This window comes from Gobio gobio, assembly GCF_949357685.1.
Source record: "Gobio gobio genome assembly, chromosome: 22".
NCBI lineage: Eukaryota > Metazoa > Chordata > Actinopteri > Cypriniformes > Gobionidae > Gobio > Gobio gobio.
In genome coordinates, this window is record NC_137118.1 from 15,513,648 (window position 1) to 15,574,393 (window position 60,746).

The window sequence follows — 60,746 nt, forward strand, 5'->3', positions numbered from 1 at the left end:
AAACAGCCTCTCGTTTATTACCAATCTATGCAAAATTAAACATTTGCATTATAACGTAATTCCACTGAAAAGCCTTTTTAAAAAAAAAATCTAATTTATATATTGTATATACATGCAATGTATATACAGTGCATATATACACTGTACATATACACATATTCATATACAGTACACATATTTATAATACATTTTTGACACTATTTTTGAATCTGATGGAAACTAGTGTCACTGCTTGACATGTCATGTCAACTTCTATATACTTAACCTGTGCACAGATGACTTTACAGTGCGTATACCATCAATAATGGCCATGTGGGTTGACAGGAAGTTGCGAGACGATGGATAAAACGCCCTCAGAGAACATACACAACTGCAGTCGGATGTCACTGAGTCATCAGTCTAACATTGTAGTCTTTGGTAAATCATTAACACATCGGGAAGCAATAGGTCTGCTAGGTGCCGCTGTAAATACTAGAGCGTGTGACTCTTGCGAAGGGTAAAGCTAGCACTCTACTTAGCTCACTGTGAGCTTGTGCTACGCACCAGCGCACAATGCAAACGCCCGCTCATTACCCCCCGTGTGCAATGAGGGAGAGCTATTCTTAAAGACTGCTGAAAGGGGTCCCAAGACAATCCCACAGGTCACACGTTTCTCACCGCACACTCGGCTACCAGTCTGTTCACTTTGTTAGCGTCTATTCAGCGATTCAGAGAACTTGTGGTACAAAAAACTGAGAACTTGAGTAATTAAGTAGTACTTTTTGGACATTGTAAAATGCATCACATCAGCTCTATGGGATGCTGATAAACCAGTTTTTTCGTAAGCTGGTAGGTCAGCGCTCTCCTATGGTTCGCTTCCTTCTAAGGGTAGACACCCAGCTAACAGGGAACGGTTCTCACAACTTTGGCTAATGTCCTAGCCAGGTTCTCTCATGAACAAACATTCTTCCAGTTAATGTTAATAGAACAATTGTTCAAAGCTAACCTTCTCAAAACCTATAGAACAAACTTTGTTCATGGAACTTTTTCTGAAAGTCGGGCGTTCGTCTAAGACATTTGTCTAAATATTGTTTAAATGTTGCTTCATACTACTCGTTTCAGAATGTTCAGTAACATTCCCTTAATGTTTTCTCTAAAGTTTTTAAAACATTTAAAATCTTTATATCTTCATGTGAACATTAGCAACACCTTCTTAGAACATATATTTGTTAGCTGGGCAGCACCATCCCAGCTAGACCAAAGTCCTACATAAATTACCAAGCACACAAAAGCTGTCATTTTGATTTACTGTTTTACTGTAGTTTCAATAACCAACAGTAAAATCCTTTTTTTTAACCTTTGGGCAAGGGTTAGAGTACTTGGCCCTTATAAATAACCAGGAAACAACCGTTGTATTATACCGCTTTCTGTCTATGAATACACCAAACTGGGACCATATTGAAGGTTATGCTAATTCAAATCACTGAAAGAGTTGAGTCGTCCATTCATTCTTGGCTTTTACAAAGGACAGGCCAAACTAGCGTCACAAATTTCTCTCAGTCAATAAATCTGACTGTGCTGTGAAGGAACTGGGCCAAATCGAGCGTGAAAGCTTAATATAGTCCACTTATTATAAGCTTAGCCTTAATGTGAAAGGATCAGCAGCCATTCAATTATTCATATCTGACCTATGCTGGATATACAAGTAAATGAAAATGACAATAACTCTCAGAAATGTAGTTTAATCAAGTTGGCTGTACATGTTCTATATATAATATATAACATATCAGATAAAGGAGTGTTAGGCCACATTTTTAATGTATGACTGGGGTCCATTTGAACAATTAATCAAAACTGACACTAAAATATATATTTTTAAAAAGTTAATTTTGTTTTCCAGTCTAATTGTGTACAGTTTATTAGTCTTGTGTTATTACAAATAAATAACAAAAATGTTGTTGTTTTTTGTTCAATGCCTGAAATAAGGTTTGTGGTGAACACACGCTCAATATATTTTCATGCTTTATTCTACTACATAAAAATACATCAGTAATACCTCTTTGTGATTTTTTTTAAAGCTTTTACTAGTCTTGTAAAAGGCGGTTGCTGATAAGTGGTAAATGGGACTACAGAGGTTGTCGGGACATTAAACGTCATCAGGCCGAACAGGTAAACTCATCAATACATTCGCTGTGTTTGCACACTCTTGCAAACTATTATAACTTGAACATCAGGGAAAATGCGTTTTAACAAAGACTGAAAGAGTTTCTAGAGTTTCACTAAGAGAAACTTAGTGATGGTGACGTTGAAATCATGTGACCGTGGCGTAGTTCGTTCATAACCTGTGTTTAGATTTTGGCTTCTGGTGATTGTACTTACACTTCAAAATTCATAAAAGTTGTGTTCATTTGTGAAGATTATAAAAAACATGTAAGAATCATAAACTTTTGTTGGTCACAGTGTTTATTTTCTGGGTTTTTGTCGAGGGAACCATATGTCATCATTGTAGCGCTCTACATAACGCCCGATTTTGATATTTAAATTCCCAATTTATAGTCCATATTATGTCGGTAAAATAAGATTTAAAGGGTTAGTTCACCCAAAAATGAAAATAATGTATTACTCACCCTCATGCCATTCCACACCCGTAAGACCTCTGTTTATCTTCGGAACACAAATGAAGATATTTTTGTTGAAATCCGAAGGCTCCTTATAGGGAGCAAAGTAATTTACACTCCTAAGATCCATTAATGTACTAAAAACATTTAAATCAGTCCATGTGAGTACAGTGGTTCAATATTAATATTATAAAGCGATGAGAATATTTTTGGGGCGCCAAAAAAAAACGACTTCTATAGTGATAACCGATTTCAAAACACTGGTTCATGAAGCTTTGGAGTGTATCGAATCAGCGAGTCGAATCATGATTCGGATCGCGTGTCAAACTACTGAAATCACGTGACTTTGGCGCTCCGAACCACTGAATCGACTCACTGATTTGATACGCTCCGAAGCTTCAAGCAGCAGAATTTTGAAATCTGTTATCACTATATCACTATAAGTCGTTATTTGGGATTTTTTGGTGCACCATAAATATTATTGTCGCTTTATAATATTCATATTGAAACACTGTACTCACATGAACTGATTTAAATATGTTTTTAGTACAGTAATGGATCTTGAGAGTGTAAATTGTTTTGCTCCCTATGGACGCCTCACTGAGCCATCGGATTTCAACAAAGATATCTTTGTTCCGAAGATGAACAGAGGTCTTACGGGTGTGGAACTGGCATGAGGGTGAGCAATAAATGCCATTATTTTCATTTTTGGGTGAACTAAACCTTTAAAGAGTGATTTGGATGACTTTAAAAGAGGTCAAAGATGTAACAAAACGTCACATGATTGTGCTCCTTTGAGATGTGGCAAAGCAATAAACGAACTCAAGCTTCAAAGAAGCAAAGCAAACATTGTAAAGGACGACACAAACAAGAAACGTTCGCACTAGCAACCTGCAAGAGAACTGCTCACACTCGTTAAAAGCCTTTAAAACAGAAGTCACGTCATACTGTGAAAGTGAGCGCTATATTTACAAAAGCATTTGTTCATTAGAGCAAATAAACAGATCAGCTGTAGCAGCTGGACCTGAAACGCAGATTTCCTGCTGACGAGCGCACGGATTTAATCAGCCAAATGGACTAACCATTGATTTGTAGAGGTCAGAAATGTTAACCCACTTTCCTTATTTTACAAAGCTACCAACAATACCTTTTTTATGAACTCAACAGATGATGTAGCCAGATGTGCACTTTAAAAACAATTGCAAACTCATTTTAGAAAGATAATAGAGATTTAGCTGCTATAGATGGATTGTTTTGCTTTAAATCAGTTAAAATGATCTAAAAATGAAAGAAATGAGATCATAGAAGAAAAAATGTCAGTGAGACCAAAAGTTCACCATGTATTTGTCAGTCACCAACATGCAAATTTCCCACCACGGCGCCGCCAGCACAAACAAAACATTGACAATGACAGAAAAAAAAGCACAGATTCTTAAAGTGTCAAACAAGCAGCCATTTGGTGAACAGAGAAAGTGCCATATCCATGACGGTGTTGACTTCAGATTTTCCAAAACCGTGATAATCATTTAACAACATTGCATATGCAAGCATCATAATTGCATGATGCGGTGCATGACAGCTCACTGATTCATGAGAGCTGGGATCAGACATTCAGTGTAATCCAGGATAATCTGGCTACAGTGAGCCTGGAAAAAATGACACAATAATATCACAGTAAATAAGAGCGATGCCTCTGACCGGCGTATACTCTGTGGTATACTGGTGAATTTGACTACATTACGCATGCGACTCACTCTGGATCTACACATGAGTCACCTAAGCTGGTCTGACTTTGACAAAAAGGAAAATCCATTGTCACAACCTTTGTTTACACTCAATAATTATTGTTTACACTCAGGAACATTTGATCAATGAACACTTAATGAACTTCAGTAATGGCAAAAGAGTTACATAAGAGGGAACAAATAATTTAGTATGTTGTATTCTAGAAGAACAGGTCAGAAATGTAAGGTTCATTAGATTTACAGATTTCTACACTTACCTACGTATAGCCTAAGCCTGTTTTGGATATTGTAAGACTCTATGTTGGGTAGATGTTGGCAAATTGTTTGCCTTAACTTGACCTGCCCCCACAAATCCACTTGGACCCTTGCAGGGGCAACAAGCCCCTTTAATTCCTCTAGCTGAACTACAACTGACTGTCAAAGCTAGATAAATACCACACTTTTCAAACAAACACACACACATAAAATAGAGCCAATTTAGATAGATAGATAGATAGATAGATAGATAGATAGATAGATAGATAGATAGATAGATAGATAGATAGATAGATAGATAGATAGATAGATAGATAGATAGATAGATAGATAGATAGATAGATAGATAGATAGATATTCTTAGGACATATTTTGGTAACATTTTACTTTAAAGTGACGTAATTACACTTTACTACATGTACTTACCCCAGTAGCTAAATTATGCATAATACAAGTAACTAGCCCTAAACCAGACTCTATCTCTATAGTAAGTACATGTAGTTAATTAATATTACTTGTAATATTATTGTGAGTAATGTAACTACGTCAACCTAAAATAAAGTGTAATCCATATAGGCTACAAGCGACTTCAAACTTACTCTGAATATACTAGCCAATTACACAAACCCCACAATTAAGTGTTTTATTACACATTATACTTTAAATCTAGAATTGTTTCTTCTTTCCTATCTATTTTAGAGAACGAAACTTGTAACAGACAAAACTGTGTTATTTGTAGGCTACTCACCTGTATCACTTCATCTATCAGCTGTAGTAAGCAGCGCTGTTTTGCGTTGATGACGGAAATACCACGAAGACAATTATTCCAAAAGTAAGAATTATATCCTCTCATGCGTTAATTCCAAATCACAATCAACTTCAGAACTCTACAAGTAATATATTACTTTCCTCTTGTTTCTATGAATGAGGTGAAGAAAACAAGCGCATAAACTTTGTCTCTATGGGAGGTTTGAGCTCGCGCATCAGCGCACCTCTCGCGTTGAGTTCCCTCCTCCCGCTGCTGTCTCTCCAAACTAATGCAAACATGGGCGCGCATGCGCAGAGAACACAATGAGAAACAAATGGACCAGTTCAGTCACACATTTGCACATTATCAGCTGTCGATAAACAAGTCGGAAGGGGGAAAATCGTTTTTACAAAGGAACACTTCAAATGTTTTTAACATTTCATATTTAGAATAAGGGCTCATTCGTTCGTACTTACTTCGAACTAACAATGAGCAATATATTTGTTACAGTATCTTTGTTAATGATAGTTAATAAAAATACAGTTGTTCATTGCTTGTTTGTGTTAGTTCAAAGTGAATTAACTAATGTTAAAGGGTTAGTTCACCCAAAAATTAAAATTCTGTAATTAATTACTAACCCTCATGTCGTTCGACACCCGTAAGACCTCCGTTCATCTTCGGAACAGAAATGAAGATATTTTAGTTGAAATCTGATGGCTCTGAAAGGCCTCCATTGGCACAATGGCACTTTACACTCTCAAGACCCTTAAAAGGTACTAAAGACGTCGTTACAAAGTCCATCTCACTACAGTGGTTCTAAAATAACTTTATGAATCGGTGAGAATAGTTTTTGTGCGCAAAAAAACCCTAAATAACGACTTAAATAGTGATGACGATTTCAAAACAAGGCATCCTGAAGCGTTATGAATCAGTGAGCCGAATCATGATTCGGATCGTGTGTCAAACCGCCAAACTGCTGAATCGACTCGCTGATTCATAACGCTTCGAAGGGTTTTTTGCGCACAAAAACTATTCTCGCAGATTCATAAAGTTATTTTAGAACCACTGTAGTGAGATGGACTTTGTAACGACGTCTTTAGTACCTTTTAAGGGTCTTGAGAGTGTAAAGTGCCATTGTGCCAATGGAGGCCTTTCAGAGCCATCAGATTTCAACTAAAGTATCTTCATTTCTGTTCCGAAGATGAACGGAGGTCTTACGGGTGTCGAACAACATGAGGGTAAGTAATTAATGACATAATTTTTATTTTTGGGTGAACTAACCCTTTAACAAATACATCTTTTGATTTTAATAATGTAGGCTATCAGTAGCCTAAATGCTGAAATTAACATGCTTAATGCTGTCGAAATATTATTCATTCGTAGACAGTTCATGTTAACTGAAGTAGTTAACTATTGTTAACTAATGAAACCTTATTGTAAAGCATTTCCAAAAACTGGTGATGTGTGCAATTATTCAACAGCCCTACATTTGTACATGCAAGTCATTTCACTACAGATAACTCTCATAATACAGAGGTGTGTCTGTTGTACTTTGGTCAAGATTCAGATATTGTTTGTCATCTGGGCACACGTAAATCACTCCTGGGCTTGCAACCCAGAAAAATAATGAACAATGAAGACTCACAATAGTGGTTGTAGGTTGGATAAAATAGGGCAAAGGTGAAAAACAAAATACAATTGCCATGAATTTCAGTGCTGATAATGCATTAAAATAAAGAGTTGTTTGAATAGTACATACACAACACTTTATTACTTCAATGCACTTTACCTGCAATGAAAATCGTATGGATCATAACCAAATACATTTTGTCTTCTTTTGAACAATGTTCATTGGCATTATTAATTAGGCCCATCATCACATCGAAATGAATAATAATACCTTTTTCTTGTTATTATTATAGATAATGTAAAATATCTTAAAGGGAGAGTTCAGTTGAAGGCCCCCATTGACTTCCATAGAATGGGGGGGAAATACTGTGGAAGTCAACCTGGCTCATAAACAAAAATAAGTTTGGTTACCGACATTCTTCAAAATATCTTCTTTTGTGTTCAGCAGAAGAAATAAATACATACATGTTTTGAACAACTTAAGGGAGAGTAAATTATGTCAGAGGTTTCATTTTTGGGTGAACTATCCCTTTAAAATTAATTTATTAAATTTAAATATCAGTATAAACAGAAGATATTTAATCTGTACAGAAGATATTTAATCTGTACAAAGATGAATGTAAAAATTGTTAAAATTTATAACAACCATGGTTTTGTCATTGTTTACGTTTTGAAAGTTGTCATTATCACATTATTGTTGTTTTTTGTTTGTTTATTCTTGTTTAAATGTGTGTATATATGTATATGCATATTTCTTTTTCTTATGTTGGTGAGGCCATCTAATTTGTGACTTTCTTAATATAAGATTGGGGTAGGAGTTTATAAGATTTTTTTTCTTCATCCTACTCCTGTTCTTCTTGTCATGGAATGTATTTTTGTTGTGTTTGAGGATTGTTGTTGTAGCACTTCATGTTGCATTACCATGAAAAAGAGAATGCATAAATAAAATAAATAAATAAATAAAATCGTTAACTTGCCGTTACCTCGACGAGCTCACTCTAGGGTCTTCTACATGCGGCGTAAAAGTGAGTGTTTTAAACCTGTTATGAGATTAAACAGTTCGCGGGCCCCCTAGCGGTAGTGGAAAGCTTGTTATGCCGTGGGTGCAGCATTTGAAACTATTTACCACTAGAGGACAGTAAAGTTCTTCTGTTTTTTCTCTTCAGGACAGTGCAGCGACATTCTGAAAAAAACGCTACCCTACTGCAGCATAGTAGGCTACTTTTTAATAGCCTGCATTATGCAACAACGTTTCGAACAGTAGGCTAGTATTCTACATGTCCCCACTACATTGTTGCATTCAGCAAGTCACATCAGTTTTACAAACTAATATAAAGAAAAAAGTTGGCTGATAACTGATAATATTCACATAGTAGCCTACAGCTTTGTGTGATACAGCACCCAGCTGCGTGTCTTAGATCACATTGTTGCAAATGCAGAAAGTCATCCATTAATTCTATGGATAGAAAAATAATTGCAGACTATAGGCCTACTGCAGGAATACAATAAGAGAGTATGAAAGGTAAGATAGTACAACCCATGGTTATTAAAGTTAAACTAAAACATTTCTGTTGCTTGAAATAAAATAAATGTTAACTGAAATAAAATATTGGAAAAAATTTACTGAAATTTTGTCCACCTGCCTATGCTGTTGGTCGTCTGCGTGCTGCCAAAACAGTTCCGACTCGCCGAGACATGGACTCTACAAGAGCCCTGAAGGTGTCTTGTGGTTTCTGGCACCAAGACGTTAGCAGCAGACCTTTCAAGTCCTGTAGATTACGAGGTGGAACCACCGTGGATCAAACTTGTTGGTGCAGCACATCCCACAGATGCTCAATTGGATTGAGATCTGGGGAATTTGGAAGCCAAGCCCAAGGCAATACCTTGAACTCTTCATCATGTTCCTCAAACCATTCCTAAACAATCATTGCAGTGTACATTATCCTGCTGAAACAGGTCACTTCCATCAGAGTACACCACTGTCATTAAGGGGTGTACCTGGTCTGCAACAATGGTTAGGTAGGTGGCACATGTCAAATTTACGCCCATGTGAATGGCCGGAGCCAGGGTTTCCCAGCAGAACATTGCCCAGAGCACCAGAGCATCACACTCCCTCCACCGGTTTGTCATCATCCCACAGTGCATCAAATTCCCAGGTAAATGGCAAACACTTACACGTGATGTTAAAGAAAACAGACTCATTGGATAGGCAACCTTCTTCCACTGTTCCAAGGTCCAGTTCAGTTCAGTTTATTCATAGAGCACATTTAAAAACGGCCACTGGCCGACCAGAGTGCAAATAGAAAACAGAGCCAATAGTAACTAGAAACACAGATAAAAAATAAACACAGTTCAGGACAATGAGCTAAAAGCAACAGAAAATAAATACGTTTTAAGACATGACTTGAACTCAGAGAGAGAGGAAGTCGATCTGATATACAGTGGAAGCCTGTTCGAGGCCTGCCACTTCAAAAGCTCGGTTACCACTTGATTTTAACCGGGTTATCTGTATCCTGAAGGAGAAGTTTAGTTTCTGTTCTAAGACTTCTAGTGGGAGAATATAAATTGAGTCAGTTTGACAGATAAGAAGGTGCTAAATCTTTTAAAGATTTATATACCAGTAATCAAATTTTATATTCAATTCTGTAATTTATTGGAAGCCAATGGAGGGATATCAAAAGGGGGGTGGCATGATCAAATTTCCTCATTCCCTTCAGGAATTTAGCCGCAGTTCCGATACTTGCTTGCCCATTGTAGGTGCTTTCAACGGTGGACAGGGGTCTTCATTGGCACTTTGTTGTTGTTTTTTGCGGCTACCGAGCCCCATATGCAGCAGAGTGTGATGCAGTGTGTTGTGACACATTTATCCCATTACCATCATTAAAATGTTGTGCGAATTTGATCCAGTCGCCCTACCATAATAATTTGGCCCTTGTCAAAGTCAATTAGATTCCTACCCATTTATCCTGCATCAAACACAATTACAAAACCTGATTGTTTACTTACCATCTAATCTACCCAGACCATAATATGGCCTTGTATATCATTGATCGTCTCCTTATAAGGTTATTTTAAATTCTAATTTAAAATAATTAATTCATACTTCTCATAACCTTCAGTGGTTCTCAAAACACAACACTTTTTGCTCCCTCAAAATAAAGCAGCACAAGAAGGTGAACATCAATACTTCATGTAGTCATTATTTAAACCAAACAGATGACAGAATGAAACCAGTTTATTCCACAAGACAATACTGCCACAGCAACCACAATACATGTAAAACTTGGGACACATTACCTCTTTTTTTTTTTTACTGTTATCCACATTTTAAAATAATGGTAAAGTCATTAAAACTACAAAATAACACATGGAAGTATGGGAACACAAATAGAAGTATATGGAAAAATGTAGAAAAAAGTAAAAAAAGTGACACCAATCATAATTATCTTATATCTATATCTTACATATTTTCTTATGTACTTTATAAGTCACCACCCTTCATTGCAGCTACTACACTGTTTCACATTGTGAAGAAGGCCTGTTGCATGAAGCTAGCTGAACAAACTCGGAGTTTCAGGGTAGGTTTAGAGTTGACAAATCCAAATACATCCAACCTGGTTTAGATCAAGTTCAACGGTCTCTCAAAGCTTGGTATAAACGTTCTGTCAACTCAGGTTTAATCCAGAGTTTGCGATTAACTCTGAAGCGCATGCACCTGAAAGTGTGACACGTGCGGTAAACAGCCAATCACCGTGTCCGTTTGATTCACTTCTCACAAGAGAGACGGCGCAATTCACTTCTCTTCTGAAGATTGAGAGATCGTTTTGAAAATTATCATGAAATTAAATGCGTTTACAAAGCAGGAATAAAGTTGAGAAGGCAGCCGAAAGAATATCTGACTATATCAATGCATGATGTGAATCAAAGAAATATGCCTAATTATTATAGGTTCACAAAGAGCTCAAATGAATACATGTTGTTTAAAAGAATTATGAATGTATGTATTATATTTATATTAATATTTGGCTACTTGTCGATTAATATAATAATTATATGAATATATTATATGAATTAAAAGTAATTATAATTCATATAATATAAATATAATAAATAATTAGCACCAAAAGATGAGCAATTTTGTCTCTAAAGCTTATATACTGCTTTAATTTGGAACGCGAGATACAAGGGGTGTGGCTTTATTGCATCTTTACTTGCAGCTGATTGGTCCAGTTTGGGTTTGCGATCTCTAACCCAGAATAAAACCTGCTCCAAATCAGGTTAGCCAAGTTACTATGGTGATGAACACTGCTAAAAACCAATCCACCTTCATAAGCCTGAAAAAAAACAGAGTTTGCTCAATCTAACCGCAAACTTACCTGGGTTAAAACCCAAACCGGCTTTGTGCAACAGGCCACAGAACTTATCCAGGTAAAAAATAAAAATAAAAGAAAATGTATATATTTTATCAATGTACATATGTGAAAAAATTCCAAATTCCAAATGTGTCCAAACGTTTCACTGATAGTATATACACAGTAAATAACAGATGCTCCATTACAGAAAACATACATTTCTAGTTTTTAAAATGATACTTCTTCAAATAGTTTTACAAAAGCTAGGAAAATATCAGCATATTTCTTCTTGGCCTTTTAGGTATTTAGCTAAATAAATAATCTTAATATTGCACTTCTTTTGGTAAAATAAAGGTGTTCAGCTCAATAAAGCTCAGCCAAGCCACTGTGTGCCACGGTTTCTCTCCTAGAGAGACTTATAGTAAACAGAGAATGAATGTTTGAAGGCAAATCATGCAAAACAGCTGCAGAATAACACACAGAAGTAACAGCATTTAGTATGACTAGATCCATTTAGTTGTCAAAGTCTGGGATGTCATCGTAAGAATAACCACGGTAACCCTTGGCAGCATAATAAGCAATCCGCAAATGATAGAATCCAGGAAGAAAGATCAGTACGCCGATGATGAGAACTGGAATTGTGCGATCTGGGTGCTACAACAAGACCATAAATTACAATGTCAAACATAGTGACAGATACACTTCACCTTTTTCAATTGCAATTCAGCAGTTTTGAGTCTACTCACCGTGACATTAATGGATCCTGCCAAAAGAAGTGATCCAATAATTATCAATACAGAGCCAATCAGAAATAGGAACGTTGCCAGGGCAATGGCCTTGTAGGGTACTTTAGGTGGGGTTTTCTTGAACTATAAAACAGTGTTTAATTTAATATATGACACAATAGATACATATGCAATAACATTTACAGTCATGTGAAAAAGAAATTCAATGGTTTTACGTACCAGGACATAATACAAATCATCTGGTGGTTAGCAGGTCTTAAAAGTAGGTAGATACAACCCAGATGAACAACAACATGACATATTACACCGTGTTATTATTTATGGGGGGGTGGGGGGGGGGGTCTAATGGAGGTTATTTGGGGTATAATGCTATTTCATGCATACTGATTCTCATGCTAAATATGGCCAACATTTCAAAAAACGAGTTGGACGCATGACGGAGTATTTCTGTGCTAAATTCACTCCTTCAGGATTCGAACAAATTTCGGAGAGTTTTTTCCGAGTATGGCCCTGTATGACGTCATAAAGGGCGGTATTCCTTGGATAAATGGGCACTTCTCTGTGTGTATAGCTGCGTCCGAAATCGAATACTTCTCTACTATATAGTATGCGAAAAACAGTATGCCAACAGAGTAGTATGTCCGAATTCATAGTATTCGAAAAGTACCCGGATGACCTACTACTTCCGGCGAGATTCTGAAGTGTGCATTCGATGGACACTTTACTATCCCATGAGGCCACGGGAGACAATTTATGAATGGAGGTGATGGGACGCAACTGACACTGGTAGGTCACATGATCATGACAACATGGCGGTTGTAGTACGTCCGGATTACAATCATACTACATTCATTCATACTATATAGAACGTACTTTTTTAACGGACGTGAAGTTCGTTCAAATTCAAATGTAGTACCTACTCACATAGTACGCGATTTCAGACGCAGCCTATGTGTCATAGGTGTATGTGTGCTCTTGATTTTTTAGCTCCGCCCACTGCACGCCTCCACGAGTTCGGCTGTTTTTGGAAAGAATCGGTACAGCGTATATGTCTTTTATAAATATGATAAAACTAAAGACTCTTCGGAGATATGAAGGATGCAATACTACTCTATAGGTACTCAAGATCAACATGAGATTTGCAGAAACTGTGTGTTATGTAACCTTTAACAAAAACTCGGCCAAAATGGAGACGCCATGTGTGAAAAACTAAGTACACCCTTACTTCCATAGGAATTAAGAGGGTAAGTAACAGTCAGGCGCTGCTAATCAAATGCATTTGATTGACCAACTCTATAAAAGCAGAAGTTTTTGCAGTTTCCTGGTCTGGAGCATTCAGGGGTGTGTTAAGAAAATGCCAAGGAAGAAAGATATCACCAATGATCTTAGAGAAGCTGTGCCCTTCTGTGTAGAAGGGTTACACAGCCATTTAACACTCAAGACAGTTGCGAATCTTCCCAGGAGTGGACGTCCCAGCAAATTCACCCCAAGGTCAGATCGTGTAATGCTCAGAAAAACTGCAAAAAAAACCAACAGCTACATCTCAGGCCCTGTTTACTTACACCTGGTATAAAGATGCATTTTTGTCGATCGGATCACAAGTGGACGAAAGCGACACGTTCCCGTTTACAACTGGTATTTTTTTTGCCTCTTTTGTCCACTTTTAATCACTTCTGTCCTGATTTCTTCGAGGGGAGGGTCTATGGGAGGGTAAATGTATGGGGTTTTTTCACATCTTTCGATCTAATGGACAAAATAAGTTTGCGCAATAATGAACAAGCCCAGAGTGAATAGAGAGAGTGCCTTGTACGTTTTTCGTCTCGTAAAACCAAAATTTAAATCCTGGCTAGCGCACTTCCAATAATGTTTACGCGTTAGGTCAGGCAGACAGTACGCAGTCTTTTTTACGCTGTTGGAACACATTCGACCACATGAGCATTTACACCAGTGTTAATTTCGTTGGCGAATGATTTCTCATAATTTTCGTCAACAACCTATTTTATCTCCCTCATCTGAACTTGAATGAGCATCCTGCAACTGTAATAGTAAGGTGCAGACATTTCAAAATAAGAGTCACTGAGTATTTCGAGCTTGTTTATAATTAAAAGTCAAGCATTATATATAAGTTTTTGGTTACACAATAAACTGTATTTAATTTCATTCCGATTTAATTCATAGTCAGGAGGAAAGACTAAGAACAGTGTTTGACACATATTATTCAATAAAATATCAGGGTTATAATAGTTAACTAAAACCATAAATAAAATAAAGAAATCATCATTACTTGAAATTAAATAAATGTTAACTGAAATTAAACAAAATAAATAAACTTAAACTTATTGGAAGCTTTAGCTTAACCTGATATACTAACTAAAACAGAAATACAAAATTATAAAAAAAAAACGATATAGATGTTTTTAAAAAATAAACAAAAAGTGAACTGAGCTCTCTTTTGTGAGTTAATTAATGCATTACAATTTAACTAAACTCATTAGATTTTAGTTGACTAAATCTATAAACTAAAACTAGACTAAAAACTAAAAACAAATCAGGTGACTAAAATATGACTACAGCTAAATGCCATTTTAGACAAAAGACTATGACTAAAAGTCTAAAACTAAATCAAAATTTGCTGTCAAAATTAACCCTGATTTAGACTATGAAAGAAATCATGGTCAAAAACATCTTCAAAAGCTCAAAATGTTTTACACCCTGTTTACACCTGTATTTAGCGTTGTCCACTTGTGATTCAATCGATCAAAATGCATCTTAATATCAGGTGTAAACAGGGCCTCAGATAAGATGTTCATGACAGCACAATTAGAAAAAGACTGAACCAAAACAACAAGGCTTCTGGAACCAAAGATGGAGATGTTTAGACATAATGTACAACGCCACGTTTGGCGAAAACCAAACACAGCATATTGGCACAAACACCCAGTACCGTCGCAAGGGCTGTGCCAAGTGTGCAACCGCACAGGGCCTCGCGCAAAGTAAAGTGACAACTGACTTGATGTAAAAGCCAATAAAAAGTTTATTGGAAAGGCAAAAAAGTCCAGGGTGCTCAGGGAATTCAATGAGATGTTTGAAGGTGCTCTTTGGGGTCAGCAATTCAAATGAATGTGGAAAAAAGAAAATCCAAGGCACTCTTCTTCAAATGATTAAGAAGCCTTTATTTTACTGGCTATTTCATTATATAAAATTGAAAAGGCATGAGGAAAAAAGCAACCCACAGGGTTCTTCAGGTTGTGAAGAAGGCTGTCTGTGCCGGTATGTGTGGGTTTTCTTTTTTCCACATTCAGTTAAACTTTATGTTTTTGTCCTTCAAAATACTATAATAGTTAAAAGACATAGATAAAAATGTATCTATGATGCTGTATTATTCGGCTTGTAAAAAATGAATTATGCAGTAACTTACAATATTTCTCTTTGCGTGAGACTGTGCGTGTGACAGTGATTCATGCGCATAGCCTACATGTCAGTCAGTGGGCATCAAGTTCATAGAGAGCTTTATTCAGTCCTTTCAAATTCTAATTTTGGCTGCCTCTGAAATGGGTTAAACCATAGATATTAGGCTACCTAAGAAGTTCAAGTAAATAGGCTACACTAGAAATCCGTGCTCATTGAAGGATGTTCATTTATTGCATGGACGGAGAAAGCATGGACACCTGGATTTCATCTGACGGACCGCACAAAAGTTTTTTTATTTAACACTATAAAGTTAAATAACCATATAGCCTAACTATTACGCATCTTTCAGAGCATCAGTGCCGCAGACAGAGTAGAGCCTACTCTATCTCTAGACGTTTTAAACGTTTCTAAATCTGAAAACTGCAAAAAGCAATGAAATTGTCAGAAATCCATTTAGAGCATGTTCACAGAGGAAATACTGAAAAACAGTGCTGGTCCTCTCAATACTGTCTGTTTATTTTACTGAATGAGAAATCGCTTCAGATGATTCAGTGAGAGAGCAGTCCACACTAATTCAAGTGGACTCAGGCCGTTTTGCAAACGTGTTTGACCCATTCATAATTTAGAACATAATTTAAGCATCAAAATGTGCGCACTGCAAACACCAGGGGGGCCATTTCCATAACACCAAAAAGGAGGACACTTTGCGGAATTTAGTGAGGCAAGAATAATTGCATGGGACTCACAACTACAGCACAATGTTGTCCATCATATCAATGGTATCGTGATACAGTGATTCTGCAATAGCCTACTCTAATCAGACAGGCAAGAGCAGCTTCCAAATCCACAGTACTTATCTTACTGGATTTGTCTGCTGCTTTTGACACAGTTAACCACCGGATCCTCCTGTCAACTCTCATGAAGATGGGCATCTCAGGAACTGCTCTCCAGTGGTTCAAGTCTTAACTCTCAGGTAGGTCCTTCAGGGTGTCATGGAGAGGTGAAGTGTCTAAATCACATCATCTAGCTACTGGAGTTCCCCAGGGCTCAGTGCTTGGACCACTTCTCTTCTCCATCTACATGTCATCACTGGGATCGGTCATTCAGAAACATGGCTTTTCCTATCACTGCTATGCCGACGACACTCAACTCTACTTCTCATTTCAACCAGATGATCCATCGGTTGGTGTTCGTATCGCTGCCTGCCTAACATACATTTCTGCCTGGATGAAGGAACATCACCTTCAACTTAACCTTGCAAAGACAGAACTTCTTGTTGTCTCTGCCAACCCAGCACTTCACCACAATCTCTCCATTCAGCTAGGTTCATCAACCATAACTCCGTCCAGGACAGCCAGGAACCTTGGAGTTGTGATTGATGATCAGCTAAAATTCACTGACCACATTACTGCAACAACCCGATCCTGTAGATTTGCATTATACAACATTAGGAAGATTAGACCCTTCCTATCAGAGCATGCCACACAACTACTGGTCCAAGCTCTTGTTCTCTCCAGACTGGACTACTGTAATGCTCTTCTAGCGGGCCTTCCGGCATGCACTATCAAACCCTTGCAACTGATCCAGAATGCAGCGGCGAGGTTGGTCTTTAATGAGCCGAAGAGAGCGCACGTCACGCCTCTCTTCATCAGTCTGCACTGGCTGCCAATAGCTGCTCGCATCAAATTCAAGGCACTGGTGCTCGCCTTCAAAGCAACCACTGGCTCTGCACCAATATACCTAAACTCGCTCGTTCAGACCTACACACCCTCCAGGAACTTACTTTCTGCTAGTGAACGACGCCTTGTGGTGCCATACCAGAGAGGCATGAAATCGCTCTCACGGAGCGTTTCCTGGGCTGTTCCCACCTGGTGGAATGACCTGCCTATCTCAATTCGTGCGGCCGAGTCTGTAGCCATTTTCAAAAAACACCTAAAGACACATCTCTTCCAGCAGCACCTGACCAATCAAGAATAGCACTTATCATTCTATTCATTTTCTGTCTGTCTAATTTATTTAAAAAGAAAAAATAAATAAATCAATAAATAAAAATAAATAAAAAAAAAACTGTCCTGTGTGTTCTGAGCTAGATTAACTGAGACTTGCTACAGCACTTGCATACTGTTGCCCTTGACTGTTCTAGTTGCTTCTTTTGCTCTCATTTGTAAGTCGCTTTGGATAAAAGCGTCTGCTAAATGACTAAATGTAAATGTAAATGTAATCATTGCCAGACAATTTGATCTACGATATATCTTGATATAGACCTATGTGTAACAGAAGAGGCAGAAAAGTGTTTGTTCACAGTATTTGTATTGTGATGTCTGTTTCGAAAACTGACCACTGAGATGAACCTGTCTTGCAAAGTGCACAGTGCCTGAAAACTGGACTTCTGAAAATAACAGAAATACATAAATAAACAAATAATGAATGCGAAAAACACATTTCAGTTCTTAAAGGTCCCATGGCATGGCATTTTTCTATTTTATAGTGTTTCCTGAGGTGTACTTATATTGTTAGTATGATTTTTACATCATAAAATGTCTAGGGCTGTAATCAACCAAAGAAAATCTTGGTCGACTGAAGTCCTGAAATTTTCGACTAAAAATCGACTAAAGTGACGTTAGGAAAAAAAACGTTAAATGAATATAAGCTGCACTGTGTGCAGTACTTGGAAGCCTTGTTGTCTGCCTAAATTAATTATAAATAAACATAAAAAACTAGTAGGCTATTTGCAGAATATTAAATCGTTTTCAGCTGATTATTTTGCACTGAAATTCGTCTGACACACGAGTCTGTGGCTCTGACAGCGCTGCATCACGTGCATCTGCGCAATATCATAGCCTATGACTTCCGAAAATATAGTACTGTGTTGTCAACTAGATATCATCACAAGAACTTTTGAGGAATATGCAACATAATTTAGACAATTGTTTTTCTCATATGTATTATAATAACTGACAGACAGTATAATTTCAGCCGCTCTGTGCAGCTCGAACAGGAGCTGAGCTCAGCTTCGCGGCTGAGACACGAATAGACTATTAACGTAAAGCTTTTACTCTTAAACACAAAAGGCACGTCCAGTTTAATAAAAAAAAGGAATATTTATTAAACAAGCCAGATCAAGAGCAGAAAAAACGCTCTCACAATTAAATAAATAATATACAAGAAAACTAGCCTTCTTCAATCTGTCTCTCTTCTCCAGTTGGCTGGGCTAATCCAAAAGAAGTGGAAACAATGGGGGTGTTCTGAAGACAGACTGTTACCTGTGAAACAGGGGTGCTCTGAAAACACCCCCATTAGCAATTAGTGCTTTCCACCTGATGAAATGAACGCAGCGCGGCAAAACTGATTAACGTTAAATGAACGCAGCAAAACTCGCCGAGTCCATCTTCATCATTATTCTACCAACTTTGTAACACATGCAATGTAAGTTACCATTACAGCGAGATGAACGAGTTAGTAAGTTTGATTAAAGCATTATTTCTAGATATGATCCAATCATATCAAAAGCGTCAGTGACGCGCATTGAGTAACTTACACAGCGCAAACAAAGACACAACAGCAGTAATCGAATGTAATCCAGTTTATTGTGGGGAAAGCTGGCTAGCCTAGCCGGATACGCTCACGCTTACCCCCCTTCTGCTTAATCTCACGCCGCGTTTGGTGCCTCCGCTGTGGGCCAGATGCAGTACTGGGGGTCGGGGATGTTGAAGGCCGAGCTTCGGCGTGCGTGAGGTTTATCTCCGATGTTGAGCAGAAACTCCCGACTGTATGCACATTTAAGAAAAGATAGACGCGACGAGGACGTACAAAAAGACTGACTCACAAGATAGAAAACACCGTTCTGTCGGGAGAGAGAGAAGCCGCAGTGTGTGCACGATTAATAAATAATTAGCTACACATAAGAAATCACTGATCACAGATCAGAAGGAACTGAAAAAAGACTTCTGTTTTCATTTGTACATCCAAACACTGAGAAACTGCCAGCGTTCACTCGTTCACAACCCATGTTCTCTTTCATAGGTTCACTCGACGCTGCGTCACTTTAATGACGTAATGGGACGCCCTCTGGGTGTGCCGATTGTCTGAAGCCCTTATAGAATCACGCCAATTGATTGGCTGATGGCGCGCACGTCGCCCCACTTGACGCAGTCACCTATATCAGCGCGCATACGCGCGCGCGCCATCTGCTCCTCAGATTTATCTGCCTTCACGAAGCGGCCATTTCATGCCCTTCGGTTTTCGATTTTTCTGGCCCAAAATTCTAGGATTTCGGTCGATATCTACCTCAGCACTTCAGCGACCGCGGATTGTGGAACTTTGTTCTCCTCTTGGTGAAGTGCTATGGAATTCAGACGTTGCCCACCGCCGTGCACTCGCTTCATCGCGATCGAGGATCCCCACAGTAAGTGCATTAAATGTCTGGGATTTCCTCATGCACGCGACGCGGTTCAGGGGTTCTCTAACTGTAAATACTGCGATAACCTCCTTCTCAAAACCCTCCGCGCGAGGCTCGCGTTTTTTGAGAGGTAGTCATCCGTTTTTCCCCGTCGCTCTCCCGAGGCCGCGCAGGCCTCTCTTGGATCCGCTACCTGGGGTTCGGATGTAGAGCTCGAGGATGTGGAGTGCGAGCAGACGGGCCTCGCCCTTTCTCTCCCTCTCTCCCCCGAGCACGTGCGCGGGACTCCGCCTGTGGAATACTCGCATGATTATCTCTGTCCCATCATTTTCACTGCAGCATCCGACTCCGAGGATTTCGGTGCGGCAAATACGGACGACGCTCTCCCGCCAAGCGGCCAGGAAGCGCGGCCATCAGCGGCATATGACGAGCTTGTGGATGTACTCGCGCGCGCTACACAGAAGCTCGCGATCGAGTGGCCGGATGAACCCCGCAAAGCTCAATCTTCTCGGTTGGATGAGAGATTCCTCAGCGGCCCTAATTCTAGGCCTCCGCGGAGGAAGCTACCATTCTTCAGTGATCTACACAGTGAGATTTCCAGATCCTGGAAGCAGCCGTCCTCAGCCCGCCTAACTAACGCGGCAGCCGCCGATTTCATCAACCTCGTGGGTTCTGAGGAACAGGGCTATTCCGCTATTCCCGCGGTTGAGGACACGCTGGCCACTCACCTCGCGCCATCTTCAGCTCCCTCGTGGAAGTCCCGCCCCCTTCTTCCCACTAAGCCGTGTAGGACCACTTCTGCCCTGATTGGAAAATCCTACATGGCGGCTGGTCAGGCTGGCATGGCCCTTCATACTATGGCCATTCTCCAGGCCTATCAGGCGGATGTATTGAAGGAAATGGACGAGGGCACCGGTTTGACACCAGAAGCTGTAAAGGAGCTTCGTAAAGCCACGGATTTGGCGTTACGGGCTACTAAACACACAGCTCGCGCTGTAGGGCGCTCTATGGCGGGTGCGGTGGCGGCGGAGCGCCACTTATGGCTCAATCTCACTGAGATTCGTGATAAGGAAAAAGTTTTCCTTATGGACGCTCCGATTTCCCAGTCCGGATTGTTTGGGGAGGCGGTTAATACTGTGGTTGAGAAGTTCAGATCTGCAAAATCCCAGTCTGCCGCTCTTAAGCAGTTCATGCCGAGGAGAGCGAGGAGAGCGAGGGACGCTCCCTCCCCCTCCCCTCCTTCCCCCTCCCCTCCCCCTCCCCCTCCCCTCCCCCTCTCAGTCCAGAGATCGCCCCTCTTTCAAAAGAGAGTTTACCGCCCGGAGGAGCGACCAGAGTTATCCTCCACCCACCACGGTCTGGGGAGCTCGCGGTCGTCTATTTCCCCGTCAACGTCCTCACAGACGCATCGACCCAAAGCGGCCCAGCAAACCTTCTGCTTCGGCCACTTCGAGTCGCTCCTGACCCTCCGGTCAGAAAAAGGGGAGCTGCAGTTCACGACCGGGGCTGGGTCAGACCGCGCAAGCGTTTCTGCCCGCCCCCCACCAGCTCTCCCTATCCAGCTCTGTCATTTCCGCCGCCCAGCGCGCTTCGGAATACAGAACCGACTCTATCCTCGCCTTTTCCGGCGCTGAAGGAAGGAGACGCTGTCTGCTTTCTCCCCTCACGTCTGATTGGCTCACCATCCGCTGCTCGTCCAGACGGAGACACATCCGGTCTTCTCCGGGAACCAGAGCGGCCCAGCCTTCCACTGCCTACTCCGCGCCAGGACGCCACGTGCTCTCCTCTGCGGATGGCCACACCCCCCTCAGAGGTCCAGCTCGACACCCTAACTCAGGTATGTCCATCGCACCTCATCATACCTCCCACTTTGTCAAATTTCTTCCACGAGTGGAAGCTTTTGCCAGGGATATCATTAGGGCTGTAATCTCCCAGTCGATTAGTCGATTATTAGTCAATACGTTCTGGCTCGACCAAAATTCTGATTGGTCGATTTTTTGCCGCGTTCATTTCATTACTTTTGCTGCGTTCATTTAATCAGTTTTGCCGGGCCGCGTTCATTTCATCAGGTGGAAAGCACTAATTGCTAATGGGGGTGTTTTGAGAGCACTCCTGTTTCACAGGTAACAGTCTGCCTTCAGAATACCCCCATTGTTTTCACTTCTTTTGGATTAGCCCAGCCAGCTGGCGAAGAGAAGTCTCTCGCGGGTCCTTTGTTTTTCATTCCCGCTGGCTCAAACGCACGCCCATAGCGGTAAACTTGAGGAACGCCCATCAACATACACATGAGGGGAAGCGTCACAACACCGCGCTATAAGTGGATCTGTTCTGTCAGTTTTGCCGCGTTCATTTCATCAGTTTTGCCGAGCCACGTTCATTTCATTAGTTTTGCTGCGTGCATTTCATCAGTTTTGCCGCGCCGCGTTCATTTTCATCAGGTGGAAAGCACTAATTGCTAATGGGGGTGTTTTCAGAGCAACCCTGTTTCACAGGTAACAGTCTGCCTTCAGAACACCCCCATTGTTTCCACTTCTTTTGGATTAGCCCAACCCACTGGAGAAGAGAGACAGATTGAAGGCGGCTAGTTTTCTTGTATATTATTTATTTAATTGTGAGAGCGTTTTTTCTGCTCTTGATCTGGCTTGTTTAATAAATATTCCTTTTTTATTAAAGTGGACGTGCCTTTTGTGTTTAAGAGTAAAAGCTTTAAGTTAATAGTCTATTCGTGTCTCAGCCGCGAAGCTGAGCTCAGCTCCTGTTCGAGCTGCACAGAGCGGCTGAAATGATACTGTCTGTCAGTTATTATAATACATATGACAAAAACAATTGTCTAAATTATGTTGCATATTCCTCAAAAGTTCTTGTGATGATATCTAGTTGACAACACATAGCCTATGACTTCCGAAAATATAGTACTATGATATTGCGCAGGTGCACGTGATGCAACGCTGTCAGAGCCGACAGACTCGTGTGTCAGACTCATTTCAGTGCAAAATAATCAGGTCAAAAACGATTTAATATTCTGCAAATAGCCTACTAGTTTTTTATGTTTATTTATAATTAATTTAGGCAGACAACAAGGCTACCAAGTACTGCGCACAGTGCAGCTTATTCATTTAACGTTTTTTTTTCCTAACGTCATTTTAGTCGATTTTTAGTCGAAAATTTCAGGACTTCAGTCGACCAAGATTTTCTTTGGTTGATTACAGCCCTAGATATCATCCTGGGTCCTCCGCACGATTCAGTCAGGCTACACGCTTCAGTTCTGTCGCAACCCTCCTCGCTTCGATGGGGTCGCTCAGACGGTAGTAAACAGCGCCTCTCAGGCTTCTGTGCTACAACAAGAGCTCTCTTCTCTCCTCCTAAAGGGGGCAATAGAGGAAGTTCCGGCTACAGAGGAGAAATGTGGCTTCTTCAGCCGTTATTTCCTTGTTCCGAAGAAAGACGGCGGTCTGCGTCCCATCCTGGACCTCCGCCGCCTGAACTTCGCCCTCTACAAAGGGAAGTTCAAGATGCTAACGCTAAAGACTATCTTGTCTCAGATACGTGCGGAGGACTGGTTTGTCACTATAGACCTGAGAGATGCTTACTTCCATATTCAGGTTGTCAGACGACACAGGAAGTTTCTCAGGTTCGCCTTCAAAGGGAAGGCTTATCAATACAAAGTCCTTCCCTTCGGCCTTGCCCTGGCACCAAGGACGTTCACGAAGTGTATGGATGCTGCTCTGGCCCCCGCTGAGGCTCCAGGGCATCTGTATTCTCAATTACCTGGACGACTGGCTCATTCTGGCCCACTCCAGGGAGTTAGCCTGTCATCACAGAGATGTTGTTCTTCGACATGTTCAATCTCTTGGCTTGAGAGTGAACACCGACAAGAGCGTTCTTACTCCGGCTCAGCAGACCACCTTCTTAGGTGTTCGTCTGGATTCCGTTCCGATGCAGGCCCGTTTGGCCCCTGCTCGGATTTCCAGTATCACAACATGCTTGGTCCGCTTCAGGCTAGGCCATCATGTTTCTGTGGGTACGTGTCGCAGGCTCCTGGGTCTCATGGCCGCAGCTTCCTCGGTGCTTCCCCTGGGACTGCTCCATATGAGGCCCTTCCTCTGGTGGATGAAACGCTCAGGGGCTCGGCCAACAGGATCAGCCCTTCGCCTATTGAAGGTGTCACGCGGCTGCTTTTTTGCCCTATCAATGTGGCGAGACCCTCTTTTTCTTTAGAAAGGGGTCAAGATGGGGGCTGTTTTCCGTCGCCAAATGGTTACGACGGACGCCTCTCTTACCGGCTGGGGTGCGGTATTCGAGGGCAGACCAGCTATGGGGATCTGGGAGGGGTAAGTTCTCTCCTGGCACATAAATTGCCTGGAGTTGAGAGCGGTATCCCTGGCCCTTCAGCATTTTCTCCCCTCACTCAGGGGACATCATGTCATTATCAGGACCGACAACATGGCAGTGGTGTCTCACGTAAATCGCCAGGGAGGATCACGGTCGCGCACCCTGGACAGGCATGCGCGCCGACTCCTCCTGTGGTCTCAGGACAAGTTTTTGTCCCTGAGAGCAGTCCATGTACCCGGAGTCTTAAACCTCGCTGCAGATTATCTGTCGAGAAAGAAGCTCCGGTCGGGGGAATGGATGCTGAACCCTCAAACTGTGTCACAGATTTGGGAGATGTTCGGGAAAGCGGAAGTGGACCTCTTTGCCTCGAAGGAGTCGTCCCAGTGTCGGCTCTGGTTTTCTCTGAGATCTCCGGCCCCGTTGGGGATAGATGCGTTCGCGCATCCATGGCCCAATCTGAAACTCTATGCGTTCCCGCCCCAGGGCTCCAGAGTGCGACTAAATGGTCGCATTTTGCGACTAAAATTTGAGAGTGTGCGACTGAATTTTACATCCAGTCGCACATGTGCGACCAGTAAATTTGCCTGCTGTCGGTACTGGAGAAATTAAGAAAATACACTTACTAATTATAATTGATAGACGTTATGTCTGGCAAATTCTATCTTTGCCAGCCGTTTCTATATGAGATAATATTAAACCATTTGTCCGTGATGCATTTTTGCCATTCGCAATCCAGAAGAGAGAGAAAGCGAGCGAGCTACAGCGAACACAACACCACAGTCAGCTTAATGAGGGACGATGGCCAAGAACTAAACAAAAGTTTAGTCTGCTTAAACTTTAGGTATGTGCCGTGCTATTAATCTAATTTTATTTTCGATTTTGGCTTCCAAAAATTATAAAAAGATGATATGAGGTAAAACTATTCCTATAGCCGTGTTCCGTCGAGCGCGACATCCTTCCCTTCACAGCTGAGCTGTCATTTCTCCCTAAACCTGTGATTGTTGTAAACTGCAGTCTCTACTGTTGCTAAACTGCGGGATGTGTTTGATAATAAAGAGCTATTAAATGCACAATAATCCGCGCAAGAGACGCTGTTTCCAACTTCAAGGCGGCTTATGTGTGTGCTGCGAAATGGACCGACTTGCAATTAATATTTTAGGCTTTGTGTGCGCGTCTAAACCATCAAACAAACAACAAATAGCCGGTGTCAAAATGACCGGATTGGAGAGTAGTTATTTTAACAGTTTATATCTTAAATGGGCGTAATTAGTTTGGAGAAATAGGAGAATATGATATTATTAGTTCTACATTCGATCGGTCTTAAAGGGGCAGCGTCTAATAAACCTGCTGACGATTGAGCCATTAATTTGAATCGAACAAAAGGCAAATAGAAAATATTCACATCTCTTGAATTAATAACTTTAGCTTTAATAAGCATTAATCTATCAATTAATACAGTGAAAACTATACAGTGTTATTTTACATTTCATTACTTTATTAGATTTCTTTGTAGGTCTGTTCTTTACTGTAATATTAATGTTAGCAGACCTTCCGAATGCCTGCACACTGGTCCATTTACAAATAGATATTTTATATTTTTGTTCAAACTTTGCGGTTTCTTTTGCTATAGATATTTTACTTTTCAGATTATAAAGCCATGTTAATTAGGTTCTTAATTATGTTTTTTTATATAGAAAAAAAATAAAAATAAAGTATAATAAAAAGAACCGGTAAGAATACTGTTAAAGTACCGGATCGATAAGCAGTATGGGTAAGAGTAGTAATACCATTCAAACCTTAACGATACCGATCCCTATTAGTAATACAGTGGAAATTAGTAGATTTGGTTAGCATGTTGATTTAAGGTGTGCGCCCCTAAAATTTCTGGTTGTGCCCCTAAAATTTTCAGTTGGGGGCCACTGTGCTCCTAGTGAAAAAAGTTAGTCTGGAGCCCTGCGCCCATCAAGCTGATTCCGGCGGTTCTGTACAGAGTAAGGGAGAGTGGGGCCAGCCTCCTGCTGGTGGCTCCACACTGGCCATCCCAGACTTGGTTCTCGGAGATGGTTCTCCTCCTGGACTCCTCCCCATGGGAGATACCGGTCAGGAAGGACCTTTTGACACAACTTCAGGGCAGGATTTGGCACCCTCACCCGGAGATTTGGAAGTTGTGGGTATGGCCCATCAAGGGCCAACGACACTAAACGCTGGTCTTTCTGCGGACGTTCAGGAGATCATTGCTAATGCGAGAGCCCCCTCCACAAGGAAGCTCTATTCCTCCAAGTGGAGGGTCTTTGAGTCGTGGTGCTCGACTCATGCAGCAGATCCAGTTAACTGCCCGGTTGGTTCAGTTCTGGAGTTCCTGCAGGAGAAGTTTGCTGCTGGAGCAGCGGCCACCACCCTTCGGGTCTATGTCGCAGCTATAGCTGCCGGTAGGGAGTCGGACGAAATCCCTCTAGGCAAGCATAGACTGGTTTCATCTTTCATGCGAGGGGTTAGGCGCCTGAGACCAGCACGCTCCCCTGGTATTCCCTCTTGGGACCTCTCCGTGGTCCTTGAAGGGCTAACTTTGGCTCCATTTGAGCCTTTGGAGTCAGCTCCTGAGCGAATTCTGACTCTCAAAGTTGCTCTTTTGTTAGCTCTGTCTTCTTTGAAACGAGTGGGCGATCTACAGGCTCTCTCTGTTAACGGGACCTGTATGGATTTTGCCCCTGGCCTAGTCAAGGTTACCTTAAGACCTAGGCCGGGTTATGTGCCCAAAGTTTTGTCCACGTCATTTCGCTCTCAGGTTATTACTCTTCACTCCTTTCACCCCCCTCCGTTTGGCTCAGAGGAAGACGAGAAACTTCATTTGCTCTGCCCAGTTCGAGCGTTGAAGTGTTATGTTGACCGTTCTGACGGGTGGAGGAAATCTAACCAGCTGTTGGTGTGCTTCGGTGCTGGCCGCCGCGGGCTTGCCGCTTCGAAGCAAAGGGTTTCCCATTGGGTGACAGAGGCTATTTCCTTAGCTTATGAGGTGCGTGGTTTACCTTCACCTCTTGATATTAGAGCGCATTCTACCAGAGGTGTGGCTTCCTCTCAAGCACTTTTTAGAGGGGCTCTTTTGGAAGATATTTGTGTGGCGGCAGGTTGGTCCTCTCCGCACACTTTTGTGAGATTCTATAGTTTGGATCTCGACATGGCTCCGGGTTCGCATGTCCTGTCTGCTTAACCTAGTCATGCAGGTTATCTGGTGTTCTTTGAGCCAGATACGGCAGCACTTTAGCTTGGCGTGTTTGGTATATCGTTCCCATTACGTCATTAAAGTGACGCAGCGTCGAGTGAACCTATGAAAGAGAACGTCTCAGGTTACTTGCGTAACCTATGTTCTCTGAGTAGGGAACGAGACGCTGCGTACGCTGCCAAGCTCCTTGCGCTGCCGACAGGCCTTCCTTTTCGGCAGAGAAATCTGAGGAGCAGATGGCGCGCGCGCGCTGATATAGGTGACTGCGTCAAGTGGGGTGACGTGCGCGCCATCAGCCAATCAATTGGCGTGATTCTATAAGGGCTTCAGACAATCGGCACACCCAGAGGGCGTCCCATTACGTCATTAAAGTGACGCAGCGTCTCGTTCCCTACTCAGAGAACATAGGTTACGCAAGTAACCTGAGACGATCTCTCGAGTGTTTGCATGGGCGTGACAGATTCTCTCGGTGGAGGAAAGGGAGGTAACCGTTCCTGCTTGGACTTCAAACCAGGAGACTTCAGGATTGGCTAGTCTGGCCTGTCATTTTCTCAAAGGCAGAGAAAGACAGCCAGAACTCGGTTTTACACCGATCAACATTTCTATCCACTTGGGGACAATATTCAGGCTAGGGGAACTCATATTAATGTTGAAATACCTCATAAAATGAAAATTTCATGCCATGGGACCTTTAACAAAGAAGTTCACCCTCTGCAACAGCTCAGGCAGCTCTTTGCTATCTGAAATGTGTATTTATTCATTTATTTTTCGCATTCATATTTGTTTATTTATGTATTTCTGTTATTAACAGAAGTCCAGAAATTTAATGTTTTCTGATTATTTGGTTATGTATTTCTGTATGACTGGTGATGCTTGACTGCATGATTATGATCGATTTTACAAAGCTCTGCAGCAGAGATTGTCATCCTGAGGTGATGTTGCTTCTCGAAAAAATGACATAAGGGAAGACGTAGCCTACCTGCGGCTCGTCGGTTACTTTTATGTTTTTCCGTGCTGGCATGTCGGTCAATGGCGACTTTCCCTTGCCTACTAACGCCCACTTCACAGTGATACAGTGCAAAATCCACCAAAAGCGTCTCTACTGCTTTTTGATATAAATTTATGCTCTTTTGTCCATTCTGGATTAAATGAGGTATGAGCATCTGACATTCAGGTATGTTAACGTTATGATATGACGTAGCCAGCACATCGTGGAGGATTGTTTACGTTTTTAACCAATGATATATGAGATATTTATTTGACACCACTTTCAGCCAATCATTTGTTTGAGCAGAGATCTTACGACATTAGACACTATGCTGCTGCGTCCCAAAAAAGATTCTAGAGCAGGCCGTTTTATAGGCCGATTCAGCGCAACTCCAAAAAGGAGGACAAATGAGTTTCCGGACAGGGAGCTTAAAATCCGGACTGTCCGGCCAAAACGTATGGCCACCATAATACCACCAACTGTCCCTCATAGTGGTGGAGGGGTGATGATTTGGGCTTGTTTTGCAGCCACAGGACCTGGGCACCTTGCAGTCATTGAGTTGACCATTAACTCCTCTGTACCAAAGTATTCTATAGTCAAATATGAGGCCATCAGCCTGAGAGCTAAAGCTTGGCAAACATTGGGTCATGCAACAGTACAATGATCCCAAGCACACCAGAAAAAAAAAATCAACAGAATGGCTGAAAAAGAAAAGAGTCAAGGTGTTACAATCGAGTGGTGCAGGTACACACAGAGAAAAAGGGTGTCAAAATTGTACCCTTTAGGGGTACAACAGCTTGTCACTGGGGCAGTACCTTTAAAATAACATATTTGTACCTTTTTTTTACCACAAAAAGGTTCATAGTAGTACCTACTAGTATGTAGTAGTTGTACTCTAAGTCTATGGTACTAATATGCACCTTTTAGGAGTAAAAAGGTACAAAGATGTCCTTTTAAGGGTAATGCCCCAGTGACAAGCTGTTGTACCCCTAACGGTAAAATTGGCACCCTTTTTCTCTGTGTGTATGACATCACTTTGTAGGCCAAAACGCGGAAGCGAATTAGGATTTTAGCACATCCGGTTCCATTATCCTGAAGTCAATGGGTTTTTTTAATGGGATTTTGGTTTATTCAAGATTCAAGATTCAAGAGTTTTATTTGTCACATACACAGTTATATACACAATATACAACTGGCAGTGAAATGTAAACAGGTCCGCTCCATGGACAGTGCAAATAACAGTTACAAGAAATTAAATAGAAATAGAATAAAGTTAGAATAAAAAGTATTAACATAAGTAGAATTATAAATAAATCAAGTAAAAGATAAAAATAGGAAATAAGATAAAAATAAAAATATAAAAAATATGTGGATGATAAGTGAGATAAACTGTGACTTAAAAATAAGTGGTTAACATAAAATATATAGTATGTATATATAGGAAGTATAATGTGCAAGGTTTATACAGGTTGTTACGCAGTAACAATAGGGACGTAAAGTAAAGTGCAGTGCAATTGCAGTATGTGGATGTTAATGTTGAAAGACCGTATGTTTATGCGTGTGCGGGGGTGAAGTGAGTCACGTGACTGAGTTCAGGAGTCTGATGGCCTGGGGGAAGAAACTCCTCCTGAGTCTTTCAGTCTTTGCCATCAGGCTACGGAAGCGCTTACCAGATGGCAGCAGGGTGAAGTGAGAGTTTGCAGGGTGATTAATGTCTCTGATGATTTTAGTAGCTCTACCTCTGCAGCGTTTGGTGTAGATGTCCTGCAGAGACGGGAGAGCTGAGCCTGAGATGCGCTCGGATAAGCGCACCACTCTTTGCAGGGCTTTGGAATCGTGACTGGTGCTGTTCCCGTACCACGCTGTGATGCACTGAGTCAGGACACTTTCTATCGCCCCTCGATAGAAAGTTTTCAGGATGGCTGGTGAAACCCTGAATTTCCTCAGCTGGCGCAGGTGGTACAGTCTTTGCCTGGCTTTTTTCACCTGTGTCTGGATGTGTGTAGTCCAGGTCAGATCCTCGGAGATGTTCACACCCAGGTATTTGAAGCTGCTCACTCTCTCTACCGGTGTCCCGCTGATCATGAGAGGGGAGTATGACCGATGCTGTCTCTTCCTGAAGTCCACAATCAGTTCTTTGGTCTTGTTAACATTCAGAGAGAGACAGTTGTCCTGGCACCATGATGTCAGTTGCTCCACTTCGTCCAAGTATGCCGTCTCATTGTTGTTGGAGATGAGACCCAGGACAACAGTATCATCAGCAAACTTGATGATCGAGGTGGAGCTGTGTGTGGACAAACAGTCATGGGTGTAGAGAGAGTAGAGCAGGGGACTCAGCACACAGCCCTGTGGAGCTCCAACACTCAGGGTGATGGAGGTGGAGGTGAACTGGCCTACTCTCACCGCCTGGGGTCTGCCAGTGAGGAAATCTTCAATCCAGAGGCAGAGAGAAGAATTCAGGCCTAGATCCAGGAGTTTGTGTGTTAGCTTAATGGGAACTATGGTGTTAAAGGCTGAGCTATAGTCAATAAATAGCAGCCTGACATAGTTCCCACTTTTGCTGTCGATGTGAGTGAGGCAGGAGTGAAGGACGTGAGAAATGGCATCTTCAGTCGATCTATTGGGACGATAGGCAAACTGAAGAGGGTCCAAAGTGTCAGGAATGGAGGAGCAAATGTTGTTTTTAATGAGTCTCTCAAAGACCTTCATGACTAAAGATGTGAGAGCCACTGGACGATAGTCATTTAGGCAAGAGGGTTTACTGATCTTAGGTACAGGGATGATGGAGGATCGTTTGAAGGAGGTGGGGACAACAGATGTAGCAAGGGACTCGTTGAATATGGATGTAAAGAGCCCTGCGAGCTGATCAGCACAGGACCGCAGAACACGACCTGAAATACCATCCGGCCCAGCAGCTTTCCTGACATCCACACGTTTGAGTGCCCTCCGAACCTCGTCCTCCGAGACAGAGATCACGTGACCGTTGCTGCTCTGAGGGACTCTCTCTGACGCGTCACTCGCCGGAGTCGCGCTGCCGCGATTACCATCAAAGCGAGCGTAGAAAGAGTTTAACTCGTTCACCAGTAACGGATCAGCTCTCACCTCTGCAGAGGATTTAGTTCCAAAAGCACAGATGGTTCTCAGTCCCTGCCACATCCGCCGGGAGTCGTTGAGTTGGAAATGAGATTCCACTCGGTCTTTATAGCGGAGTTTTGCGGCTTTAACGGCGCGCCGGAGAGCGTAACATGAAGCTTTGTACTCCCTCATATCCCCCGTTAGGAGACCGGCATTGTAAGCGGTGGTGCGCGAGTTTACTGCAGTGCGAATTGAACTGTCCACCCACGGTTTCTGATTAGGGAAGGACGTTATAGTTATTGTTTGTGTGGCTTGCTCTGTCAGTGTGTTAATAAAGCAGAGCGCCACTTCTGTGAACTCGCTGACGTCTTCAGAACTCGCGCGGAACATGTCCCAGTCGACGTCATCAAGAGCTGCCTGTAGCGTGATCTCTGAATGGGATGACCAGCGTTTGACTTCCCTCCTCACCGGGGGCTCTTGAACGAGCCTTTGTTTATATTCCGGTGTGAGGAAAATGGCGGCATGGTCCGATTTGCCAAAAGCTGGCTGTGAACGAGCTTTGTAGGCGTTCTTAAACGGAGAGTAGCAATGATCCAGTGTGTTTGCTCCTCGTGTGGGACAGGAGACATGCTGGTGAAAGTTTGGCAATACTTTCTTTAGGTTTGCTTTGTTAAAATCACCCGCGACGATGAAAGCAGCGTCGGGGTGTTTGTTTATGAAGCCGCTGGTCACATCATGGAGGGCAGATAAAGCCAGCCCCGTGTCTGCTTGTGGTGGAATATAAACAGCAGTGGCGATGACCGAGGAAAACTCCCTCGGTAGGTAGAAAGGCCGGCACATGAGAGTTAAATGTTCCAAGTGAGGCGAGCAGGATCGCGAAAGAATGGAGATGTTCCTAGGATCGCACCATTTCTTGTTTATCATGAAACACACTCCACCGCCTTTAGATTTCCCGGCCTCGGCTGTTCTGTCCATCCGAAAAACAGAGAAGTTCTCGGACGGCGTCACGGCTGTATCCGGGACCGCTGGCGTGAGCCATGTTTCGGACAGACAATAGATGTTGCAGTCTCTCATGTCCCGTTGAAAACTTATCCTGGCTCTAAGATCGTCCATCTTATTCTCCAAGGATTGGACATTTGCGAGCAAAATGCTCGGGAGAGGAGGACTGAATGCTCTTTTTCTCAGTCTGTTGCGGATCCCAGCGCGTTTCCCGCGGTGTTTTTTGAATCTTCGCCGTCGACTCGAGTGGCCATTGTTCAACTCGGCGTCCCGGCGAATCTCAGATGGAAGATTGGAGAAAGTGTCCTGAAACAGGTCAGTGTAGCGGTAACCAATTTCCAGAAGTGATTTGCTGTCGTAACAGATCAAAGCAGATGATCCGTTGGAAAAAATAGAGAGTAAAAGAGAGTAGAATAATAAATAAAAGCAAAGTCTTAGCGGAGCGACCTGAACGGCGACCGAGCACGGCGGCGCCATCTTTGTACCTGTTTAATAGCTGAAATCAGGTCTGTGGTAAACACAAGGTCAAGACACTTTCACGTTTTATTCTACAACATAAATTACATCTGTATTACCCCACTCGTGATTTTTTGAAGCTGTTACGTGTCTTGAAAAAGGCGGTTGCTAACAAGTGGCTAAATGGGACTACAGAACAGAGGCTGTCAGGGACATTAAACGTCATTACGCCGAGCAGGTAAGCTCAGTCCGCTTTTGAAGCCTCATTATGCTCATTATTGTGCTCTTATAAACTAGTCTAACTCAAATGACCGTGGTTAAGTCCGGTTATAGCCTACCTTTACCTTTTTTTTTAGGCTTCAAACTTAATAAAAGTTGTGTTCATCTGTGATAATTATCTTGATGGACAAAACATGTAAGTATCATAAACTTTTGTTGATCACAAAGCTTGTTTTTTTGCGATAAGCCTATGGGAAAATCCAAAATTCTTCCACAACGATGTGAGGGAAAACGATTACCGGTACTTAAAGTTATTGCTGCTAAAGGTGGTGGTTCTATAAGCTATTAAATCATGGGGTGTACTTAGTTTTTCACACATTTTCTCCATTTTGTCTTTATTTTTGTTAAATAAATAATGACACAGAGTAATATGTCATGTATTGTTGTTGTTCTTCTGAGGTTGTATTTGGGTAGTAACAAATATAAAGCAGTAAAAATGCTTTTTTTTTGTAAAAACACCACTTTTGAAGAAAAACTGCATATTGTTATGACGTGTGAAGTCTGATGTTTGAGAAAATATAAGGGGTCACTAACTTTGTCAATTCTTTTACTGTTTTTTGAACATTTTTACTCAAGTGTGTCCTATTGAGTGTCATAGAAAGAATTAAGAATATAGGGGTGTCGCACCAAATGACAACAGAAATAAACACTTTAATACTGGTTCCAAAAAAGTTAAATATTTTAACAATTCTGAGACAAAATATGGGCTTCACAGTAACATGACCTTGAATGGGGTCCTTCAGCTAATTAAACTTGTCAGTAGAATTGCCCGATTTAAAATCAGGATATGGTGTCACACCAGAGGACATTTTCAGTGACAAAATGTATCAAGTTCCTACGCTTTTAGAAATATATTGATGAAAAATTTACTAAAATAGACACTTGTAAAATTATGCCTGAGGTATTTATTAACATTTGTATGCTTTTGTTTTTAATTTATAAAAGTTGTAATTTATTGAACCATGCTAGAGACAGTCGCACCATAGGACAATTTTGAGATTTGTCTAAAAAAAATTAATAAATAAATGTTTTAAACCATTTACTGCATTTTAAATGACAATACTAATTATGTTCATTTTTATCTTGTGTGAAAACCCTAATTCTAATTTTAAGACCTGCTAACAACCACGTTTTTTTTTATCTCATGATATGTAAAATATTCAAAGAGGGTAGATATTTTCTGCATCAAGTTCTCACCTGTAGATCAATGTAGCCTTCATCATTATCTGCCAGCCTGGCGTATTTCACCTTATTGTTTGGAGCAGCACTGGCTGTGTTGTTTCGAGTGGCAATCATGATGTTTAGTCTTGTTGGCACTTGAGGATGATGAAAAGCAGCAAACTATACTGAGACTATCTGAGAGTGCATCCGCTCCTGATGTGGTTTATTCTGGGAGAGCAGAAAGAAGGTTCTAAATAATAACAAATGCAATACATTTAGTTCAGCATAAAAGTCATGTTGGATTTGTTTTCTATCATTTGAAATTACCAGTTCACACAGAAGTTCAGAAGTTCATTGATTTGATAGCATCCTGGTGATTGTCTATTGTTTAAAGATAGATAATTACTTAATAGCAGCTATTATATGGTTATTTAATAATGCCAAAAGGATTATTTTTTACAGTCTGTGTCATAAATCTTGTATTGCCGTTTCAAACTTCATCGGCATAATACACTGAAAAAAATGTTGCATATGATTTACTTTTAAACCATTTTTACAAAATTACTAGTACATTTCACAAATAACTATAAATAAACAGCAAGTAACATATTGAATTAAAAGTGAGAAATACTGAAATTGTATTTTCTTGTGAAATCTACTCCAATAATCTTTCTTTCATGAATGTTACAACTTCGAAAAATAATTTTTACCGTGTAACTTAGTTGAGTTGTTCAGTTTGGCGTTTGTAATGTAACGTTACTCACCATCTAATACACAATCGTGCCTTCAAGCATATATTGTTTCACTAGAGACAAAGACGACGACGTCGTTTCGAGAAGACGAATTTTGCTAATCTGCTACTGTCACAGCACTACAAAAACTTTCTTTTCCCCCCTGAAAACACTACTTGTCCCTCTGTGGACATTGTTTACTTCCTTATTACTCTCATTCCAACCTGCGCGCGCAGGAAAGAAGACCTGCGGCAGCCAATAGCAAAGGGTCTAATGCAAATGCGAATATCAACGAGTAATATAAAGAAATGACGAATTTTGCTCTGTGCATTAAAAGTATCACATATGAAGTTAATTTTAAACAGTCAATTGGAGAAATAAATCATTACCATTAAAAAATAGCCTATACATGCACCAGAAGTGAAATAAATAATCAAACAAACAATAAATAAATAACAAAATTAATTTAAATTTGATTTAGAATTAATAAAGTTAATAATAAAAAAATAAAGTGAACAGCATCATTTTTTGGAGTGGAACAGAAGGAATTGATGGATATTCTGGAGCAACTGGACAAAAAAAAACTAAAAAAACACCATGAATACGCAAGAAAATGCCTTTTTGAATAGTTGTCCACTGTAGTGAACTCTGTGCGTGAAAGGGCTCATTTTAATTTTAATAAACAGCTTCTGAAATGCCTTGAACAGGAAGCATGTAAGTGGATAAGTGCAAGTAAGAAAGACTGGAAAAAGTTTAAAAAAAATCGAATTGCATGACATATTTATTTATTTAGATATTTTCCCCCAAATATTATTACTAAATAATCTCATTTTACATTCAAAAGGTTTTGGCTGTGAGTGTGTGGAGGATGTATTTGTATATTTGTTTCTATTAATACAGTGAGAATAAGCACTTTGGCAACAACGTGCTGGTATTTTTTAATAATCTGTAATGGATTTGTTGGATTGGATTTGTTTTCTACAGGCCAAGAAACTTGTGCTAAACCTCATTTCTCTGATCTGTTGGTTGTTAGCTTCCCCCTTTCCTCCATATTCTTTATGGTTTGTGCGACTGCTGACGTTGGCTGACTTCCAGAGTAATACAGCAAAACAATGAAGCACCCTTAGCATTCGCAGCACGTCTTGAGACTGCAGCTTTGGGACAAGTGCTTCAATAGCTTAAAGTGACAACAAGGGAGGAGATGGATGCCAAGATATTTAAATTCAATGCAAGCATTCTGTCATGCTTGCTTTAAACTTCTGCATAAAATTCTGTTCTTGATGCACGACAAGGGGGAATATGAAGAACATAAGAAAGAAAACAAACAATAGATGGACTGTGTTCATGCTGATCAAAAGCTCATGGACATACGATGAATACGAGTTGCTCTATGATGCATGACCAAGAAGAAGAAAAAAAAGAAAAAAAAATCATTCTTTTGAGAAAGAAAGTGCATATTCTTTATTTATTTGTTTTAGAGAGAAGTATTAAATTAAAATGACGTCATTACTCCCATGTCATTCTAAACCATGATATTCTGTCTTTTGTGGAACACAAAAGTATGTTTTGAAGAATGTTCATGCTGCTCTTTTCCAATCAATGGAAGTGGTTATGGAGCAGGACCTGTCAAACTCCAAAAGAGCACCATAAAAGTATATTTAACTCAATATATAACTGAAGAAAGTCATACAGGTTTGGAACAACATGAAGGTGAGTAACTGGTGACACGGTTTTAATCTATTTTATGTTCCCATGCAATAACAATGGGGGCAAATACACTTTGGAGAGACTTTTTTTGTTTGTTCTGGTCATAGATTGAGGGCATGGGTTATTGTGGAATACAAATATGAAACAAATCATGATGATGGATCTTCAAGAGAAAGTGATGGACAGTTAGAGAAATACGGAGTGACATCTACAGCCAAAGGTAGACATGCCATTTCATAAAGCCACATAAATCATGCTGTTTTTTTGTTTTGTTGTTTTTTGCGACATTCACTTTCATTACCAGTGCTGATATTACAAACTTTTCTCCGCACAAAAAGTAGTTTTTAGTTTAAGACTTTTTTTTTGTCAGTTCATGTCCTGTTGAAAAAAAAACAGCATAACATATTAGGTACATATTAGGTACATATTTTGAAGCATGGCAGCTGGTTTGAACTGGTTTATGCTGCCCTAGTTGGTCATGAGCTGGTTTAAGCTGGTCCTGAGCACTTGACCAGCTTAAACCAGCTCATGACCATCATAAACCAGTTCAAACCAGCTGCAATGCTTCAAAACATACCTAACCAATATGCTGTTTTTTTTCAACATGGCAGATTATTCAAAAGTACATTAACATGACATTTTCTGAATTACAATTAACTTTTTTGTAAGTCAAAAATACCTAGATTTAGAAATGTCTAAATAGAAAGCTAAAATAATAATACACATTTTTTTAAAGTTGTATTTTTTTTCATAGTATTTTGTATGATGATTACATTTGAAGTTTTTAGAATCATTAAAATCTACATTTGTGAGGAAACTTAGATGCTTCTTCAAACATATTTTAAAACAACGATACAGAAAGCACAGTCCTTATTTTTCTTATTTTTACCATCTGTGAGAGAGAGAGAGAGAGAGAGAGAGAGAGAGAGAGAGAGAGAGAGAGAGAGAGAGAGAGAGAGAGAGAGAGAGAGAGAGAGAGAGAGAGAAGCCTATGGGATGTTTGCACAAACACTTGCATCCCATCAGATTCGTGTTATTGGTTTTCTCAAAGATCACGAGCGAGCTGGAAGTAAAACTTAATCTTTCTGTACAGATGTTGCTCTGGATGATGGTAAGTGTGTAATTTATTTTTTAAAGGATATTTAGTCGGAATGATGAAAAACGTCAGCAATTTAAAGAAAAATGTTTCATTGATTATAAAAGCGAAAGCAGCATGCGATTATGGAATCATAATAAGAACCTGTTTCTCTTACCTGAAGAGCTGCATTTTAATTACTCGATTTCAAGTTTGTTTGAAAGTGTAGGCTATTATCTAGTGTAGCAGTGTGTTGGTGAATAATTGGCCAAATTTCCGAGAAAATTAGCAAGTTTTTAAGTCCTACGTCTAATTACACAAATGCTCGTTTCCTCTTGCAGTGGTTTTGTAGACTATACGTTGTATCATGTTTCAAACGTCTCGTTCAAACTGTCTCATTTAATCCCCAGATTTTCCCAGATGAGTGAGAGAACATGTATTTCACTCATTGAATAGTCGAAGCTTATCCTGGTAATAATTAAAAGAGGGCAAACTCTCCAGAGTTGCCAATAAAGAACATTTCAGACAACAAAGTAATAGGCTAGGCTACTTTAATATTTTCTAGAATCAGGCATATGATAAACCAAAATGAATTAATATTTCTTGTCTCAAACCATTCAAAATGGGGCTCACAGATGAGAGCACATACTGTATGTCTTGTGATCATGAGCAATTTAATTTATTTTTAAAATATATGTATCAAATATGGTATTGTGTGTGTGTAGCATGTTTTATTTTGGATCTTTAACACAGACATATTCTTTCAGAGGCGCCAACTGGAATTAAACAGGTCTGGTCATGTGACTTTACAGCAGCCATGTACAAATGTTGACATGAAATTAAAAGAGTAGTTCACTTCAGAATTAAAATTTCCTGATAATTTACTCACCCCCATGTCATTCAAGATGTTAATGTCTTTCTTTCTTCAGTTGAAAAGAAATTAAGGTTTTTTAGGAAAACATTCCAGAATGTTTCTCCATATAATGGACTTCAATGGGGTCCAACGGGTCGAAGGTCCAAATTGCTGTTTCCAAATAAGGGTCTTATCTAGCGAAAAGATCTGTCATTTTCCTCAAACACCTTCATTTCTTTTTGACTGAAGAAAGAAAGACATGAACATCTTAAATGGCATGGGGGTGAGTAAATTATCAGGACATTTTTTAATTCTGAAGTGAACTAGCTACTCCTTTAAGTCAGTCTGAATTGTGTCACCATAAATTTGCTGTAGCTGTTGTGTAACAAATGAACACAAAAGAACTGACGTACATTTAGACAAGAGTCAATTACAACAACTTACCTTTTACATTTATGTTGTTTGATTTTTTTTTATTATTATTATTATTTAGCTAAAAAAGCCTGTAATAGACTCTTCATTGTCAGTTTCCATTATGACAACTTACCTCCTTAATGTCTATGATTCTAACAAAAATACTGGAAGCCTTTTGATCCAGTTACTTAATTAGTCAAATATTACACTGTATATATTAATATAATAAGATAAAATCCTCATTTTGGGCACTGTATTTTTTGACCCACAGCCAGTGGCTCACCAGATGATATACAGACTCTGAGTCAGCACACACCTAATAAAAGAAAATAAAATCATACATTTATAGTTTTAATGTATTTATCTAGGTTTTGTTTGTACACACAAGGCATATTTACTTCCAATAGGTCATGGGTTGTGAAATATTGCTCTTGCCAAGATGTTTCCCCAAGCTTATACTTAATCGACTTGAAAGCCTTTTTTCTATATTTTTTGGCAAATCACCTTGAATTGCATTTCTTTAGGCTTTTTGAACAGTAAAAGAATCACTGCAGCATGAAATGCTTTTGAGACGTATTAGTTCTGCTTCAGTGAAAGATATACAGTATATTTGGCCTGTATATGAGCTTCTGCAGTTATAGTTCACTAGACCATATTGACAAATAGATAAGTCCTAAATGGCTTTTGTGAATTGAGTCTGCATTGTGGAAAAACTACTACACCGAAACAATTCACAGATTAACTTGAAGGAACAAGCACTTTGCCATCTCATTACTTAATGCAGTGTCGGTAAGAATCAGTCATATGGAGCTGTAAGTGGTTCACAGCCAGATGCTAAGATATGTTTTGTGACAACATATATTTTAGCTGAATTTTGAGGCCATGCAGCTGAATTGTGATCTCCTCACTGACTGCATGCAAAAGCTAACATACTGTACACAATCTGCAACAGTCAATCTATATGGTTCCTTTTGACTGAACAGATCACAATGGCTGAATTTAGAATAGCATACTAGCTAGCATCCCACGTAGGAGGGGACGTTCTCACGACCCTTAATTCTGCCATATTAAGATATGGACTGAATCAGTCAGACAACTCATCACGCTGAATGACTTTAACAAGAAGGGCTTACGTACTCTGCCTAAATGTGACTGCTATGGCTACTTAAGTGTTATTGAAAGTTATTCTTCAGGTTATTCTGCCTGACTCAAGCCAAGAACCATCACTGTTTTATTTGTACTTATGGAAATCAATGCTAAAATGCTAATTCACAACAAGGTTAATACAACTTAAATTACTTCAGTTAAATATCCACTACAGGGTTGCATAAAAAATTATGGAAACATAAAAAGATGGGGGGAAAATCATTGTTTTTTGGTTTCCCTTACGAAAGTTCATTTTATAAAGCATACTTAAGTTAAGTTCAAGTATATTTTTAAGTATAGCCTACTTTATGTACTAGTAAGTATAGGCCTAATATCTAACTAGTAGTACACTTGTAAGTGTACTATTTCAATACTGCTTGTGACTAAATTGGCCCACTTTTTAGTATGTTTAAATGTTTTAAAGTGTAACAGTAAACTTTACGTTTACAAACTACGTTTCTCATTTGTACAAGTGAACTTATGAGTATGCTAGTAGTTTACTATTTTAATATTAAACTAACATTTTTTTAAGTGCTCTACCAGTGGACTAGCCTACACAAAAATTCAGATAGCCTACTCAGAATTTGGAACATATCTGTTGTCTTTATAAATCAATATTGTCAAACAAAGTAAGTTTATAAGACTGTATGTAAAACTATGTGGAAAAAAAGTATATACTATAGACTACTCAATGAAAAAAGAGTAAACACACAACTACAAGCCAAGTATGCATAGAATACTTAATTATACTTATATCTCGATCAAAAGATTGAGTACATGTATAGTCCAAATATACTTAGAACTTTCTGTAAGTATAAGTCAAGTATACTTAAGTTAAATTTTAAGTACATATCTGAGAAGTACATAAAAAGTAGACTATTGTTTAGTTTAAAAGAAGTATACTAATAGCACACTTGAATAAACTTCTTTTTTCACAAAGGTTTGCATGTAAGCACTGGACAAATTTGGCAAAACAAAATCCTGTCAGAAACACATGCTTATTAAAATATGTCTTCATTTCAACTGATTGGTGAATTAATCTGAATGGACTGAATCATTCAGACACTTACCAACTGAATTGAATCACTCGCTTGCTCACTGAACCGCAGGTTCTGCCTGACTCGAGCCAAGAATTGCTGCTGATTTATTTGTACTTTTGGAAAGCAATGTTAAAATGCTAACTCATAATGTAAAACTTAAGTAGTTGAAGACTAGAAAGTTCATTTCCTGAAGAAAATGTGAGTGGTGCTTGCACTGGCAAAACTCAGCATTCGGTTGCTAGGGTGTGTTGAGGCAGTTGCTAAGTCGAAATAACGGCGTTTCATGGGCCGTCCCTTCACCATAGTATGTCTATGGGGCAACTTTGGGCAGCTCTTGCGCCCCTGGGGTAAAACTTACACCCCATTGTCAGGTATGTTCTTACAGGGCCTGCCAGCTTCTTGAAATGTGGTAATCCACGAGTTTCTATGAAATCCTCGCTCAGAGCTATGACTCGTCAAAGTTCGTTGCAATATCGAACATCGTACACCAAGTCGCTTAGAAAAGTCATAGCATACCTCTCCTCAATAAGCTGCACGATTTGACACCTCTTTCATGGGTGTACAGCAACGACTTACGCGCCAAAGTTTACGCGGAATAATAATAATAATATACTATATAAATATATAATAAGCCCACAGAATAGTAATAGTGATGCTTTGCCTTTAGCAAGCACCACTAATAATAATTATGGAGAAGAACAATAGTGATGCCTTGCCTTTGGCAAGCACCACTAATAATTACAGAAGGTATGCGTAAAAAATGATAAGGAGATAAATATTGCATTGGTTTAACATGGTTTAAAATAAATCTGGTGAAAAAACTAAATCCTGTCAGAAACACTGCTTATAGTCTGTTTTTTTTTTCTTTTTAAGGTGGCAAGATCATACAAACTATGATGGCTAATGGCTGAAATCAAAAGACATACCTGAGAAAATGAAATGGCCTCAATCCTCAAGTGTGACTGCTATGACTACTGAAGCATGTCGGTGTTGAAACCACTAACATGTTAAAAGTCATGGATGGTTATCATCTGCACAACATGTTTGCTACTCAAACTTAACTTCATAACTTGCATAGAGACATCATGACCAACGTGCTTCCAGCAGAAGATAACACAAGTTCAACCTTTTTTCCTGAGAACTGTCCTAATTGCACTGCGATACCTGCATTTGATATAGATGTCACTAAGACACTGGCATTGGGCCTGGTGCTGATGCTCTTCATAATATTCGGTGTAATGGGTAACATCCTGGTTATCCTCTCCGTGGCCTGCCATCGCAACTTTCGTTCTGTGACGCATTATTTTATCGCCAATCTGGCCGTTGCAGACCTGCTTCTGAGCTCTGTGGTGATCCCGTTCTCCGCTGCATCTGAAGCCTTGGGGCGCTGGGTATTCGGCCGTCATTTATGTAATGCCTGGACTGCGCTTGATGTGCTGTGCTGCACTGCGTCCATCCTCAGCCTCTGTGTAATCTCTGTGGATCGCTGCATCGCCGTCAGTTACCCGCTGCAGTACCCTTACTTGGCTACAAGTCGAAGGGCACTGGTGGCAGTGGCGGCTCTCTGGGCCCTTTCGGCTGCCATCTCTGTAGGCCCACTGTTTGGATGGAGGGATCCAATGCCGGAAGACGAGTCTGTGTGCAGAGTTAATGAAGAGCCGGCGTACACCATCTTCTCCGCCGCGTGCTCTTTCTATGTGCCATTGGCGGTGATTTTGGCAATGTACTGTAGGGTATACGTGGTGGCCCGGCGGAAGACTCGTTCCATGAGTAAGAGCAAGCAGAAGAATGGGTTAACAGAGCATGGAGTAACTCTGCGGATTCACTGTGGTAACGCCCAGCATGCTGCCGGGAAGGAGAAAGCCATCCGCTTGAAGCACTCACACTTCACCTTCATGATTAAGTTCTTCCAGGAGAAGAAGGCGGCCAAGACTCTGGGTATTGTGGTGGGCTGTTTCGTGCTCTGCTGGCTGCCTTTTTTCCTAGTGTTGCCCATAAGTGAGTACTTGACATGTTTGAGAACACACAGCAATGCCCATCATAAAAACAAATAAACAAACAAACAATATCTTAAATATCATTTAAATTTAAAGTGCCTCAATTATGCAATTTAAAGGTTCCTAATTTTGTTTTGGAAGTCATGTACAACAGGTTTATATGCATTCAAGGTAAAAAAAAAACACTCATAATATTTCTCATAATATACATTGTAGCATCACTTTGTTTCTCACCGTGTCTGAAATGGTTCGATAAAGGATTTGATCTCTCTAAACCCCTCCTTTCTGAGAGCCTACTCTGTCCTGATTGGTCAGATGGCCCAGTCTGTTGTTACTGGTCTACCACTTACAGCGGTATCAGAAACAAAACATCAATTACCATATCTAAATTTCAGCTCCAGAGCTTCACGAGTCCACAACCGTGAAATAAAAAAAACATTAAAAGAATACTGATAGCAGCATAAAAATAGATTGTTATATTCAGAATACTCCAACAGTCTAAACACAATAATCCTATATAGGAGTTATAGAGGCCACAGCTCTTGAAAAAAAACTGTTTGTATGAGACCGTATTGTCTGCTGGATGGGAGTGGGTCAAACAGAGAGTATCCAGGGTGAGCTGCATCACTAGCGATACTTCTAGCTCTCCCCTGTAGCCGAGTTGGAAACTCAGATCCAATGACCCTTTGTGCTGCTCAATTGGAGCTCACTAGGGTGAAAAGCATGCTTGCGTAGGTCACGGGGCCAGCTGTGTGCCAGCGCATCCATGCGAGGGTCTCCTTGATCAGGGAATAAAACAACTGGCAGTGGGACGTGTCCGGAGACGCAAACAGGTCTACATGTGCGGCTCCGAAGTGTCTCCTAATCTGGACTGCCTGGGGGTGGAGTCTCCACTCTCCCGGCTGCACGATTTAGCTGGCCTTGAATGTGAATAGCAACCTTAGTTGCTTCTGACTCCAGAGGATAATATGGTGGACAAGTTGCGACATGTGACGGGAGCATAGACCTTGATGGTTGATGTACGCAAAGGTCAATGTGTTGTCCGTCCGGACCAGTACATGCTGCCAGTCCTGCAGCCACAATCGGAACCGGCACAGGGCAAGGAGTACTGCTAACAACTCAAGGCAATTGATATGCCACTGCAGTCAAGGTTCTGTCCAGAAGCCCGCGGCTGCGTGCCCATTGCATACAGCACCCCAGCCGCTGGTGCAGGCATCTGTTGAGAAAACAACATGCCTGGACACTTGTTCTAGGGGAACTCCTGCCTATAGAAAAGCCAGGACTGACCCCGGGCTGAAAGCTCGGCGAAAGGCTGGTGTGATTGCTATCCGGTGTGTGCCGCGGTGCCTTGCCCATCCCAGGACTTGGTCATGTAATTTCTTATATGAAACAATCCAAGCAGCGTGACCCCGGCTGTGGATGCCATATGCCCCAGGAGCCTCTGAAGTAGTTTCAGTGGAACTTCAGTGCTGCCCTTGAGCTAATTCAGGTAGTTCAGCACTGACTGAGTGCACTCGCTTGTGAGATGCGCTGTCATGTTGTGCGAGTCCATCTCCATACTGAGAAAAACAATTCTCTGCATGGGGGAGAATTTGCTCTTTTCCCAGTTGACCCAAAGCAAAACCCAACACACTTGAAAATGCGTTTGTGCGTGATTCAAGACACGTGGATACAAGATTGGCCGTAACCCACTGCCTTTCTTGGGTACAATGAAGTAAGTCCCAGATGCCATGCAAGCGGGAACAGTACAGACAATCCCGCAGTGAAGGGGCCCGACCCGGAAGGCACAGCATCCCAGAGTGGGGACTGAGTGTGCGGTGCTACACTTACTTGGCTCCACGGTTCCCATGAAAGAATGGCAGGGGATGCATGTTAAGGTGTTGCGTCCTCAAATGGTAGACTCCTCCTACTGGTGATAGAACAGGGAGATGAACATGGCATCCGAGCCCTCTTAGGACCCAGAGATTGAGGAAATTGTCCTCTTGCTGAAATTTAGGGTACCACTGACCGTGAGGCCAGTGATGAAATAGAAATTAAACTCAACAAAGGATTCTCCACCAGGCCCTCCTCTGGGGGAAGGAGCATTGTGCCCACCGTCTCCTGAAGAGCAGCCCCCTCCATCTCTGGGTCATCTGTCTCAGGAACACCCCTTTGTCTGACGCTTAGAGGGCCTGGGGGGGGCAGGGATGGGCCGCATGGTAGTGGAGGTAGAAGCTGCAGGGGGATGCCCTCAGTGACGAGTAGATGGTGGGACTGCAGCAGGTGGATGGGTGGAAGCAGCAGTAGACTGCCAGGGGAGGAAGTGCTTAATTGCCTCTGTCTGCTTCTGTACTGCTGAGAACTGCTGTGCAAAGTTCTCAACAGCGTCGGCGAAGAGGCCGGCCTGGGAGATGAGGAGTCAAGAAAGCAGACTTTGTCAGCTTCCCTCATCTTGGCCAGGTTCAGCCAGAGATGGCGCTCCTGAACCACAATTGTGGACATCGTCTGCCCAAGGGACCAACACAGTGACTTTCATCGACCGGAGGGTGAGGTCCGTCGCAATACGTAGCACCTGCATTAATCCTGGGTCAGAACTACCCTTGTGTATCTCTTTGAGTACCTTGGCCTGGTAGACTTGCAGGAGGGCCATGGCGTGCAGGGCAGAGACAGCCTGTCCAGCTGTGTTGTAGGCCTTAGCAGCGAGAGTGGGTGAGAACTTACAGGCCCTGGATGAGAGACGTTGGTGATTGCGCCAGGTGGCAGCACTTTGCAGGCATAGCTGCATCACAACTGCACGCTTTACCTGGAGGATCTCCACGTACCCTTTGGCCGCCCCCACCATCGAGGGTAGTGAGAGCAGAGGAGGCAGAGGAGCCCCGCCCTGAGAAACAAATTGTACAACCATGAGCGTTCAGGACACGGTGGAGAGTTTCACTCGAGCCCGATGCTGAATGGGGAGACTAGTAAAAAGCTGGGCTAAGGACACAGCCCTGCGGGACTCAGGGTTAAGGTAGAGGAAATACAATATCAGTCCCTGACATTTTATGGTCCAATTAAGGTTATTATGTTTTGTAACCAATTGATATGGTACTATCGTATTAAAAGCAGAACTACAATCCATAAAAAGCATCTTTACATAATTGTTCTGGTGCCCCAAGTGTGTCAAGGCTGTGTGCAGTGCAGTTGACACTGCATCCTCCATTGATCTATTTGCACAGTAGGCAAACTAATGATGGTCAAAGTCTGGGGGTATGGCTGCCTTTATGTGTGCCAGTATAAAAACACTTCATGATAATAGGCATCAAAGCAATCGTTCTGTAATCATTCAAACATTTTGCTGTATTTTTCTTTTACAGGGATAATAGTAGTTGATTTAAAAAGTGGGGACAATAGCCTGTCGAAGTGAGTTATTGAATATATTGGTGAACACTTTTGCCAGCTGTTTTGCACACTCTTTCAAAACCCTCCCCTGCACTCCCATCTGGTCCTTTCTTGATGTCAGTTTTAGTCAGAGTGGACCCCACTTGATGTGGGTGCAGAATGAGTGCTTGCTCCGTCTGCAGCAGTGCAGAAAAGGTGGTAGGGCTGTTGTTTCCATCATCACAATGAGCAAAAAACGATTTAGAACATTGGGGAAAGCAGTATCAATGTTGGGCATCTGGCTATTACCACTCTTGTAATCAGTGATAACCTTGATTCCTTTCAATATGCTAGTCATTATTGTTGAAATGCTCCTCAATACACTGTTTATAGTTTTACTTTGCATCCCTGATGCCTATCATTAGTTTACCCTGCACATTTTTGTATGCTTCTGCTAGGTTTAAAAGCCTTGATAAGAGTTTTAACCTCACTATTAAACCTCACTATTAGAAAACAATACAGAATTATATATATATGATATAGGACTGATTCAGTGTACCATTCAGTGTTTTCAAAACAATATTGCAGTGCTGAGATACTGTCGTCCATCCACTTGCACAGACTTATCTCCGACTTAAAGGGTTAGTTCACCCAAAAATGAAAATTCTGTCATTAATTACTTACCCTCATGTTGTTCGACACCCGTAAGACCTCCGTTCATCTTCGGAACACAAATGAAGATATTTTAGTTGAAATCTGATGGCTCTGAAAGGCCTCCATTGGCACAATGCACTTTACACTCTCAAGACCCTTAAAAGGTACTAAAGACGTCGTTACAAAGTCCATCTCACTACAGTGGTTCTACAATAACTTTATGGAGTGACGAGAATAGTTTTTGTGGGCAAAAAAACCCTAAATAACGACTTATATAGTGATGACGATTTCAAAACATGGCATCATGAAGCTTCGAAGCGTTATGAATCAGTGAGTCGATTCAGCAGTTTGGATCGCAAAATTTCAGCAGTTTGGCGGTTTGACACGCGATCCGAATGATGATTCGACTCACTGATAGACCTTTTAAGGGTCTTGAGAGTGTACCGTGCATTGTGCCAATGGAGGCCTTTCAGAGCCATCAGATTTCAACTAAAATACCTTCATTTGTGTTCTGAAAATGAACGGAGGTCTTACGGGTGTCGAACGACATGAGGGTAAGTAATTAATGACAGAATTTTCATTTTTGGGTGAACTAACCCTTTAATTCTACTGATCAGTGGTTTATAAGATGAAATAAGAAACACTTAGAGATGGTCTGATAATCCAAGGTGTGGAGATAGTGAGGCTTTATGGCTCGTTTCCACTGAGCGGTACGGTTCGGTATGGTACGGTACGGTACGCATTTATTTGCGTTTCCACTGTCAAAAGTTGTGACTGGTACCAAAATGCCGAACCGTACCGTACCACTTTTTTCGGTACCCTTCCGTTGGGGTACCTAGCACAGTGATACGGTACTAAAGGGTGGAGCTAGACTCACTGCAGAATGCTGATTGGTTGACAGATAATCGTCACTTGAGCGTGTGACAGGGGGATCGACAACGCAAGAGGCGCCATTTTTAAATCACAAGATTGCAAAACAATGTCGGCGCGCAGCTTAACGTTACCGTGGTCGGCCCAGGAGGTGCAGACCTTGCTGGGTATCCTCGGTGAAGAAAGGGTACAAAGGGAACTCGATGGCATGGTGAGAAACTAAAAGGTTTTTCAGCATGTTTCTAAGAGGATGGCTACTGAGGGGTTCCAGAGGACGTCCGAGCAGTGCCGCATTAAAAGTAAAAAACTGCGGAGTGGCTACCGTAAGGTGAAAGACCACAACAGCCGGAGTGGTGTTCACAGAAAGAAATGGATGTGGTTCAATATGATGGACGCCATCTACGGACACAAACTGCGAGTTTGGGAAGAGAAGGAGGCATCGATACGGCCACCTCGTTGCTGGAGTCGATGATGGAGTCTGTCGGTAAGTTCGTACTAGTTGTGAAATAAAGTATACAACGATCATGGTAAAGCTTACTTTCAATGCACAACTTTTGAGCAAGCCTGTTGTTTGTTTGTTTGCAAGCCAGTGAGGTATCAATCAAGATTTGCAAGCTAGCAAGACTAGTTTATACTGGCTACTTTATTAGCCAGTGGTGGACGGAGTACAAATCTAGAAACGTACAGATACCCTAATATATATTACTATTTACTATTACTACTAAACATATTCTATTAAAGATATATGGGTCTAATGATAGAGCTTAATATAAGAGCTTTAAGCTCAGTCTGAAATCATTATGCAATATCAGAGAGATGTGAAAATATGCCCACATTCAATGGGCTTAAACAGGACAGCAATGTTGCGGGGTAAAATGACAATATTGTGCTTTGGAATGTAGTGAAGTAAAAGTTTCTCAAAATAGAAGTACTCTGATAAAATATAAAGCTTGAAAAAAAATCCTTATGTACAGTAACAAAGTTAAAATGCTTTTTTACTGTCCACCGCTGTAATTGGCTACCCACTCAGTCCTACTATGTTGTATGTTCTCTATTTGTTATCTCAAACTGTATTTTTGCAGTTTGTGTAATTAACATGACTTGTGTAACTTTTCAGTTTAGGATCCTAGCTGTCAGGAGGAAACAGAGGTACTTGATGAGATGTTGTCCACCCCTGAGAGCTCAATTGCGCCTGCCAGTGTCAGGATATCGACACCGACACCACCAGAAACCACTGCTCCATCATGTTCCTGGTGCAAGCTGGGTAAAGGCTTCCACACTCAACTAGCTCCCACAATGAGGATGGTCTCAGAACCCGAGCATCATGCAAACTCCCAGCCATTCCTGCATATACACTCCAAAATAGTCCTTTTCCGTCAACTACTCCCTGCAGAATGTTGGAATGCCAGCCTTTTCTGTTGAAGTAATCACAGTGGTACTCCTTTGGGGCTATTATGGGTATGTGTGACCCATCAATGGCACCAACACACTGCGGAAGTCCCCATCGGTTCTCAAAGTAGGCTGCCATCTCTTTAAGCTTCTGCCGGTCAGGAAAACAAATCTGTTCTGGAACTAACAATATGCAAGCGGCCTCGCAGAATTCCTGGACGCACCGACACACTGTTGTTTTGCTGACTCCAAAAAGATGGCCAATACTTCTGTAGTCGCTGTTGGTTGCCAGCTTCCATAGTGCAATGGCAACTCTTTTCTTTAGGGGAACACACACTCTGAAGTTTGTGTCCTGCTTTTCCATTGCTGGATGCAGCTTGGCACAAAGGAACAGATATGTTTCTTCAGACATCCTGAAGTTGTGCACCCACTGTGTGTGTGTGAATCCTGGAACGATCACATCCCTCCACTCATTTGAGCGTCTGGAAGTCCAAATGGTTGGTCTGCAGCGCCGATTTTGTACCAGATTGGTTATATAAAAAAACACATAAAGAAAACAATGTTAAAACAATGTAGCAGTGATGGACGGTGTGTTAAGGTCCTTTAATTAAAAGTTAAACTATCATAGACCGGCTGAAACAATACATAGTCAACAGGAAATTACAGCATTGAAAGTGTTACTCCACCAGAGAGGGCACTTTCATTGAAGCACAAAGAAACACTAGCCAACAGATATAGACTAACTATTTTCACAAAATTACAGGCAGTACAGATAATCAGTCATTACCCACAACTAGTAATGCACTTGTAATAATATAGGCATTATACAGATTCATGTGAGTGATTGACGATCTCAAAATGTAACCTTCACAGTTTTTATTAATATAATGAAAAGACTGTAGTTTACAGTTATCACAGTTGTATGATTTGTACAGATAAAGGCCTGGTTTCACTGGCAGGGCTTATTGTACTTATTTATTCTTACTGTAGGGTTATTTAATTTATAAGAATATTCATTAGTTAGCACATGACAGTACATGAGATGGAATACCTTGTAATACACGACATAAAAAAGTTAGCTAGTTTAAGCTTACCCTCCTGCGCCGTCGTTTTTCAATTGCCTTGTCTTGACTAGCGCGGTTGTCCGTGTCGTCCCAGCTCCTTAACATTTCCCGAATTTCCCTGTATTTTTTGGCTGTGTTTTTCCTTGCAGACTGCAGCCTTTTATCAAACAAAGCTTGTCTCCTCCTTGTTATAAACAGCCACATGCCGAGAAGCAAGACCATCTGCTGTAAGGTCTCCATCGTTCTTCTTCGCGCGCACGAATGACGTCAACCAATGCTTTCCGTCATACACCACGCCTATCAAGTGACGTTGATTACTACTTTCCGGCATACACCACGCCTATCAAAAAGGGTACTGTTGGCAGTGGAAACGCTCGCCGAATTCATGGTTACAGACCCGAACCGTACTGTACTGTACCGTACCGCTCAGTGGAAACGAGCCATTATATGCATGTGAAATGTTGGTTTAAACTTGATCTAAAATGTTCTGCCCTCTTGTAGCAAAATGCACATTGTTATAAAACGTAATAACAATGTAAACAGAATTTCCCGCTAATTAAATAGCGCTGTCTGGGAGGTTTTATTCAGCCAAGTTTCTGTAATAATTGTCACACAGCTGTCTTTGTAGTGCGAATAAAGCCTCAGTCTAATTTCATCCATTTTGTTGACAATCGACTGGAAATTGGCGAGAAATATACTCAGTAGGGTGGGCTTGTAAGGCTTAGCATTGAGCCTGGCACAAGAGAGCTCTTACCCAGCTTTTGATTCCTCTTGTGCCTATGAGCCCCATCAGGGAAATGGTGATCCCGCTGGGCAGTGAATGAAACAATGTCTCCGGTGGAGTGGCGTTTAATTTGTAAGATTCTCTGATGGTTAAAAATTCCAGTCGATCATTGGATTTCTGTGAACTGGTTCCACAGATATACGAAAATGAGTAGACATAATAAATAGAAAAACAATAAACAGACTGCTGCTACAAGGAAAGCGGCAAGCCACTGCGGCTCGTGCAGGACATAAGACTGGAATTACTGGCAAATCGTTTTAGGCAGTTCTTCTACCTCTTTTTCTTTTGGTTTTAACCCTTAAACGCATACCTCAGATTTTTTAACGACCCAGGATGTCATTCACTACCCTCTTCCTCATTCATTTTTTAAAATTAGACATCAACCTTCTTAGTATTCTTCAATCAATTCATTATAATGTGGTGTGTAACAGTGTGCGTATATTTTTTTCTGCACAACAATAATTCAATCTTTGATGACTGAATAAGTGCAATTCACATTTATTCCACAAGGTGACAATGTCTGATACACAATTATGAAATGACGTTTCACCCGCGATTTACTGCAGAGCAAGCACTGAACGCAATCGAATATTAGTGTCACTGGTGGATCTAGTGAAGAAGCTGTCTGTGATCAAAATATTGATTTTGAAGATGTTGAAAATGATCGTTTTGAGAATATTTTTGAGATGGCGAATATGAGCCAGATGCTAAATGTACTGGGAAATGAGCTCTGACGAGGACAGTGATGATGGTATAAAACATCTACTCAAACTGAACCCTTCCAAGCTCCAAAAGGGAACAAAACATGCTTTGTTTTATTCTTCTGTAATTGTTACACCCTAATATCAGGGGAGTTTTATATTATCGCGACAGGCAGAGATCTATCCGTGTTAGATATAGATCTGGGTCGCTAAAGACCCGAATATGTAATAATGGCTGCGTCCCAATTCGCCTACTTATACTACGTTCTAAAAGTATGTACTCTTTTTGTGAAGAAAAACTATAGGGCCCCAGCGCCCTCTATTGACAAGCCGCCACTGATTGTATTGCTTCAGCAGAAATTGGGTGAGTAAATGATGACTGAACTTTTTTTGTGAAACTTTAACTTGCAATCTAGTTTTCACGTGTCGTCACACGCTTATAGGAACGCCCACCTGGAGGGCAAAACAAGGTTCTCCTCCATTGCCCGCCAGTCATTTTTACCAAGTTTGTAGTCAGTATTAATGCGGTGATATTAAAATACCAAATTCAATATACACCTTATTGATGTTGCATACTTTGTACTGGAAAGCAGATGAACACAGAATATTAGTGCAACACGAGGTTTCTCGTTAGGTGTTTTCCCCATCGAAACCCATTATAAAGAAAACACGTTGCGTTCATATTCTTGCCTCATCTACTCGCCTGTATATAGTACGCATCGTCAAAAAGGTGTAAACTGATTTTAATCTTTTAATATCACTGTTTTAGTTAATTACAGCACTTTAAGGGTGGGTTGCACTAAGGATTCTTTAGCCTGTCGTCAGTTCACCCTGCTTGATTAGCTCTATAACGGTTTTACTGCGTAATTAATTTGTGTTTAAAATGAAGTGGTGCAACAACTCGATTTAAAATAAAAACCCATATCAACAAATCCTTTAAACTTTGCTTAATTTAATCTTTATTGGTGCAGCTCACCCTATAGTGTTTTTCACGTTAAGCGTTTTAAAAACCTCCCGCTGTTTTCAGTGATTGAAATACTGCAGCAGGTTCTGTATATGGATCATAAGTGCCCAAAACGTGCATCTTGTTCACATATTTTTGGTTTAAGATGGAATTTTGACAGGCTTGTGCTGTAGTTCTATGGAGTTCTATGGCGGTTTGCCCTCCAAGGCTCCGCGACAGTCACGTGACTGAAAACTATGGATAAACATACATGCACTATTAAATAGAGTAAAGATTATGCGTATTTGGCATGCTGTCCGGGGGAGGGCACCGGGCTCAGAATTTTGGCCCAAACCACTGCATAGTATTGTGTTGACGTCTAAAAAGAGTTTATTAAATCAAAGGAGGAATGCTAAGAAACGAGGAGATGGGGTGGTGGAGGAATGCTAAGAAACGTCAACAAAAGGAGCTGTAAATCTGCTGTATATATACACCTCTTATCGTTGATTAAATTGATTAGCTTTATGTGCTCCACTTGTGTTTAATTAGGTTTAATTATCTGAACACGTTGCTCCCGAAATTTGTTGATAAAACATCACTTTGAGCAAAGTAATGCTCTGAATTTTTGGTCCTTTTCCAAGGCATGTGTATCGAACGTTTTTGATAGACACACTGTTTTCAAGCTAAACACATTTGAGATGTTATGCTTTACTTTACATTTTGTTATTCTCACCCATGTTTCCAAACAACCCAATGTTCTCCCACATTACGACTCTATGCATTAACAGCATTCTTGCTGGTCCCTTTGAGATTGCTTTTAAATGAGCTTGTTTACAACGAAATAATGAATTATGAAAGAAAGAGAACGTATTGCAGGCTGTTTTAACCCTGCTAGTCATAGAGCACACTTAGAATAGAGGCTTTTATATGCTAAACAGCAGCCCTAGTTCATAAAACAAAACCTTTTGTATGGATTCCACATGTATTTGCAGGCATCTGCACTTACATTGAATGTTTTATGGAAATACAGCTTATTTATCTGCCTTTCTGCTTAATTGGACAGCTAAGATGCTATTGAGATTCTGTGAGTCAGTCATTTGTGCGTCTGGTTCAAAGCTTTCAGAATACTAGAAAGAAATGTGCACATTAAAGCAAAGCCTTTGAAAATATGAAACATCCAAAACCATTTGACCCGCCATCTTGAAGTGAATGAAGCTGGAGGTCTCTTGCTGCATATAGTAATTTTGTCTTTTCTTCTTTCCGTGCCCCCAAAGGCTCCATTTTCCCATCTCACAGACCCCCGGACACCGTCTTCAAAATTACTTTCTGGCTGGGCTACTTCAACAGCTGCCTCAATCCCATCATCTACCCGTGCTTCAGCCAGGAGTTCAATAAGGCCTTCCAGAACGTTCTCCATGGCCGCTGCCTCAGCAGAACGCACAGGACCTGGAGCCCTCCGGCCTCTGGTCGAGACCCTATGACCCTGCACGAACCCAACTCTCCACAGGGTTTACCGTCTAGATTTACTGACTCCTGGAGGGCTACTAATGCATCGCCTACTGCTGTGGTACTGAATGAGTGCTCATTCGCTGCACATAGCAGCAGTGCTCTGAATGCACCTGAAACATCTCTGACTCTTAAAGTTCATCAAGTTTCCATATGCAAGATGGAAGGTGAGGCTGTATGAAATGGTTTTCAACGAATTAAAGACTTCAAAGACAACCTTTCAAGATATTTTACAGAGACATTACTGTGGAATGGAACAAGAAATGACCAAGGATATGGCTAGATTTTGTATACAGGAGGGCCACCTTGTGGCAACATCCGTAACATGCAGCTGCACCTTTGTTAAACATAGTTCACCCCCCCCAAAAAAACATGATTTACTCACCCTCAAGTCATGTATGTGACATTCTTCTATCAGACGAATACAATCTGAGTTATATAAAAAAAAAAAAAGTCCTGGCTCTTCCAAGCTTTATCATGGCAGTGAATGGCTGTTTCAGTTTTGAAGTCCATAAAAGTGCATCTATCCGTCATAAAAGTAATCCACACGGCTCCGGGGGGGGTCGTACGCACATTCACGAGAGACTGGCGTTCTAGTCTATGACATAGGACGCAGCCGTAGAATAAGTTCCGGGGCCACATAAAATGTTGCGGAGAAACTGTCCTACGCTTGATCTAAGATCATTTCTCAAATGTGTGTACGTGTGATTCCGAAAAACAAATGTACGCATCAACATCAATTTCACACATGTCTAGTACAATTATGTCGGTTTGTTTAATTAATTCAGTGTATACTTTTTTTCTTGATTTTCCCCAAAAGAATGGAAGTGAAATGTACACTCAAAAAAATGCTGCAAAAATACCCAAAGTTGGGTTGAAAATGGACTAACCCAGCAATTGGGTTGTTTTTAACCCAGCGGTTGGGTTAAATGTTTGTGTAAAACAACCCAATCACTGGGTTAAAACAACCCAATTGCTGGGTTAATCCATTTTCAACCCAACTTTTTTAGAGTGTAACAACATGCCCCAAAGGTAACATATGACAGTTTAAAATGTTGTAATATATATATACTGCAAAAAATGCTTTCTTACTTAGTATTTTTGTCTTGTTTTCAGTCCAAATATAAAAAAAATCTTACATTAAGAAGCATTTACTAGACAACCAAAAGTTTTTGTCTTGTTTTGGGGGAAAATAACACAAAATTAAGGGAGTTTTTGCTTAAAATAAGCAAAATAATCCAATGGGATAAGAAAAATAATCTTAATTCAAACAGAAAACAAGATTATTTTGCTTACCCCATTGGCAGATTTAAACATGGTTTAAAACTTTCCACACCTCAACATGACGAAACTTATGTTTAGTAGTTGACATATCAGGACTATTTAGAGAAAAAAAATGTGCCAAAATTAAAAAATCTTCGGAAGATATCACTGAACTTTTATTTAACCATAGCAAAAGTAAATTGCTTAAGTACATTTTTCATCTCTGCTTTTTGGGTTTATTTAAAATGAGACAAATCTGATATTATTTTAATCTTATATCTGTAATTTAACAGTTGAGATAGTTTATTTAACCAGCAGAAGACACTAAATCCCAACTGTGCAGGTGGGGCATGTTGTAACAGCAAGAAATATAACTACGCTGAAACGCCAGTCTCTCGTGAACGCGCGTAAGATAGTTAGCGGAAGTTAGAGATAACAGTTTGTAAAGTTTTAAACATGGATATTTTTCTTACACAAACGCATCGCTTCGCTTCAGAAGGCCTCTATTAACGCCCCGGAGCCGCGTGTAGCACTTTTATGATGGATACATGGATACACTTTTATGGACTTCAAAACAGAAACAGCCATTCACTGCCGAGCTTGGAAGAGCCAGGGCATGTTTTAATGTAACTCTGATTGTATTCGTCTGAAAGAAGAATGCCATATACACCTAGAATGACTTGAGGGTGAGTAAATCATGGGCAAAAAAAAATCATTTTTTGGGTGAACTAACATTTTAAGTGTAAAACTGTGAGGATTCATACATTTTAGAGTAAAAATTCAGGGTAACACTTTACAATAAGGTTCGTTAGTTAACTACATTAGTTAACATGAACTAATAATTAACTGCACTAATAAAGCATTTATTTATCTTTGTTAATGTTAATTTCAACATTTACTAATGCATTATTAAAATCCTGTTAACATTAGTTAATGCACTGTGAACTAACATGAACAAACCATGAACAGCTGGATTTTTATTAACTAAAGTTAACAAAGATTAACTAATGCTGAACAGAGGTGTTGTTCATGGTTAGTTCATGTTAACTAATGCATTAACTAATGTTAACTAATACAACCTTATTGTAAAGTGTTACCAAATTCAGCTTGGTGATGCAGATAAAACTTTTTTGGTGTTGTGCTTTTTTTTCCCGCATACCTTTTTTGTAAGGTCTTTAAAACTTGTACAAATACAAACATACAGCGGAGTAAAAAAAATTTGGAAATGCTTGAATTTTGCATTGTTTTTCATTTAATCTTAAAAAAAACTAGTGAAATGAGTTGTGAATGCTAATGATAAACAATATGTGTACAGCATTTATTAATCTTAGGTCATGTTAATTTCTACATTTACTTATGCATTGTTAAAATAAAAAGTTGTATCTTTTAACATTGATTAATTAATGCACTGTGAACTAACATGGACAAACAATGATCGGTTGTATTTTAACTAACATCAACAAAGGTTAATAAATAGCCAACTGTAAAATATAGTACTCATAGTTCATGTTAACTTAAAGGGTTAGTTCACCCAAAAATTCTGTCATGAATTACTCACCCTCCAAGATCTTAAGATCTTCGTTCATCTTCGGAACACAAATGAAGATATTTTTGATGAAATCCGAGAGCTCTCTGACCCCTCCAAATAACCACTTTTAAAATAGTCCATGCGACTGCAGTGGTTCAACCGTCATTTTTTGAAGTGTCGAGAATACTTTTTGTGCGCAAAAAACAAACAAAAATAACGACTTTATTCAACAATATCTTCGCGTCTGTGTCAGACTCCGACGCTGTTGACGTAGTAAATACAGTACAGTGCTTACAAGTTACATCAGAGCTCCGCAAGAGCGCTGGCTTACCATTGGCCGATGCTGTTCACGTGAGCACCACGACTCATGCGTGTGATGCGGACGAAGGAGCTGACCAATGTAAACTGCGTAGGAGACTGACCCAGGCGTGAAGAAATTTTTGAATAAAGTCGCTATTTTTGTTTGTTTTTTTGCGCACAAAAAGTATTCTCGTCGCTTCATAAAATTGAGGTTGAACCACTGGAGTCACATGGACTATTTTAGCTATGTTTTTACTACCTTTCTGGGCCTTGAAAGTGTTAATTACGTTGCTGTCTATGGAGGGGTCATTTCTCGGATTTCATCAAAAATATCTTAATTTGTGTTCAGAAGATGAACAAAGGTCTTATGGGTTTGGAACGACAAGAGGGTAAGTAATTAATGACAGAATTTTTATTTTTGCGTTGAACTAACCCTTTAATGCATTGACTAACGTTAACTAATGAGACTGTGGAATTGTTTTTTTTTTTTTAATTGGGAACTTTTGACCTCACTGTATATAGGGGGTGAATTCAGGGTGATTGGGACACTTTTTTCAAGTCATCTCAATGGCAAAAAGTGTCCCAATCAACCTGAGTTCACCCTAAATGATGATGATGATGATGTTGTGTTTCTGTACTTTACAACAGTACTTGGATTCAAATATTATGTCTTTGGTCATATTTATGATGACAGACTATTAAATTACTCAGTATGTTCGATTCATTTGTCTGCTCAACATTGCCTTTGCTGGTTTCCCTGATACATATATTATGCAAGTTGATGAAATCCAAGGAAAGAGTAGAGAAAAGATGTCCTTTTTTTCCACTTTTATTAATTTTCCATTTTTGTAACATCACCATCCAAGGGATTTGACACTTTTCAGCGCAAGCGAACATCCTCAAACAGCACAGCCAACAGAATAAACACCAGCACACAACAGGTTCACTTCTGGACTGGGGTTGATGGGGGGGAAGAGAGGGGTGGGACTAGAAATCATTGGCAACCTCAGACTAAACCATCTTTCAGTTCCCATCTGCATTTTACATAGATTACATACCACGCATAGAAGAACATTCAAGCGTACATAGCAAAGTGTGTGTGTGTGTTAGTGCCGACAGCAGATCTGGGGTCAGAGGAAATGCTTAAGGCATGTTTGATTTGAACTCTTGCATATGCTCATATGAGGTCTCAAGGAAAAGACATGGAAATCTCACATAGTACAATTCTGTTCTCAATTTATGCCATATTTCCGCACCAACTAAAATGAAAAAATGAGCTTAATATTTTTGTCTCGGTTAAAATAAAAATCATTAAACTAATCATTTAGTTTAATTGAGAAGCAAAACTGTAGAAACAAATAAAATGTGTTTATTTTCTTATCTCACTGGCAAACCATAGGCTACACAAAATTGTTCAAAGTTAAAAACGAAAGAAAAAAAACTTTCTATGAGGTATGTTAAAAACAAACTTAATTCAATACTCCCTTTTATCTTTTGCTAGGCTACTCAGTTTTCCTTTTCAATAATTTTTCTCTTGTTTTACAGATATTTTTACTGGCGAACAAAACAAAACTACCCCCAAAAGGTTGGAGTCTCTCAAACCATCAGTCCACAGTTCAGAGGAAAAAATGCCACCAAGAAAGGCAGGAATACGGCAGCTTCTCTTTTTAGAAAGGTGGGTACTGTACAGATATGGTACGTGTCGCACTGTAATCACAGCTTAGTTGAAATGATCCAGCAGCCATTCGATGTTGTTTTAATAGCACCAGGCCCAGAAGGGTTGCTATAGAGGCATATGCTTCCGACTTGTAATGTGTTGCCATAACAAATAAAAGAGTCGTCATAGTAACAGTAGAAAGTCAATGAGGTCAGCAAGAAACGAACAAGAAACAGGAAGAGCGAAAACAATCATAACAGTCATGAGGTGATAAGCATACGTGCTCTATTGGGTCTACAGCGAGCCTTTCTCACCGCCATCATTAATACATCAGTCCATGCGAACAGAATGACTCATTAGAACCTCATCACTCTCCATTTGACACATTCCAACTGGCGCGTACAAAGAACTCTTGCTTTTTGAACGTACGATTTGCTTAACAAAGCTAAAGAACGAGTCAAAAATTGACATTTTAGTGAGGACAGGATAATGTCCTGAAAACTTCATCAGTATTTTTCTCGTGTTTTCCAGTAAAAAGATAAACATTCTTAAAACATGAGATACAAAACTGCATAAGATATTGCATTTTGAATTAAATTTAAATGTAAAAAATCTTATTAGAATGCTGAGACGTATTTACTGGAAAACATTTTTTAGTTGAAGAAAGCCCTAGCCTGACAAGCCAGACCCACATCAAGATGTTGGGTCTGGGAACACACCATTGGCAGGGCTCAATCTGAGGGGCGGGATAAACGGTTGTCTTTCAAATTCCCTCTGCACGCAATAGGATAGCGCAACAACCAACCAGAGCAATGAAGAAGGTGAAGCGGAGCTAGTGGATAGATTAAACTTTCGCCGTATCTGGTCGGCAAACCTCCGAACACATCTTCCTTTCTTAAGAATGACTTCAGTGCCGTTCTTTGTTCTTTTCTCAAAGAAAAGCTTAACCACGGCCAAAGCCGATTTGAAAGACAGCTGTTCGCCAGCTGCTTTGTTTACAAGTAGCACGCGGAACCGCGGCAACTCTGCTGTCATTATGTTAAGCCCGCCCACCGACTCTATACACGATGTGATTGACCTGACCACAGTTTGGTTTTTCCAGCTCGCAAGCCAAGACGCCCTGGCTGCAAATAATATTTGCTGCTGCTAGGGATGGTCTAGATTTCTAGGCTAATGGAGCCCCAATGGTGGAAAAAATATAAGCCTATCAGAGGAAATGCTTTTATGTTCGTTCACAAAACATTTCTGTTTTGCCTCCAACTTAATATTCTTAACATTACTAAATTTGAGAGTGAACGCAACTCTGAGGAATGCGAAAGCATTGAAATTATTTTTCCTCCCCATACCATGGGAAGGAAAAGTACCATACTTGGAATTTGTCCTCTGCATTCAA

At 40.6% G+C, this 60,746-nt stretch overlaps 2 protein-coding genes across 4 annotated transcripts; one reads left to right on the forward strand and one right to left on the reverse strand.

Moving 5' to 3' along the window:
- Positions 1–10,191: 10,191 nt before the first annotated feature.
- tmem230a (transmembrane protein 230a) lies at positions 10,192–35,337 on the reverse strand. 2 transcript variants are annotated; one of them, XM_079804116.1, is made up of 4 exons: positions 35,157–35,337; positions 34,429–34,620; positions 12,073–12,195; positions 10,192–11,980 (listed from the first exon to the last, which is right to left on the reverse strand). In XM_079804116.1, exons 2-4 carry the CDS (start codon positions 34,525–34,527, stop codon positions 11,840–11,842), a joined length of 363 nt encoding a protein of 120 aa, XP_079660242.1. In that variant the 5' UTR covers positions 34,528–34,620; positions 35,157–35,337; the 3' UTR covers positions 10,192–11,839. The 2 variants fall into 2 exon arrangements, with proteins under 2 accessions (XP_079660242.1, XP_079660243.1); XM_079804117.1 differs by having other exon boundaries at positions 34,429–34,642; positions 35,157–35,316.
- A 2,517-nt stretch (positions 35,338–37,854) lies between these two features.
- On the forward strand, positions 37,855–55,046 carry adra1ab (adrenoceptor alpha 1Ab). 2 transcript variants are annotated; one of them, XM_079804935.1, is made up of 3 exons: positions 37,855–37,941; positions 42,232–43,356; positions 54,374–55,045. In XM_079804935.1, exons 2-3 carry the CDS (start codon positions 42,444–42,446, stop codon positions 54,784–54,786), a joined length of 1,326 nt encoding a protein of 441 aa, XP_079661061.1. In that variant the 5' UTR covers positions 37,855–37,941; positions 42,232–42,443; the 3' UTR covers positions 54,787–55,045. The 2 variants fall into 2 exon arrangements, with proteins under 2 accessions (XP_079661061.1, XP_079661060.1); XM_079804934.1 differs by lacking the exon at positions 37,855–37,941 and adding an exon at positions 38,990–39,041 and having other exon boundaries at positions 54,374–55,046.
- Positions 55,047–60,746: the final 5,700 nt, after the last annotated feature.

Coding starts and splice junctions, on each gene's coding strand:
- tmem230a (XM_079804116.1), bottom strand. CDS start 34,527: ATGATTGCCACTCGAAACAACACAGCCAGTGCTGCTCCAAACAATAAG. Junction 12,196..34,428: donor AAGGCTACATTGATCTACAG/GTGAGAACTTGA, acceptor ACTGTTTTATAG/TTCAAGAAAACCCCACCTAA. Junction 11,981..12,072: donor CAGGATCCATTAATGTCACG/GTGAGTAGACTC, acceptor GTCTTGTTGTAG/CACCCAGATCGCACAATTCC.
- adra1ab (XM_079804935.1), top strand. CDS start 42,444: ATGACCAACGTGCTTCCAGCAGAAGATAACACAAGTTCAACCTTTTTT. Junction 43,357..54,373: donor TTTCCTAGTGTTGCCCATAA/GTGAGTACTTGA, acceptor GTGCCCCCAAAG/GCTCCATTTTCCCATCTCAC.